The sequence below is a fragment of the Scyliorhinus torazame genome, chromosome 2 (genome assembly GCF_047496885.1).
Source record: "Scyliorhinus torazame isolate Kashiwa2021f chromosome 2, sScyTor2.1, whole genome shotgun sequence".
Classification (NCBI taxonomy): Eukaryota; Metazoa; Chordata; class Chondrichthyes; order Carcharhiniformes; family Scyliorhinidae; genus Scyliorhinus; species Scyliorhinus torazame.
The window spans coordinates 378695397-378765646 of NC_092708.1; the positions used below are offsets into that span (position 1 = coordinate 378695397).

The following is a 70250-nucleotide window of genomic DNA, read 5'->3' on the forward strand; positions in this document are numbered from 1 at the left end:
CAAGCCCATACCAGCTCCCCCTTCTCCCCAGCAGCAGCAACCCAGTTAGGCCCCCCCCCCCGCTAGATCCTTTTCTAGCGTAATTGCACCCCCCATGTTGCTCCCAGAAGTCAGCAAACTCTGGCTGACCTCTGCTTCCCCCCGTGACCTCGGCCCCCACTGAGCGAGGCCCCCTTCTTCCTGCTTCCCTGTTCCCGCCATGATTACCATAGCGCGGGAACAAAGCCCGCCTTTCCCACTTGGCCCCACCCCTAATGGCCGGCGCCCACAATTCCTCATCCTCCCTCCCCCCTCTCCCCCACGACATGGGGAAGAGCGAAAAGTTACAGGGTCGCAAGATTAACAACTTGAGAGATCATCCCTTCCCCCTTTTTCCCCCCCTTCACCCCACGTAATCACCCCACCACTTTGTCCCAAACGTTCTTTTTCTGGCCCGCCTATTGCAGCTTCTCCTCCACAATAAATGTCCACGCCTCTTCTGCCGTCTCAAAGTAGTGGTGCTTCCCTTGGTGTGTGACCCACAGTCTTGCCGGCTGCAACATTCCAAATTTGACCTTCCTTTTGTGAAGCACCGCCTTGGCCCGATTAAAACTTGCCCTCCTTCTCGCCACCTCCGCACTCCAATCTTGATATACGCGGATCACCGCATTCTCCCACCTACTGCTCCGAGTTTTCTTCGCCCATCTGAGGACCATGTCTCTGTCATTATATCGGAGAAATCTCACCACTATGGCTCAAGGTATTTCTCCAGCCCTCGGTCTTCACGTCATAACTCGATAAGCTCCCTCCACCTCCAACGGGCCCGTCGGGGCCTCCGATCCCATTAACGAGTGAAGCATCGTGCTCACATATGTCCCGACGTCTGCACCTTCGGGAAGACCAAGAATCCTTAAATTCTTCCTCCTCGCATTATTCTCCAGCACCTCCAGCCTTTCCACACTCCTTTTGTGCTGTTCCTCGTGCGTCTCTGTCTTCACCACCAGGCCCTGTATTTCGTCTTCATTTTCAGCGACCTTTGCCTTCACGACCCGAAGCTCCTGCTCCTGGGTCTTTTGCTCCTCCTTTAGCCCTTCAATCGCCTGTAATATCGGGGCCAGCAGCTCCTTCTTCATCTCCTTTTTAAGTTCTTCCACACAGCGCCGCAGGAACTCTTGTTGGTCAGGGCCCCATACTAGACGGCCACCTTCCGACGCCATCTTGCTTTGTGCTTGCCTTCCTTGCCGCTGCTCTAGAGGATCCTCCGCAATCCGGCCACTTTCCTCTCCTTTTTCCATCCGTGTCCAGGGGGAATTCCCTTCTGGTTACCGCACAGTGTTTTTAGCCGTTAAACTTGCGGTTGGGGCTCCTATCAAGAGCCCAAAAGTCCGTTCCACCGGGAGCTGCCGAAACGTGCGACTTAGCTGGTCATCGCCGCACCCGGAAGTCTTTGCCTCTTTATTTGAGGCCGATTCTTGTCTTGTTTTCCCTCATCGGAGGAGGTGTCGGCATTAAGTCCGCTGGCTGAAAGGTGTCGCTTTTTGCCACTACCCCTCGGGGGGTTCTTCAGTTTGTTTTTTTGTTTCCTCTTTCGTTTGTCCCTGTTCACTGTTTGCCAGGGCTCTCTATTCTTTGTCCCATCCTCTTCCTCTTCCATTGAGTGTTCCTCATCAGATGAGGCTGGGGTTGGGTTGTCAGGGCGTGCTGGGGCCTCCTCTTTTTGTTGGGGGCCCTTCTGTTGCTTTTCCGCATTCTGTGCCGTGGTGTCTTTTTCGGTGGGGGGTGCATGAACCTCCTCTCTGGTCGCCTTTTTAACTCCGCTGCTGATGATCTGTGCATATGTCGCCCCCCGTTTCGGGCAGGCCCTGTAAAGATGGCCGGCCTCCCCACACAGGTTGCAGCACTTGTCTTCTTTGCAGTCCTTAGTCATGTGTCCCTCCTGCCTGCAGTTTTTGCAGAAGGTCACACTGCAGTTTGCGGCAACATGCCCCGTTTTGCCACAGGTGTGGCATACTCGTGGCTGTCCCACGTAGTAGAGGTAGCCACGATTTCCTCCAATAATGAAACTGGAGGGGGGATGCAGGATGGTTCCGCTGCCGTCTGTTCTTAGAGTCACCTTGATGTGGTGCTCACTTGTCCAGATGCCGAAGGTGTCTTTCACTTGCACGCTGTCACTTTTCAGCTCAGCGTACCTGGCGAGGAACGTGAGCACATCAGACACGGGGACGTGGGGGTTGTACGTGTGCAGTGTTACAACCCGGTTTTGCTGCGACGGTAGCGTAAACAGAGGCTCCGCAGTCAGGATCGACAGGGGACTCTGATTACCTTTTTCCTTGAAGACGTTCAAGAATCTGATGCACGCTGCGACGCTCTTGAAGGTGACATCAAAATATCCATTGTTGGGGAAGTTTTGCAAGCAGAAGATCTCTGTTGCTTTAAACCCACAACACTCGAGCAGCACCCGTTTCACGAAGAGTTTCCGGTCCACAGGTGACTCTCCTTCCGTTTTCTTCACTGTGACTCGGACAGTGTTTCGCACTCCCCAGCCTGGTGGTCGGGATGCAGCTGCATCCATAGCTCGTTCGTTGGGTGTGAAACTGTATCGGTGTTAGGCCTAAACCCGAGGTTTAGGCCAGCATGTAGATCCACCAATAGCAGCCAAGCTCCAAACGTTTCCTCTTTGACGACTTCAATCCCTCCGAGTTCTCCAATCCACGATCGACATGGAAATCCTCAGCTTCTCTCGATCAAATGAGACTACACTTGATCTTAGGCAAAAGGCCGAGAAGCCGAGTAATGCACATTCAAGAGTGAAATGGGTGGTCAATTTAGAATTAGTTCCCTTTCGCCGTTGTGCTTGTAAGATGCGTTTGGTCATTCTTCATGACACCGGGGCCAGGTAGAAGCTGAGTAGCAGCAGCCACTTGCCGAAGCATTTTGTTGTGTGCTGAAAGAACTGTGAATAAAGTGTATATTTGTATGTGTTTGATCTGTTTTTTAAGTTTGAAATTCCCCATGAAGGGGTGGTGTGCACCGTTCCTGGAGATACTGCAATACCAGGTCGATGCGTGGAGTGGACGGAGCAAGCCCCTATTCCATCTCCCTGCTCCAAAAATCAATTTAATATATGGTCCCCAGATAAGGGACGTATCAGATATTAAACTGATAAGAACAGATTTTTTTTTTTTTTCCAAAAAAATTTACTTTATTCATAAAAATTTATCATAAGCATTACAGAAACATTTCAAATTGTCTTGACTGTACATTTCCGGCAGGGTTACATGTTGCCTTGACTTTCTTTCATTCAATTTTGATATTATTATTCACATATCACTCTTTACGTTACAATTCCTTCTTAAATATTTACATTGTCATGTTTGTTTTATACATTGGAGTGTTGGTTGCCCAGACCGAGGGGCTTTACACTGTTACCCGCCCCTCGGTGTACATTTGCTGGAAAGACTTTACACAGTGGTCTTTCCCCATTGCGCCTTGGCGGCAGCTGCCCCAAGCTTGAGTGCGTCCCTCAGCACGTAGTCCTGGACCTTGGAATGTGCCAGTCTGCAACACTCGGTCGAGGACAATTCTTTGCACTGGAAGATCAGCAAGTTTCGGGCAGACCAAAGAGCGTCTTTCACCGAGTTGATGACCTTCCAGCAGCAGTTGATATTTGTCTCGGTGTGTGTCCCTGGAAACAGTCCGTAGAGCACAGAGTCCTGTGTCACAGATCTGTTTGGGATAAACCTTGACAAATACCACTGCATCTCTCTCCAGACCTTCTTTGCAAAGGCACATTCCACAAGGAGGTGTGTGACCGTCTCATTTCCCCCACAGCCACTCCGAGGGCAGCGTGCATTGGTGCAGAGCCTTCGGGTGTGCATGAAGAATCTGACAGGGAGGACCCTTCTCACCACCAGCCAAGCTAGGTCTTGGTGCTTGTTTGAAAGTTCTGGTGATGAGGCGTTCTGCCAGATGACTCTGGCAGTCTGCTCAGGGAACCATCCAACGTCCTCCACAGTCTCCTTTTCCCTGAGGGCCTCGAGGACATTACGTGCTGACCACTGCTTCATTGCCTTGTGGTCAATGGTGTTTTTCTTCAAAAACTTTTCCACGAAGGACAGGTGGTACGGTACGGTCCAACTACTTGGAGCGTTCCGCGGCAATGAGGCCAGGCCCATCCTTCGTAACACCGGGGACAGGTAGAACCTCAGTATGTAGTGACACTTGGTGTTTGCATACTGGGGGTCCACGCACAGCTTGATGCAGCTGGACACAAAGGTGGCCAACAGGATGAGGGAGGCGTTGGGTACGTTCCGCCCTCCTTTCTCCAGAGGTTTGTACATGGTGTCCCTTCGGACACGGTCCATCTTGGATCGCCAGATAAATTTGAAGATGGCCCGGGTGACTGCTGTGGCGCAGGGTCGGGTTATGGGCCAGACCTGCGCCACGTACAGTAGCACCGAGAGTACCTCACACCTGATGACCAGGGTTTTGCCCGCAATGGAGAGGGAGCGTTGCTCCCACCAGCCCAGTTTCTGTCTTACCTTTCCTATGCGCTCCTCCCAGTTTTTGGTGCACGCCCCAGCAGCTCCGAACCATATCCCCAGCACCTTCAGGTAATCTGACCTGACAGTGAAGGGGACAAAGGACCGGTCGGCCCAGTTCCCAAAGAACATGGCCTCGCTCTTGCCCCGGTTTACCTTGGCTCCAGAGGCCAGTTCAAACTGGTCGCAGGTGGTTAAGAGCCTGCGTACAGACGCAGGATCCGAGCAGAAGACGGCAACGTCGTCCATGTACAGGGAGGCCTTGATTTGCATGCCTCCACTGCCTGGGATCGTCACTCCTCTTATACCCGGATCCCTCCTGATGGACTCGGCAAAAGGTTCTATGCAGCACACAAAAAGGGCAGAGGAGAGAGGGCAGCCCTGCCTGACTCCAGATCTGATCTGGAACTTTTCTGATTCCCACCCATTGATTGAGACTGCGCTATAGATGTTTGTGTAGAGCAGTTTGATCCAATTGCGAATTCCCTCCCCAAACCCCATTTTGGAGAGCACATCCATCATGTAGGTGTGCGATATTCTGTCAAAAGCCTTCTCCTGGTCAAGGCTGATGAGGCAAGTGTCCACCCCCCTGTCCTGCACGTAGGCGATCGTATCCCTGAGTAGCGCGAGGCTATCAGAGATCTTCCTGCCGGGTACAGCACAGGTCTGGTCAGGGTGGATCACCGACTCCAGAGCAGACCTGACCCGATTGGCGATGACCTTTGCTAGAATTTTGTAGTCCACATTCAACAGTGAAATGGGTCGCCAATTTCGAATTTCTTCCCTTTCCCCCTTCTGCTTGTAGATGAGGGTGATGATGCCTTTCCTCATGGACTCTGACATGCTGCCTTCCAGAAGCATGCTCTCGTACACTTCCAGCAGGTCTGGGCCCATCCAGTCCCACAGAGCCGAATACAACTCAACCGGTAAGCCGTCGCTTCCGGGAGTTTTACTCGTCTCGAAGGACTTGGCGGCCTTTGTCAGCTCGTCCAGAGTTAGTGGTTTGTCCAGGTTTTCCAGCTCGCTGTCGCCTATGACCTCCGTGATAGTCGACAGGAAGGTCTGGGAAACAGTGCTATCTGTTGGCTTCAGGTCATACAGTCCGGCATAAAAGGATTGGCTGATCCTCAGGATGTCAGACCGCGATGACTTTTCAGAGCCATCTTCTTCCTTCAGGCTGCTGATCACAGAGGTCTCTCTGTGCACCTTTTGGAAGAAGAAGCGTGAGCACTTTTCGTCCTGCTCCACGGAGCGGACTCTGGAACGGAAGATAACCTTGGAGGCCTCCGAGGTGTAGAGCGAGGCTTGCTGGCTCTTCACCTCTTGGAGATCCTCCTTGACATCCACCCCCATCGACTGCAGCTGGAGCAAATTTTGCATACTTTTCTGGAGCCTGGACATGACCCCTCGTCTCTCTCTCACCTTCTGAACGCCCTTGAGGATGAAAAACCTCTTGATATTCCCCTTGATTGCTTCCCACCAGAGATGTGGGGCCTCAAAGAGGGGTTTCACAGTTCTCCAACCTTTGTAATCCCTCCTGAGTTCCTCGATGTTCTCAGGGGTCAGCAGTTTTACATTTAGCTTCCACGTCCCCCTGCCTACCCCCTGGTCTTCCTGCAGGTGGCAGTCGGCCAGTAGGAGGCAGTGGTCAGAGAAGAACACCGGCGTTACGTCGGTGGACCTGACCGTGAAAGCTCGGGACACAAAAAAGAAGTCTATCCTGGAGCGGACGGACCCGTCTGGCCGTGACCATGTGTATCTACGCTGCGCGCCGTCTGCAGGGTTGCTGCAGACGTCGAGCAGCTTGGCGTCTTTTACCGTTTCCATCAGGAGTCTGGACGTAGCGTCTAGTTTGCTGTCGGCTTTGCTGGATCGTCCAGCCGCATCGATGATGCAGTTGAAGTCACCACCCAGGATGACCGGCTTGGAGGTGGCCAACAGCAGTGGGAGTTGCTGAAGAACTGCCAGCCGCTCACTTTTTACGGCCGGGGCGTACACATTAATAAGTCTGAGAGGGGTGTTTTTGTATTTCACGTCTGCTACGAGGAGGCGCCCGCCCACCACCTCCTTAACGTCGGAGATGGTGAAGTTGCCTCCCCGCAGCAGAATACCCAGGCCGGAGGAGCGGCAGTCGTTTCCTCCTGACCAGATGGATGGCCCGTGGGACCACCAACTCGACCAGCGCCTGTAGTTGCTGAGGTGCGGAATTCCGCACTCCTGCAGGAACAGTAGGTCAGCTTTTACATTTGCCAAATAGTTGAGTGTGGCTACACACCGCGAAGTATCTTTGATGCTTCGCACATTTATGGATGCAATTTTTAAACCCATTAAGAAAAGATAGATTTACCAATCTCAAGAGTCCAGAGTCTATACAGTTGGCTGTTCCAGCTGTTGAATGTTCCCCAGCATGCCGGTGGTGCTCGCAAACTTTAGCACAGTTGCAGGGCTGAGAAAACTGTTCTGGTCCGTACTGGCCCCGTGATTTTGATGCAGATGCATTGGGGGGGTGGTGTAGCCCTGGGGTTCGTCGTGGCAGTCAGTAGGTGTTGGGGTTGCAGGCCGGTCTTCACCTGGGTTATTGCTGCTCGTTGCTATCGGGGGTTGGTCTGTGACCTTGTTTTCTTCCCGGTCGGTGGTCTGGGGGGTCTGTGCCTTCCGTTCCACGTCGGTGCTTTGCCTCTTTATTTGAGGCCGATTCTTGTCCTGTTTTCCCTCATCGGATGAGGTGTCGGCGCTAAGTGCGCCGGCTGAGAGGTGTCGCTTTTTGCCACTACCCCTCGGGGTTCTTCAGTTTGTTTTTTTGTTTCCTCTTACGTTTGTCCCTGTTCACGGTTTCCCAGGGCTCTTTATTCTTTGTCCCATCCTCTTCCTCTTCCATTGAGTGTTCCTCATCAGATGGGGCTGGGGTTGGGTTGTCAGGAGGTGCTGGGGCCTCCTCTTTTTGTTGGGGGCCCTTCTGTTGCTTTTCCTCATTCTGAACCATGGTGTCTTTTTCGGTGGAGGGTGTATGCACCTCCTCTCTGGTCGCCTTTTTGACTCCGCTGCTGATGATCTGTGCGTATGTCGCCCCGCGTTTCGGGCAGGCCCTGTAAAGATGGCCGGCCTCCCCACACAGGTTGCAGCACTTGTCTTCCTTGCAGTCCTTAGTCATGTGTCCCTCCTGCCTGCAGTTCTTGCAGAAGGTCACACTGCAGTTTGCGGCAACATGCCCCGTTTTGCCACATGCGTGGCATACTCGTGGCTGTCCCACGTAGTAGAGGTAGCCACGATTTACTCCAATAGCGAAATTGGAGGGGGGATGCAGGATGGCTCCGTTGCTGTCCGTTCTTAGGGTCACCTTGACCTGGTGCTCACTTGTCCAGATGCCGAAGGTGTCTTTCACTTGCACGCTGTCACTTTTCAGCTCAGCGTACCTGGCGAGGAACGTGAGCACATCAGGCACAGGGACGTGGGGGTTGTACGTGTGCAGTGTAACAACCCGATTTCGCTGTGCCGGTAGCGTAAACAGAGGTTCCGCAGTCAGGATCGACAAGGGACTCTGGTTACCTTTTTCCTTGAAGACGTTCAAGAATTTGATGCACGCTGCGACGCTCTTGAAGGTGACATCAAAGAAACCATTCTTGGGGAAGTTTTGCAAGCAGAAGATCTCTGTTGCTTTAAACCCACAGCACTCGAGCAGCACCTTCTTCACGAAGTGTTTCCGGTCCAAAGGTGACTCTCCATCCGTTTTCTTCACTGTGACTCGGACAGTGTTTCGCACGCCCCAGCCTGGTGGTCGGGATGCAGCTGCATCCATAGCTCGTACGTTGGGTGTGAAACTGTATCGGCGTTAGGCCTAAACCCGAGGTTTAGGCCAGCATGTAGATCCACCAATAGCAGCCAAGCTCCAAACGTTTCCTCTTTGACGACTTCAATCCCTCCGAGTTGTCCAATCCACGATCGACATCGAAATCCTCAGCTTCACTCGATCAAATGAGACGACACTTGATCTTAGGAAAAAGGCCGAGAAGCCGAGTAATGCACATTCAAGAGTGAAATGGGTGGTCAATTTCGAATGAGTTCCCTTTCGCCGTTGTGCTTGTAAGATGCGTTTGGTCATTCTTCATGACACCGGGGCCAGGTAGAAGGTAAGTAGCAGCAGCCACTTGCTGAAGCATTTTGTTGTGTGCTGGAAGAAGTGATTAAAGTGTATATTTGTATGTGTTTGAGCTGTTTTTTGAGTTTGAAATTCCCCATGAAGGGGTGGTGTGCACCGTTGCTGGAGATACTGCAATACCAGGTCGATGCGTGGAGTGGACGGAGCAAGCCCCTATTCCATCTCCCTGCTCCAAAAATCAATTTAATATATGGTCCCCAGATAAGGGACATATCAGATATTAAACTGATAAGAACAGATTTTTTATTTTTTTTTTCAAAAAAATATACTTTATTCATAAAAATTTATCATGAGCATTACAGAAACATTTCAAATTGTCTTGACTGTACATTTCCGGCAGGGTTACATGTTGCCTTGACTTTCTTTCATTCAATCTTGATATTGTCATACACATATCACTCTTTACATTACAATTCCTTCTTTAAGTTCTTTAAACTGATAAGAACAGATTTTTTTTTTTTTTCAAAAAAATATACTTTATTCATAAAAATTTATCATGAGCGTTACAGAAACATTTCAAATTGTCTTGACTGTACATTTCCGGCAGGGTTACATGTTGCCTTGACTTTCTTCCATTCAATTTTGATATTGTCGTACACATATCACTCTTTACATTACCATTCCTTCTTAAATATTTACAGTGGCATGTTTGTTTTATACATTGGAGTGTTGGTTGCCCAGACCGAGGAGCTTTACACTGTTACGCGCCCCTCGGTGTACATTTGCTGGAAAGACTTTACACAGTGGTCTTTCCCCATTGCGCCTTGGCGGCAGCTGCCCCAAGCTTGAGTGCGTCCCTCAGCACGTAGTCCTGGACCTTGGAATGTGCCAGTCTGCAACACTCGGTCGAGGACAATTCTTTGCACTGGAAGATCAGCAAGTTTCGGGCAGACCAAAGAGCGTCTTTTACCGAGTTGATGACCTTCCAGCTGCAGTTGATATTTGTCTCGGTGTGTGTCCCTGGCAACAGTCCGTAGAGCACAGAGTCCTGTGTCACAGATCTGTTTGGGATAAACCTTGACAAATACCACTGCATCTCTCTCCAGACCTTCTTTGCAAAGGCACATTCCACAAGGAGGTGTGTGACCGTCTCATTTCCCCCACAGCCACTCCGAGGGCAGCGTGCAGAGCCTTCGGGTGTGCATGAAGAATCTGACAGGGAGGGCCCTTCTCACCACCAGCCAAGCTAGGTCTTGGTGCTTGTTTGAAAGTTCTGGTGATGAGGCGTTCTGCCAGATGACTCTGGCAGTCTGCTCAGGGAACCATCCAACGTCCTCCACGGTCTCCTTTTCCCTGAGGGCCTCGAGGACATTACGTGCTGACCACTGCTTCATTGCCTTGTGGTCAAAGGTGTTTTCCTTCAAAAACTTTTCCACAAAGGACAGGTGGTACGGTACGGTCCAACTACTTGGAGCGTTCCGCGGCAATGAGGCCAGGCCCATCCTTCGCAACACCGGGGACAGGTAGAACCTCAGTATGTAGTGACACTTGGTGTTTGCATACTGGGGGTCCACGCACAGCTTGATGCAGCTGGACACAAAGGTGGCCAACAGGATGAGGGAGGCGTTGGGTACGTTCCGCCCTCCCTTCTCCAGAGGTTTGTACATGGTGTCCCTTCGGACACGGTCCATCTTGGATCGCCAGATAAATTTGAAGATGGCCCGGGTGACTGCTGTGGCGTAGGGTCGGGTTATGGGCCAGACCTGCGCCACGTACAGTAGCACCGAGAGTACCTCACACCTGATGACCAGGGTTTTGCCCGCAATGGAGAGGGAGCGTTGCTCCCACCAGCCCAGTTTCTGTCTTACCTTTCCTATGCGCTCCTCCCAGTTTTTGGTGCACGCCCCAGCAGCTCCGAACCATATCCCCAGCACCTTCAGGTAATCGGACCTGACAGTGAAGGGGACAAAGGACCGGTCGGCCCAGTTCCCAAAGAACATGGCCTCGCTCTTGCCCCGGTTTACCTTGGCTCCAGAGGCCAGTTCAAACTGGTCGCAGGTGGTCAAGAGCCTGCGTACAGACGCAGGATCCGAGCAGAAGACGGCAACGTCGTCCATGTACAGGGAGGCCTTGACTTGCATGCCTCCACTGCCTGGGATCGTCACTCCTCTTATGCCCGGATCCCTCCTGATGGACTCGGCAAAAGGTTCTATGCAGCACACAAAAAGGGCAGAGGAGAGAGGGCAGCCCTGCCTGACTCCAGATTTGATTTGGAACTTTTCTGATTCCCACCCATTGATTGAGACTGCGCTATAGATGTTTGTGTAGAGCAGTTTGACCCAATTGCGAATTCCCTCCCCAAACCCCATTTTGGAGAGCACATCCATCATGTAGGTGTGTGATATTACAGTTATAATGGAGGCTGCTCTGAAACCCGACAAGCTCTCGCTCGACCCCCACGCTCCACGCGCAGATCACCTTTTCAACTGCTGGCTCCGGTGTTTCGAGGCCTACCTGGAAGCATCCTCCGCCTTCGCCAAAACGGACGCCGACCGACTCAATCTCCTGTGCTCACGGCTCGACTACGGGCTTTTCGACCTCATCACGGGAACAACGACCTATGCCGATGCCATCGTGAAGCTCAAAAGCCGGTATGCACGAACTGTTAATTCTATTTACGCCCGCCACCGCCTCGCCTCCCGGCACCAGCAGCCGGGTGAACCCCTATCCGTGTTTGTTCGGGACCTCCGTGCCCTCGCGCTCACCTGCAACGCGCCAGCAGTCTCCGCTGAGCAGAACACTGAGGCCCTGGCGCTTGATGCCTTTGTAGCTGGCATTGCTTCCGTCCCGATTCGCCAACTCCTTCTGACACAAACTACCCTGACTCTGGACACGGCAGTCACTATGGCAGAGGCCCAACAGGCAGCCTACGACAATAATGCGTCCTACACGCCTGCACAAACTTCCTTTGCTCCTGTCCACGCTCCCTACGTGGCCGCTACCTCCCAGCAACAACCCCTGCAAGTCACGGCCCACCCAGCCACTCCAGCAGTAAAAATGCCTGGGCCCCAGTGTTATTTTTGTGGCCAGGCAAAACACCCCAGGAAACGCTGCCCTGCTAGAGATGCTACCTGTTCAGCCTGAGTTAAAGTCTCACATGTCTTTGTGGTTCTTGACGCTTAGCGCATCAATTTAATATACTTTTTGTATGTGTGCTGGAAGAAGTGAATAAAGTGTATATTTGTATGTGTTTGATCTGTTTTTTGAGTTTGAAATTCCCCATCAAGGGGTGGTGTGCACCGTTGCTGGAGATACTGCAATACCAGGTCGATGCGTGGAGTGGACGGAGCAAGCCCCTATTCCATCTCCCTGCTCCAAAAATCAATTTAATATATGGTCCCCAGATAAGGGACGTATCAGATATTAAACTGATAAGAACAGATTTTTTTTTTTTTTTTTTTTTTCTCAAAAAAATATACTTTATTCATAAAAATTTATCATGAGCATTACAGAAACATTTCAAATTGTCTTGACTGTACATTTCCGGCAGGGTTACATGTTGCCTTGACTTTCTTCCATTCAATTTTGTTATTGTCATACACATATCACTCTTTACATTACAATTCCTTCTGAAATATTTACAGTGGCATGTTTGTTTTATACATTGGAGTGTTGGTTGCCCCGACCGAGGGGCTTTACACTGTTACCGGCCCCTCGGTGTACATTTGCTGGAAAGACTTTACACTGTGGTCTTTCCCCATTGCGCCTTGGCGGCAGCTGCCCCAAGCTTGAGTGCGTCCCTCAGCACGTAGTCCTGGACCTTGGAATGTGCCAGTCTGCAACACTCGGTCGAGGACAATTCTTTGCACTGGAAGATCAGCAAGTTTCGGGCAGACCAAAGAGCGTCTTTTACCGAGTTGATGACCTTCCAGCAGCAGTTGATATTTGTCTCGGTGTGTGTCCCTGGAAACAGTCCGTAGAGCACAGAGTCCTGTGTCACAGATCTGTTTGGGATAAACCTTGACAAATACCACTGCATCTCTCTCCAGACCTTCTTTGCAAAGGCACATTCCACAAGGAGGTGTGTGACCGTCTCATTTCCCCCACAGCCACTCCGAGGGCAGCGTGCATTGGTGCAGAGCCTTCGGGTGTGCATGAAGAATCTGACAGGGAGGGCCCTTCTCACCACCAGCCAAGCTAGGTCTTGGTGCTTGTTTGAAAGTTCTGGTGATGAGGCGTTCTGCCAGATGACTCTGGCAGTCTGCTCAGGGAACCATCCAACGTCCTGCACGGTCTCCTTTTCCCTGAGGGCCTCGAGGACATTACGTGCTGACCACTGCTTCATTGCCTTGTGGTCAAAGGTGTTTTTCTTCAAAAACTTTTCCACGAAGGACAGGTGGTACGGTACGGTCCAACTACTTGGAGCGTTCCGCGGCAATGAGGCCAGGCCCATCCTTCGTAACACCGGGGACAGGTAGAACCTCAGTATGTAGTGACACTTGGTGTTTGCATACTGGGGGTCCACGCACAGCTTGATGCAGCTGGACACAAAGGTGGCCAACAGGATGAGGGAGGCGTTGGGTACGTTCCGCCCTCCTTTCTCCAGAGGTTTGTACATGGTGTCCCTTCGGACACGGTCCATCTTGGATCGCCAGATGAATTTGAAGATGGCCCGGGTGACTGCTGTGGCGTAGGGTCGGGTTATGGGCCAGACCTGCGCCACGTACAGCAACACCGAGAGTACCTCACACCTGATGACCAGGGTTTTGCCCGCAATGGAGAGGGAGCGTTGCTCCCACCAGCCCAGTTTCTGTCTTACCTTTGCGATGCGCTCCTCCCAGTTTTTGGTGCATGCCCCAGCAGCTCCGAACCATATCCCCAGCACCTTCAGGTAATCTGACCTGACAGTGAAGGGGACAAAGGACCGGTCGGCCCAGTTCCCAAAGAACATGGCCTCGCTCTTGCCCCGGTTTACCTTGGCTCCCGAGGCCAGTTCAAACTGGTCGCAGGTGGTCAAGAGCCTGCGCACAGACGCAGGATCCGAGCAGAAGACGGCAACGTCGTCCATGTACAGGGAGGCCTTGACTTGCATGCCTCCACTGCCTGGGATCGTCACTCCTCTTATACCCGGATCCCTCCTGATGGACTCGGCAAAAGGTTCTATGCAGCACACAAAAAGGGCAGAGGAGAGAGGGCAGCCCTGCCTGACTCCAGATTTGATCTGGAACTTTTCTGATTCCCACCCATTGATTGAGACTGCGCTATAGATGTTTGTGTAGAGCAGTTTGATCCAATTGCGAATTCCCTCCCCAAACCCCATTTTGGAGAGCACATCCATCATGTAGGTGTGCGATATTCTGTCAAAAGCCTTCTCCTGGTCAAGGCTGATGAGGCAGGTGTCCACCCTCCTGTCCTGCACGTAGGCGATCGTATCCCTGAGTAGCGCAAGGCTATCAGAGATCTTCCTGCCGGGTACAGCACAGGTCTGGTCAGGGTGGATCACCGACTCCAGAGCAGACCTGACCCGATTGGCGATGACCTTTGCTAGAATTTTGTAGTCCACATTCAACAGTGAAATGGGTCGCCAATTTCGAATTTCTTCCCTTTCCCCCTTCTGCTTGTAGATGAGGGTGATGATGCCTTTCCTCATGGACTCTGACATGCTGCCTTCCAGAAGCATACTCTCGTACACTTCCAGCAGGTCTGGGCCCATCCAGTCCCACAGAGCCGAATACAACTCAACCGGTAAGCCGTCGCTTCCGGGAGTTTTACTCGTCTCGAAGGACTTGGCGGCCTTTGTCAGCTCGTCCAGAGTTAGTGGTTTGTCCAGGTTTTCCAGCTCGCTGTCGCCTATGACCTCCGTGATAGTCGACAGGAAGGTCTGGGAAACAGTGCTATCTGTTGGCTTCAGGTCATACAGTCCGGCATAAAAGGATTGGCTGATCCTCAGGATGTCAGACTGCGATGACTTTTCAGAGCCATCTTCTTCCTTCAGGCTGCTGATCACAGAGGTCTCTCTGTGCACCTTTTGGAAGAAGAAGCGTGAGCACTTTTCGTCCTGCTCCACGGAGCGGACTCTGGAACGGAAGATAACCTTGGAGGCCTCCGAGGTGTAGAGCGAGGCTTGCTGGCTCTTCACCTCTTGGAGATCCTCCTTGACATCCACCCCCATCGACTGCAGCTGGAGCAAATTTTGCATACTTTTCTGGAGCCTGGACATGACCCCTCGTCTCTCTCTCACCTTTTGAACGCCCTTGAGGATGAAAAACCTCTTGATATTCCCCTTGATTGCTTCCCACCAGAGATGTGGGGCCTCAAAGAGGGGTTTCACGGTTCTCCAACCTTTGTAATCCCTCCTGAGTTCCTCGATGTTCTCAGGGGTCAGCAGTTTTACATTTAGCTTCCACGTCCCCCTGCCTACCCCCTGGTCTTCCTGCAGGTGGCAGTCGGCCAGTAGGAGGCAGTGGTCAGAGAAGAACACCGGCGTTACGTCGGTGGACCTGACCGTGAAAGCTCGGGACACAAAAAAGAAGTCTATCCTGGAGCGGACGGACCCGTCTGGCCGTGACCATGTGTATCTACGCTGCGCGCCGTCTGCAGGGTTGCTGCAGACGTCGAGCAGCTTGGCGTCTTTTACCGTTTCCATCAGGAGTCTGGACGTAGCGTCTAGTTTGCTGTCGGCTTTGCTGGATCGTCCAGCCGCATCGATGATGCAGTTGAAGTCACCACCCAGGATGACCGGCTTGGAGGTGGCCAACAGCAGTGGGAGTTGCTGAAGAACTGCCAGCCGCTCACTTTTTACGGCCGGGGCGTACACATTAATAAGTCTGAGAGGGGTGTTTTTGTATTTCACGTCTGCTACGAGGAGGCGCCCGCCCACCACCTCCTTAACGTCGGAGATGGTGAAGTTGCCTCCCCGCAGCAGAATACCCAGGCCGGAGGAGCGGCAGTCGTTTCCTCCTGACCAGATGGATGGCCCGTGGGACCACCAGCTCGACCAGCGCCTGTAGTTGCTGAGGTGCGGAATTCCGCACTCCTGCAGGAACAGTAGGTCAGCTTTTACATTTGCCAAATAGTTGAGTGTGGCTACACACCGCGAAGTATCTTTGATGCTTCGCACATTTATGGATGCAATTTTTAAACCCATTATAAAAAAGATAGATTTACCAGTCTCAAGAGTCCAGAGTCTATACAGTTGGCTGTTCCAGCTGTTCGATGTTCCCCAGCATGCCGGTGGTGCTCGCAAACTTTAGCACAGTTGCAGGGCTGAGAAAGCTGTTCTGGTCCGTACTGGCCCCGTGATTTTGATGCAGATGCATTGGGGGGGTGATGTAGCCCTGGCGTTCGTCATGGCAGTCAGTAGGTGTTGGGGTTGCAGGCCGGTCTTCACCTGGGTTGTTGCTGCTCGTTACTATCGGGGGTTGGTCTGTGACCTTGTTTCCTTCCCGGTCGGTGGTCTGGGGGGTCTGTGCCTTCCGTTCCACGTTGGTGCTTTGCCTCTTTATTTGAGGCCGATTCTTGTCCTGTTTTCCCTCATCGGATGAGGTGTCGGCGCTAAGTGCGCCGGCTGAGAGGTGTCGCTTTTTGCCACTACCCCTCGGGGGGTTCTTCAGTTTGTTTTTTTGTTTCCGCTTTCGTTTGTCCCTGTTCACTGTTTCCCAGGGCTCTTTATTCTTTGTCCCATCCTCTTCCTCTTCCATTGAGTGTTCCTCATCAGATGGGGCTGGGGTTGGGTTGTCAGGAGGTGCTGGGGCCTCTTCTTTTTGTTGGGGGCCCTTTTGTTGCTTTTCCTCATTCTGAGCCGTGGTGTCTTTTTCGGTGGAGGGTGTATGCACCTCCTCTCTGGTCGCCTTTTTAACTCCGCTGCTGATGATTTGAGCGTATGTCGCCCCGCGTTTCGGGCAGGCCCTGTAAAGATGGCCGGCCTCCCCACACAGGTTGCAGCACTTGTCTTCTTTGCAGTCCTTAGTCATGTGTCCCTCCTGCCTGCAGTTCTTGCAGAAGGTCACACTGCAGTTTGCGGCAACATGCCCCGTTTTGCCACAGGTGTGGCATACTCGTGGCTGTCCCACGTAGTAGAGGTAGCCACGATTTACTCCAATAGCGAAATTGGAGGGGGGATGCAGGATGGCTCCGTTGCTGTCCGTTCTTAGGGTCACCTTGACCTGGTGCTCACTTGTCCAGATGCCGAAGGTGTCTTTCACTTGCACGCTGTCACTTTTCAGCTCAGCGTACCTGGCGAGGAACGTGAGCACATCAGATACAGGGACGTGGGGGTTGTACGTGTGCAGTGTAACAACCCGATTTCGCTGTGCCGGTAGCGTAAACAGAGGCTCCGCAGTCAGGATCGACAAGGGACTCTGGTTACCTTTTTCCTTGAAGACGTTCAAGAATTTGATGCACGCTGCGACGCTCTTGAAGGTGACATCAAAGAAACCATTCTTGGGGAAGTTTTGCAAGCAGAAGATCTCTGTTGCTTTAAACCCACAACACTCAAGCAGCACCCACTTCACGAAGTGTTTCCGGTCCGAAGGTGACTCTCCCTCCGTTTTCTTCACTGTGACTCGGACAGTGTTTCGCACTCCCCAGCCTGGTGGTCGGGATGCAGCTGCATCCATAGCTCGGACGTTGGGTGTGAAACTGTATCGGCGTTAGGCCTAAACCCGAGGTTTAGGCCAGCATGTAGATCCACCAATAGCAGCCAAGCTCCAAACGTTTCCTCTTTGACGACTTCAATCCCTCCGAGTTCTCCAATCCACGATCGACATGGAAATCCTCAGCTTCTCTCGATCAAATGAGACTACACTTGATCTTAGGCAAAAGGCCGAGAAGCCGAGTAATGCACATTGAAGAGTGAAATGGGTGGTCAATTTCGAATGAGTTCCCTTTCGCCGTTGTGCTTGTAAGATGCGTTTGGTCATTCTTCATGACACCGGGGCCAGGTAGAAGGTGAGTAGCAGCAGCCAGTTGCCGAAGCATTTTGTTGTGTGCTGAAAGAAGTGAATAAAGTGTATATTTGTATGTGTTTGAGCTGTTTTTTGAGTTTGAAATTCCCCATGAAGGGGTGGTGTGCACCGTTGCTGGAGATACTGCAATACCAGGTCGATGCGTGGAGTGGACGGAGCAAGCCCCTATTCCATCTCCCTGCTCCAAAAATCAATTTAATATATGGTCCCCAGATAAGGGACGTATCAGATATTAAACTGATAAGAACAGATTTTTTTTTTTTTTTTTTTTTTTTTCAAAAAAATATACTTTATTCATAAAAATTTATCATGAGCATTACAGAAACATTTCAAATTGTCTTGACTGTACATTTCCGGCAGGGTTACATGTTGCCTTGACTTTCTTTCATTCAATTTTGATATTGTCATACACATATCACTCTTTACATTACAATTCCTTCTTAAATATTTACATTGTCATGTTTGTTTTATACATTGGAGTGTTGGTTGCCCAGACCGAGGGGCTTTACACTGTTACGCGCCCCTCGGTGTACATTTGCTGGAAAGACTTTACACTGTGGTCTTTCCCCATTGCGCCTTGGCGGCAGCTGCCCCAAGCTTGAGTGCGTCCCTCAGCACGTAGTCCTGGACCTTGGAATGTGCCAGTCTGCAACACTCAGTCGAGGACAATTCTTTGCACTGGAAGATCAGCAAGTTTCGGGCAGACCAAAGAGCGTCTTTTACCGAGTTGATGACCTTCCAGCAGCAGTTGATATTTGTCTCGGTGTGTGTCCCTGGAAACAGTCCGTAGAGCACAGAGTCCTGTGTCACAGATCTGTTTGGGATAAACCTTGACAAATACCACTGCATCTCTCTCCAGACCTTCTTTGCAAAGGCACATTCCACAAGGAGGTGTGTGACCGTCTCATTTCCCCCACAGCCACTCCGAGGGCAGCGTGCATTGGTGCAGAGCCTTCGGGTGTGCATGAAGAATCTGACAGGGAGGGCCTTTCTCACCACCAGCCAAGCTAGGTCTTGGTGCTTGTTTGAAAGTTCTGGTGATGAGGCGTTCTGCCAGATGACTCTGGCAGTCTGCTCAGGGAACCATCCAACGTCCTCCACGGTCTCCTTTTCCCTGAGGGCCTCGAGGACATTACGTGCTGACCACTGCTTCATTGCCTTGTGGTCAAAGGTGTTTTCCTTCAAAAACTTTTCCACAAAGGACAGGTGGTACGGTACGGTCCAACTACTTGGAGCGTTCCGCGGCAATGAGGCCAGGCCCATCCTTCGCAACACCGGGAACAGGTAGAACCTCAGTATGTAGTGACACTTGGTGTTTGCATACTGGGGGTCCACGCACAGCTTGATGCAGCTGGACACAAAGGTGGCCAACAGGATGAGGGAGGCGTTGGGTACGTTCCGCCCTCCCTTCTCCAGAGGTTTGTACATGGTGTCCCTTCGGACACGGTCCATCTTGGATCGCCAGATAAATTTGAAGATGGCCCGGGTGACTGCTGTAGCGTAGGGTCGGGTTATGGGCCAGACCTGCGCCACGTACAGTAGCACCGAGAGTACCTCACACCTGATGACCAGGGTTTTGCCCGCAATGGAGAGGGAGCGTTGCTCCCACCAGCCCAGTTTCTGTCTTACCTTTCCTATGCGCTCCTCCCAGTTTTTGGTGCACGCCCCAGCAGCTCCGAACCATATCCCCAGCACCTTCAGGTAATCTGACCTGACAGTGAAGGGGACAAAGGACCGGTCGGCCCAGTTCCCAAAGAACATGGCCTCGCTCTTGCCCCGGTTTACCTTGGCTCCAGAGGCCAGTTCAAACTGGTCGCAGGTGGTTAAGAGCCTGCGTACAGACGCAGGATCCGAGCAGAAGACGGCAACGTCGTCCATGTACAGGGAGGCCTTGACTTGCATGCCTCCACTGCCTGGGATCGTCACTCCTCTTATACCCGGATCCCTCCTGATGGACTCGGCAAAAGGTTCTATGCAGCACACAAAAAGGGCAGAGGAGAGAGGGCAGCCCTGCCTGACTCCAGATCTGATCTGGAACTTTTCTGATTCCCACCCATTGATTGAGACTGCGCTATAGATGTTTGTGTAGAGCAGTTTGATCCAATTGCGAATTCCCTCCCCAAACCCCATTTTGGAGAGCACATCCATCATGTAGGTGTGCGATATTCTGTCAAAAGCCTTCTCCTGGTCAAGGCTGATGAGGCAAGTGTCCACCCCCCTGTCCTGCACGTAGGCGATCGTATCCCTGAGTAGCGCGAGGCTATCAGAGATCTTCCTGCCGGGTACAGCACAGGTCTGGTCAGGGTGGATCACCGACTCCAGAGCAGACCTGACCCGATTGGCGATGACCTTTGCTAGAATTTTGTAGTCCACATTCAACAGTGAAATGGGTCGCCAATTTCGAATTTCTTCCCTTTCCCCCTTCTGTTTGTAGATGAGGGTGATGATGCCTTTCCTCATGGACTCTGACATGCTGCCCTCCAGAAGCATACTCTCGTACACTTCCAGCAGGTCTGGGCCCATCCAGTCCCACAGAGCCGAATACAACTCAACCGGTAAGCCGTCGCTTCCGGGAGTTTTACTCGTCTCGAAGGACTTGGCGGCCTTTGTCAGCTCGTCCAGAGTTAGTGGTTTGTCCAGGTTTTCCAGCTCGCTGTCGCCTATGACCTCCGCGATAGTCGACAGGAAGGTCTGGGAAACAGTGCTATCTGTTGGCTTCAGGTCATACAGTCCGGCATAAAAGGATTGGCTGATCCTCAGGATGTCAGACTGCGATGACTTTTCAGAGCCATCTTCTTCCTTCAGGCTGCTGATCACAGAGGTGTCTCTGTGCACCTTTTGGAAGAAGAAGCGTGAGCACTTTTCGTCCTGCTCCACGGAGCGGACTCTGGAACGGAAGATAACCTTGGAGGCCTCCGAGGTGTAGAGCGAGGCTTGCTGGCTCTTCACCTCTTGGAGATCCTCCTTGACATCCACCCCCATCGACTGCAGCTGGAGCAAATTTTGCATACTTTTCTGGAGCCTGGACATGACCCCTCGTCTCTCTCTCACCTTTTGAACGCCCTTGAGGATGAAAAACCTCTTGATATTCCCCTTGATTGCTTCCCACCAGAGATGTGGGGCCTCAAAGAGGGGTTTCACGGTTCTCCAACCTTTGTAATCCCTCCTGAGTTCCTCGATGTTCTCAGGGGTCAGCAGTTTTACATTTAGCTTCCACGTCCCCCTGCCTACCCCCTGGTCTTCCTGCAGGTGGCAGTCGGCCAGTAGGAGGCAGTGGTCAGAGAAGAACACCGGCGTTACGTCGGTGGACCTGACCGTGAAAGCTCGGGACACAAAAAAGAAGTCTATCCTGGAGCGGACGGACCCGTCTGGCCGTGACCATGTGTATCTACGCTGCGCGCCGTCTGCAGGGTTGCTGCAGACGTCGAGCAGCTTGGCGTCTTTTACCGTTTCCATCAGGAGTCTGGACGTAGCGTCTAGTTTGCTGTCGGCATTGCTGGATCGTCCAGCCGCATCGATGATGCAGTTGAAGTCACCACCCAGGATGACCGGCTTGGAGGTGGCCAACAGCAGTGGGAGTTGCTGAAGAACTGCCAGCCGCTCACTTTTTACGGCCGGGGCGTACACATTAATAAGTCTGAGAGGGGTGTTTTTGTATTTCACGTCTGCTACGAGGAGGCGCCCGCCCACCACCTCCTTAACGTCGGAGATGGTGAAGTTGCCTCCCCGCAGCAGAATACCCAGGCCGGAGGAGCGGCAGTCATTTCCTCCTGACCAGATGGATGGCCCGTGGGACCACCAGCTCGACCAGCGCCTGTAGTTGCTGAGGTGCGGAATTCCGCACTCCTGCAGGAACAGTAGGTCAGCTTTTACATTTGCCAAATAGTTGAGTGTGGCTACACACCGCGAAGTATCTTTGATGCTTCGCACATTTATGGATGCAATTTTTAAACCCATTATAAAAAAGATAGATTTACCAGTCTCAAGAGTCCAGAGTCTATACAGTTGGCTGTTCCAGCTGTTCGATGTTCCCCAGCATGCCGGTGGTGCTCGCAAACTTTAGCACAGTTGCAGGGCTGAGAAAGCTGTTCTGGTCCGTACTGGCCCCGTGATTTTGATGCAGATGCATTGGGGGGGTGATGTAGCCCTGGCGTTCGTCATGGCAGTCAGTAGGTGTTGGGGTTGCAGGCCGGTCTTCACCTGGCTTGTTGCTGCTCGTTACTATCGGGGGTTGGTCTGTGACCTTGTTTCCTTCCCGGTCGGTGGTCTGGGGGGTCTGTGCCTTCCGTTCCACGTTGGTGCTTTGCCTCTTTATTTGAGGCCGATTCTTGTCCTGTTTTCCCTCATCGGATGAGGTGTCGGCGCTAAGTGCGCCGGCTGAGAGGTGTCGCTTTTTGCCACTACCCCTCGGGGGGTTCTTCAGTTTGTTTTTTTGTTTCCGCTTTCGTTTGTCCCTGTTCACTGTTTCCCAGGGCTCTTTATTCTTTGTCCCATCCTCTTCCTCTTCCATTGAGTGTTCCTCATCAGATGGGGCTGGGGTTGGGTTGTCAGGAGGTGCTGGGGCCTCTTCTTTTTGTTGGGGGCCCTTTTGTTGCTTTTCCTCATTCTGAGCCGTGGTGTCTTTTTCGGTGGAGGGTGTATGCACCTCCTCTCTGGTCGCCTTTTTAACTCCGCTGCTGATGATTTGAGCGTATGTCGCCCCGCGTTTCGGGCAGGCCCTGTAAAGATGGCCGGCCTCCCCACACAGGTTGCAGCACTTGTCTTCTTTGCAGTCCTTAGTCATGTGTCCCTCCTGCCTGCAGTTCTTGCAGAAGGTCACACTGCAGTTTGCGGCAACATGCCCCGTTTTGCCACAGGTGTGGCATACTCGTGGCTGTCCCACGTAGTAGAGGTAGCCACGATTTACTCCAATAGCGAAATTGGAGGGGGGATGCAGGATGGCTCCGTTGCTGTCCGTTCTTAGGGTCACCTTGACCTGGTGCTCACTTGTCCAGATGCCGAAGGTGTCTTTCACTTGCACGCTGTCACTTTTCAGCTCAGCGTACCTGGCGAGGAACGTGAGCACATCAGATACAGGGACGTGGGGGTTGTACGTGTGCAGTGTAACAACCCGATTTCGCTGTGCCGGTAGCGTAAACAGAGGCTCCGCAGTCAGGATCGACAAGGGACTCTGGTTACCTTTTTCCTTGAAGACGTTCAAGAATTTGATGCACGCTGCGACGCTCTTGAAGGTGACATCAAAGAAACCATTCTTGGGGAAGTTTTGCAAGCAGAAGATCTCTGTTGCTTTAAACCCACAACACTCAAGCAGCACCCACTTCACGAAGTGTTTCCGGTCCGAAGGTGACTCTCCCTCCGTTTTCTTCACTGTGACTCGGACAGTGTTTCGCACTCCCCAGCCTGGTGGTCGGGATGCAGCTGCATCCATAGCTCGGACGTTGGGTGTGAAACTGTATCGGCGTTAGGCCTAAACCCGAGGTTTAGGCCAGCATGTAGATCCACCAATAGCAGCCAAGCTCCAAACGTTTCCTCTTTGACGACTTCAATCCCTCCGAGTTCTCCAATCCACGATCGACATGGAAATCCTCAGCTTCTCTCGATCAAATGAGACTACACTTGATCTTAGGCAAAAGGCCGAGAAGCCGAGTAATGCACATTGAAGAGTGAAATGGGTGGTCAATTTCGAATGAGTTCCCTTTCGCCGTTGTGCTTGTAAGATGCGTTTGGTCATTCTTCATGACACCGGGGCCAGGTAGAAGGTAAGTAGCAGCAGCCAGTTGCCGAAGCATTTTGTTGTGTGCTGAAAGAAGTGAATAAAGTGTATATTTGTATGTGTTTGAGCTGTTTTTTGAGTTTGAAATTCCCCATGAAGGGGTGGTGTGCACCGTTGCTGGAGATACTGCAATACCAGGTCGATGCGTGGAGTGGACGGAGCAAGCCCCTATTCCATCTCCCTGCTCCAAAAATCAATTTAATATATGGTCCCCAGATAAGGGACGTATCAGATATTAAACTGATAAGAACAGATTTTTTTTTTTTTTTTTTTTTTTTCAAAAAAATATACTTTATTCATAAAAATTTATCATGAGCATTACAGAAACATTTCAAATTGTCTTGACTGTACATTTCCGGCAGGGTTACATGTTGCCTTGACTTTCTTTCATTCAATTTTGATATTGTCATACACATATCACTCTTTACATTACAATTCCTTCTTAAATATTTACATTGTCATGTTTGTTTTATACATTGGAGTGTTGGTTGCCCAGACCGAGGGGCTTTACACTGTTACGCGCCCCTCGGTGTACATTTGCTGGAAAGACTTTACACTGTGGTCTTTCCCCATTGCGCCTTGGCGGCAGCTGCCCCAAGCTTGAGTGCGTCCCTCAGCACGTAGTCCTGGACCTTGGAATGTGCCAGTCTGCAACACTCAGTCGAGGACAATTCTTTGCACTGGAAGATCAGCAAGTTTCGGGCAGACCAAAGAGCGTCTTTTACCGAGTTGATGACCTTCCAGCAGCAGTTGATATTTGTCTCGGTGTGTGTCCCTGGAAACAGTCCGTAGAGCACAGAGTCCTGTGTCACAGATCTGTTTGGGATAAACCTTGACAAATACCACTGCATCTCTCTCCAGACCTTCTTTGCAAAGGCACATTCCACAAGGAGGTGTGTGACCGTCTCATTTCCCCCACAGCCACTCCGAGGGCAGCGTGCATTGGTGCAGAGCCTTCGGGTGTGCATGAAGAATCTGACAGGGAGGGCCTTTCTCACCACCAGCCAAGCTAGGTCTTGGTGCTTGTTTGAAAGTTCTGGTGATGAGGCGTTCTGCCAGATGACTCTGGCAGTCTGCTCAGGGAACCATCCAACGTCCTCCACGGTCTCCTTTTCCCTGAGGGCCTCGAGGACATTACGTGCTGACCACTGCTTCATTGCCTTGTGGTCAAAGGTGTTTTCCTTCAAAAACTTTTCCACAAAGGACAGGTGGTACGGTACGGTCCAACTACTTGGAGCGTTCCGCGGCAATGAGGCCAGGCCCATCCTTCGCAACACCGGGAACAGGTAGAACCTCAGTATGTAGTGACACTTGGTGTTTGCATACTGGGGGTCCACGCACAGCTTGATGCAGCTGGACACAAAGGTGGCCAACAGGATGAGGGAGGCGTTGGGTACGTTCCGCCCTCCCTTCTCCAGAGGTTTGTACATGGTGTCCCTTCGGACACGGTCCATCTTGGATCGCCAGATAAATTTGAAGATGGCCCGGGTGACTGCTGTAGCGTAGGGTCGGGTTATGGGCCAGACCTGCGCCACGTACAGTAGCACCGAGAGTACCTCACACCTGATGACCAGGGTTTTGCCCGCAATGGAGAGGGAGCGTTGCTCCCACCAGCCCAGTTTCTGTCTTACCTTTCCTATGCGCTCCTCCCAGTTTTTGGTGCACGCCCCAGCAGCTCCGAACCATATCCCCAGCACCTTCAGGTAATCTGACCTGACAGTGAAGGGGACAAAGGACCGGTCGGCCCAGTTCCCAAAGAACATGGCCTCGCTCTTGCCCCGGTTTACCTTGGCTCCAGAGGCCAGTTCAAACTGGTCGCAGGTGGTTAAGAGCCTGCGTACAGACGCAGGATCCGAGCAGAAGACGGCAACGTCGTCCATGTACAGGGAGGCCTTGACTTGCATGCCTCCACTGCCTGGGATCGTCACTCCTCTTATACCCGGATCCCTCCTGATGGACTCGGCAAAAGGTTCTATGCAGCACACAAAAAGGGCAGAGGAGAGAGGGCAGCCCTGCCTGACTCCAGATCTGATCTGGAACTTTTCTGATTCCCACCCATTGATTGAGACTGCGCTATAGATGTTTGTGTAGAGCAGTTTGATCCAATTGCGAATTCCCTCCCCAAACCCCATTTTGGAGAGCACATCCATCATGTAGGTGTGCGATATTCTGTCAAAAGCCTTCTCCTGGTCAAGGCTGATGAGACAAGTGTCCACCCCCCTGTCCTGCACGTAGGCGATCGTATCCCTGAGTAGCGCGAGGCTATCAGAGATCTTCCTGCCGGGTACAGCACAGGTCTGGTCAGGGTGGATCACCGACTCCAGAGCAGACCTGACCCGATTGGCGATGACCTTTGCTAGAATTTTGTAGTCCACATTCAACAGTGAAATGGGTCGCCAATTTCGAATTTCTTCCCTTTCCCCCTTCTGTTTGTAGATGAGGGTGATGATGCCTTTCCTCATGGACTCTGACATGCTGCCCTCCAGAAGCATACTCTCGTACACTTCCAGCAGGTCTGGGCCCATCCAGTCCCACAGAGCCGAATACAACTCAACCGGTAAGCCGTCGCTTCCGGGAGTTTTACTCGTCTCGAAGGACTTGGCGGCCTTTGTCAGCTCGTCCAGAGTTAGTGGTTTGTCCAGGTTTTCCAGCTCGCTGTCGCCTATGACCTCCGCGATAGTCGACAGGAAGGTCTGGGAAACAGTGCTATCTGTTGGCTTCAGGTCATACAGTCCGGCATAAAAGGATTGGCTGATCCTCAGGATGTCAGACTGCGATGACTTTTCAGAGCCATCTTCTTCCTTCAGGCTGCTGATCACAGAGGTGTCTCTGTGCACCTTTTGGAAGAAGAAGCGTGAGCACTTTTCGTCCTGCTCCACGGAGCGGACTCTGGAACGGAAGATAACCTTGGAGGCCTCCGAGGTGTAGAGCGAGGCTTGCTGGCTCTTCACCTCTTGGAGATCCTCCTTGACATCCACCCCCATCGACTGCAGCTGGAGCAAATTTTGCATACTTTTCTGGAGCCTGGACATGACCCCTCGTCTCTCTCTCACCTTTTGAACGCCCTTGAGGATGAAAAACCTCTTGATATTCCCCTTGATTGCTTCCCACCAGAGATGTGGGGCCTCAAAGAGGGGTTTCACGGTTCTCCAACCTTTGTAATCCCTCCTGAGTTCCTCGATGTTCTCAGGGGTCAGCAGTTTTACATTTAGCTTCCACGTCCCCCTGCCTACCCCCTGGTCTTCCTGCAGGTGGCAGTCGGCCAGTAGGAGGCAGTGGTCAGAGAAGAACACCGGCGTTACGTCGGTGGACCTGACCGTGAAAGCTCGGGACACAAAAAAGAAGTCTATCCTGGAGCGGACGGACCCGTCTGGCCGTGACCATGTGTATCTACGCTGCGCGCCGTCTGCAGGGTTGCTGCAGACGTCGAGCAGCTTGGCGTCTTTTACCGTTTCCATCAGGAGTCTGGACGTAGCGTCTAGTTTGCTGTCGGCATTGCTGGATCGTCCAGCCGCATCGATGATGCAGTTGAAGTCACCACCCAGGATGACCGGCTTGGAGGTGGCCAACAGCAGTGGGAGTTGCTGAAGAACTGCCAGCCGCTCACTTTTTACGGCCGGGGCGTACACATTAATAAGTCTGAGAGGGGTGTTTTTGTATTTCACGTCTGCTACGAGGAGGCGCCCGCCCACCACCTCCTTAACGTCGGAGATGGTGAAGTTGCCTCCCCGCAGCAGAATACCCAGGCCGGAGGAGCGGCAGTCATTTCCTCCTGACCAGATGGATGGCCCGTGGGACCACCAGCTCGACCAGCGCCTGTAGTTGCTGAGGTGCGGAATTCCGCACTCCTGCAGGAACAGTAGGTCAGCTTTTACATTTGCCAAATAGTTGAGTGTGGCTACACACCGCGAAGTATCTTTGATGCTTCGCACATTTATGGATGCAATTTTTAAACCCATTATAAAAAAGATAGATTTACCAGTCTCAAGAGTCCAGAGTCTATACAGTTGGCTGTTCCAGCTGTTCGATGTTCCCCAGCATGCCGGTGGTGCTCGCAAACTTTAGCACAGTTGCAGGGCTGAGAAAGCTGTTCTGGTCCGTACTGGCCCCGTGATTTTGATTCAGATGCATTGGGGGGGTGATGTAGCCCTGGCGTTCGTCATGGCAGTCAGTAGGTGTTGGGGTTGCAGGCCGGTCTTCACCTGGGTTGTTGCTGCTCGTTGCTATCGGGGGTTGGTCTGTGACCTTGTTTTCTTCCCGGTCGGTGGTCTGGGGTGTCTGTGCCTTCCGTTCCACGTTGGTGCTTTGCCTCTTTATCTGAGGCCGATTCTTGTCCTGTTTTCCCTCATCGGATGAGGTGTCGGCACTAAGTGCGCCGGCTGAGAGGTGTCGCTTTTTGCCACTACCCCTCAGGGGGTTCTTTAGTTTGTTTTTTTGTTTCCTCTTACGTTTGTCCCTGTTCCCGTTTTCCAAGTGCTCTTTATTCTTTGTCCCATCCTCTTCCATTGAGTGTTCCTCATCAGATGGGGCTGGGGTTGGGTTGTCAGGAGGTGCTGGGGCCTCTTTTTGTTGGGGGCCCTTTTGTTGCTTTTCCTCATTCTGAGCCGTGGTGTCTTTTTCGGTGGAGGGTGTATGCACCTCCTCTCTGGTCGCCTTTTTAACTCCGCTGCTGATGATTTCAGCGTATGTCGCCCCGCGTTTCGGGCAGGCCCTGTAAAGATGGCCGGCCTCCCCACACAGGTTGCAGCACTTGTCTTCTTTGCAGTCCTTAGTCATGTGTCCCTCCTGCCTGCAGTTCTTGCAGAAGGTCACACTGCAGTTTGCGGCAACATGCCCCGTTTTGCCACAGGTGTGGCATACACGTGGCTGTCCCACGTAGTAGAGGTAGCCACGATTTACTCCAATAGCGAAATTGGAGGGGGGATGCAGGATGGCTCCGTTGCTGTCCGTTCTTAGGGTCACCTTGACCTGGTGCTCACTTGTCCAGATGCCGAAGGTGTCTTTCACTTGCACGCTGTCACTTTTCAGCTCAGCGTACCTGGCGAGGAACGTGAGCACATCAGATACAGGGACGTGGGGGTTGTACGTGTGCAGTGTAACAACCCGATTTCGCTGTGCCGGTAGCGTAAACAGAGGCTCCGCAGTCAGGATCGACAAGGGACTCTGGTTACCTTTTTCCTTGAAGACGTTCAAGAATTTGATGCACGCTGCGACGCTCTTGAAGGTGACATCAAAGAAACCATTCTTGGGGAAGTTTTGCAAGCAGAAGATCTCTGTTGCTTTAAACCCACAGCACTCGAGCAGCACCTTCTTCACGAAGTGTTTCCGGTCCAAAGGTGACTCTCCATCCGTTTTCTTCACTGTGACTCGGACAGTGTTTCGCACGCCCCAGCCTGGTGGTCGGGATGCAGCTGCATCCATAGCTCGTACGTTGGGTGTGAAACTGTATCGGCGTTAGGCCTAAACCCGAGGTTTAGGCCAGCATGTAGATCCACCAATAGCAGCCAAGCTCCAAACGTTTCTTCTTTGACGACTTCAATCCCTCCGAGTTCTCCAATCCACGATCGTCATCGAAATCCTCAGCTTCCCTCGATCAAATGAGACTACACTTGATCTTAGCCAAAAGGCCGAGAAGCCGAGTAATGCACATTGAAGAGTGAAATGGGTGGTGAATTTCGAATGAGTTCCCTTTCGCCGTTGTGCTTGTAAGATGCGTTTGGTCATTCTTGATGACACCCCCGGGGCCAGGTAGAAGGTGAGTAGCAGCAGCCAGTTGCCGAAGCATTTTGTTGTGTGCTGGAAGAAGTGTGAATAAAGTGTATATTTGTATGTGTTTGAGCTGTTTTTTGAGTTTGAAATTCCCCATGAAGGGGTGGTGTGCACCGTTGCTGGAGATACTGCAATACCAGGTCGATGCGTGGAGTGGACAGAGCAAGCCCCTATTCCATCTCCCTGCTCCAAAAATCAATTTAATATATGGTCCCCAGATAAGGGACGTATCAGATATTAAACTGATAAGAACAGATTTTTTTTTTTTTTTTTTTTTTTTTTTTTTTCCCAAAAAAATATACTTTATTCATAAAAATTTATCATGAGCATTACAGAAACATTTCAAATTGTCTTGACTGTACATTTCCGGCAGGGTTACATGTTGCCTTGACTTTCTTTCATTCAATTTTGATATTGTCATACACATATCACTCTTTACATTACAATTCCTTCTTAAATATTTACATTGTCATGTTTGTTTTATACATTGGAGTGTTGGTTGCCCAGACCGACGGGCTTTACACTGTTACGCGCCCCTCGGTGTACATTTGCTGGAAAGACTTTACACAGTGGTCTTTCCCCATTGCGCCTTGGCGGCAGCTGCCCCAAGCTTGAGTGCGTCCCTCAGCACGTAGTCCTGGACCTTGGAATGTGCCAGTCTGCAACACTCGGTCGAGGACAATTCTTTGCACTGGAAGATCAGCAAGTTTCGGGCAGACCAAAGAGCGTCTTTTACCGAGTTGATGACCTTCCAGCAGCAGTTGATATTTGTCTCGGTGTGTGTCCCTGGAAACAGTCCGTAGAGCACAGAGTCCTGTGTCACAGATCTGTTTGGGATAAACCTTGACAAATACCACTGCATCTCTCTCCAGACCTTCTTTGCAAAGGCACATTCCACAAGGAGGTGTGTGACCGTCTCATTTCCGCCACAGCCACTCCGAGGGCAGCGTGCATTGGTGCAGAGCCTTCGGGTGTGCATGAAGAATCTGACAGGGAGGGCCTTTCTCACCACCAGCCAAGCTAGGTCTTGGTGCTTGTTTGAAAGTTCTGGTGATGAGGCGTTCTGCCAGATGACTCTGGCAGTCTGCTCAGGGAACCATCCAACGTCCTCCACGGTCTCCTTTTCCCTGAGGGCCTCGAGGACATTACGTGCTGACCACTGCTTCATTGCCTTGTGGTCAAAGGTGTTTTCCTTCAAAAACTTTTCCACAAAGGACAGGTGGTACGGTACGGTCCAACTACTTGGAGCGTTCCGCGGCAATGAGGCCAGGCCCATCCTTCGCAACACCGGGGACAGGTAGAACCTCAGTATGTAGTGACACTTGGTGTTTGCATACTGGGGGTCCACGCACAGCTTGATGCAGCTGGACACAAAGGTGGCCAACAGGATGAGGGAGGCGTTGGGTACGTTCCGCCCTCCCTTCTCCAGAGGTTTGTACATGGTGTCCCTTCGGACACGGTCCATCTTGGATCGCCAGATAAATTTGAAGATGGCCCGGGTGACTGCTGTGGCGTAGGGTCGGGTTATGGGCCAGACCTGCGCCACGTACAGTAGCACCGAGAGTACCTCACACCTGATGACCAGGGTTTTGCCCGCAATGGAGAGGGAGCGTTGCTCCCACCAGCCCAGTTTCTGTCTTACCTTTCCTAGGCGCTCCTCCCAGTTTTTGGTGCACGCCCCAGCAGCTCCGAACCATATCCCCAGCACCTTCAGGTAATCGGACCTGACAGTGAAGGGGACAAAGGACCGGTCGGCCTAGTTCCCAAAGAACATGGCCTCGCTCTTGCCCCGGTTTACCTTGGCTCCAGAGGCCAGTTCAAACTGGTCGCAGGTGGTTAAGAGCCTGCGTACAGACGCAGGATCCGAGCAGAAGACGGCAACGTCGTCCATGTACAGGGAGGCCTTGACTTGCATGCCTCCACTGCCTGGGATCGTCACTCCTCTTATACCCGGATCCCTCCTGATGGACTCGGCAAAGGGTTCTATGCAGCACACAAAAAGGGCAGAGGAGAGAGGGCAGCCCTGCCTGACTCCAGATCTGATCTGGAACTTTTCTGATTCCCACCCATTGATTGAGACTGCGCTATATTTGTTTGTGTAGAGCAGTTTGATCCAATTGCGAATTCCCTCCCCAAACCCCATTTTGGAGAGCACATCCATCATGTAGGTGTGCGATATTCTGTCAAATGCCTTCTCCTGGTCAAGGCTGATGAGGCAAGTGTCCACCCCCCTGTCCTGCACGTAGGCGATCGTATCCCTGAGTAGCGCGAGGCTATCAGAGATCTTCCTGCCGGGTACAGCACAGGTCTGGTCAGGGTGGATCACCGACTCCAGAGCAGACCTGACCCGATTGGCGATGACCTTTGCTAGAATTTTGTAGTCCACATTCAACAGTGAAATGGGTCGCCAATTTCGAATTTCTTCCCTTTCCCCCTTCTGTTTGTAGATGAGGGTGATGATGCCTTTCCTCATGGACTCTGACATGCTGCCTTCCAGAAGCATACTCTCGTACACTTCCAGCAGGTCTGGGCCCATCCAGTCCCACAGAGCCGAATACAACTCAACCGGTAAGCCGTCGCTTCCGGGAGTTTTACTCGTCTCGAAGGACTTGGCGGCCTTTGTCAGCTCGTCCAGAGTTAGTGGTTTGTCCAGGTTTTCCAGCTCGCTGTCGCCTATGACCTCCGTGATAGTCGACAGGAAGGTCTGGGAAACAGTGCTATCTGTTGGCTTCAGGTCATACAGTCCGGCATAAAAGGATTGGCTGATCCTCAGGATGTCAGACTGCGATGACTTTTCAGAGCCATCTTCTTCCTTCAGGCTGCTGATCACAGAGGTCTCTCTGTGCACCTTTTGGAAGAAGAAGCGTGAGCACTTTTCGTCCTGCTCCACGGAGCGGACTCTGGAACGGAAGATAACCTTGGAGGCCTCCGAGGTGTAGAGCGAGGCTTGCTGGCTCTTCACCTCTTGGAGATCCTCCTTGACATCCACCCCCATCGACTGCAGCTGGAGCAAATTTTGCATACTTTTCTGGAGCCTGGACATGACCCCTCGTCTCTCTCTCACCTTTTGAACGCCCTTGAGGATGAAAAACCTCTTGATATTCCCCTTGATTGCTTCCCACCAGAGATGTGGGGCCTCAAAGAGGGGTTTCTCGGTTCTCCAACCTTTGTAATCCCTCCTGAGTTCCTCGATGTTCTCAGGGGTCAGCAGTTTTACATTTAGCTTCCACGTCCCCCTGCCTACCCCCTGGTCTTCCTGCAGGTGGCAGTCGGCCAGTAGGAGGCAGTGGTCAGAGAAGAACACCGGCGTTACGTCGGTGGACCTGACCGTGAAAGCTCGGGACACAAAAAAGAAGTCTATCCTGGAGCGGACGGACCCGTCTGGCCGTGACCATGTGTATCTACGCTGCGCGCCGTCTGCAGGGTTGCTGCAGACGTCGAGCAGCTTGGCGTCTTTTACCGTTTCCATCAGGAGTCTGGACGTAGCGTCTAGTTTGCTGTCGGCTTTGCTGGATCGTCCAGCCGCATCGATGATGCAGTTGAAGTCACCACCCAGGATGACCGGCTTGGAGGTGGCCAACAGCAGTGGGAGTTGCTGAAGAACTGCCAGCCGCTCACTTTTTACGGCCGGGGCGTACACATTAATAAGTCTGAGAGGGGTGTTTTTGTATTTCACGTCTGCTACGAGGAGGCGCCCGCCCACCACCTCCTTAACGTCGGAGATGGTGAAGTTGCCTCCCCGCAGCAGAATACCCAGGCCGGAGGAGCGGCAGTCGTTTCCTCCTGACCAGATGGATGGCCCGTGGGACCACCAGCTCGACCAGCGCCTGTAGTTGCTGAGGTGCGGAATTCCGCACTCCTGCAGGAACAGTAGGTCAGCTTTTACATTTGCCAAATAGTTGAGTGTGGCTACACACCGCGAAGTATCTTTGATGCTTCGCACATTTATGGATGCAATTTTTAAACCCATTATAAAAAGATAGATTTACCAGTCTCAAGAGTCCAGAGTCTATACAGTTGGCTGTTCCAGCTGTTGAATGTTCCCCAGCATGCCGGTGGTGCTCGCAAACTTTAGCACAGTTGCAGGGCTGAGAAAACTGTTCTGGTCCGTACTGGCCCCGTGATTTTGATGCAGATGCATTGGGGGGGTGATGTAGCCCTGGGGTTCGTCGTGGCAGTCAGTAGGTGTTGGGGTTGCAGGCCGGTCTTCACCTGGGTTGTTGCTGCTCGTTGCTATCGGGGGTTGGTCTGTGACCTTGTTTTCTTCCCGGTCGGTGGTCTGGGGGGTCTGTGCCTTCCGTTCCACGTTGGTGCTTTGCCTCTTTATCTGAGGCCGATTCTTGTCCTGTTTTCCCTCATCGGATGAGGTGTCGGCACTAAGTGCGCCGGCTGAGAGGTGTCGCTTTTTGCCACTACCCCTCGGGGGGTTCTTCAGTTTGTTTTTTTGTTTCCGCTTTCGTTTGTCCCTGTTCACTGTTTCCCAGGGCTCTTTATTCTTTGTCCCATCCTCTTCCTCTTCCATTGAGTGTTCCTCATCAGATGGGGCTGGGGTTGGGTTGTCAGGAGGTGCTGGGGCCTCTTCTTTTTGTTGGGGGCCCTTTTGTTGCTTTTCCTCATTCTGAGCCGTGGTGTCTTTTTCGGTGGAGGGTGTATGCACCTCCTCTCTGGTCGCCTTTTTAACTCCGCTGCTGATGATTTGAGCGTATGTCGCCCCGCGTTTCGGGCAGGCCCTGTAAAGATGGCCGGCCTCCCCACACAGGTTGCAGCACTTGTCTTCTTTGCAGTCCTTAGTCATGTGTCCCTCCTGCCTGCAGTTCTTGCAGAAGGTCACACTGCAGTTTGCGGCAACATGCCCCGTTTTGCCACAGGTGTGGCATACTCGTGGCTGTCCCACGTAGTAGAGGTAGCCACGATTTACTCCAATAGCGAAATTGGAGGGGGGATGCAGGATGGCTCCGTTGCTGTCCGTTCTTAGGGTCACCTTGACCTGGTGCTCACTTGTCCAGATGCCGAAGGTGTCTTTCACTTGCACGCTGTCACTTTTCAGCTCAGCGTACCTGGCGAGGAACGTGAGCACATCAGATACAGGGACGTGGGGGTTGTACGTGTGCAGTGTAACAACCCGATTTCGCTGTGCCGGTAGCGTAAACAGAGGTTCCGCAGTCAGGATCGACAAGGGACTCTGGTTACCTTTTTCCTTGAAGACGTTCAAGAATTTGATGCACGCTGCGACGCTCTTGAAGGTGACATCAAAGAAACCATTCTTGGGGAAGTTTTGCAAGCAGAAGATCTCTGTTGCTTTAAACCCACAGCACTCGAGCAGCACCTTCTTCACGAAGTGTTTCCAGTCCAAAGGTGACTCTCCATCCGTTTTCTTCACTGTGACTCGGACAGTGTTTCGCACGCCCCAGCCTGGTGGTCGGGATGCAGCTGCATCCATAGCTCGTACGTTGGGTGTGAAACTGTATCGGCGTTAGGCCTAAACCCGAGGTTTAGGCCAGCATGTAGATCCACCAATAGCAGCCAAGCTCCAAACGTTTCTTCTTTGACGACTTCAATCCCTCCGAGTTCTCCAATCCACGATCGTCATCAAAATCCTCAGCTTCCCTCGATCAAATGAGACTACACTTGATCTTAGCCAAAAGGCCGAGAAGCGGAGTAATGCACGTTGAAGAGTGAAATGGGTGGTGAATTTCGAATGAGTTCCCTTTCGCCGTTGTGCTTGTAAGATGCGTTTGGTCATTCTTCATGACACCCCGGGGCCAGGTAGATGGTGAGTAGCAGCAGCCAGTTGCCAAAGCATTTTGTTGTGTGCTGAAAGAACTGTGAATAAAGTGTATATTTGTATGTGTTTGAGCTGTTTTTTGAGTTTGAAATTCCCCATGAAGGGGTGGTGTGCACCGTTGCTGGAGATACTGCAATACCAGGTCGATGCGTGGAGTGGACGGAGCAAGCCCCTATTCCATCTCCCTGCTCCAAAAATCAATTTAATATATGGTCCCCAGATAAGGGACGTATCAGATATTAAACTGATAAGAACAGATTTTTTTTTTTTTTTTTTTTTTTTCTCAAAAAAATATACTTTATTCATAAAAATTTATCATGAGCATTACAGAAACATTTCAAATTGTCTTGACTGTACATTTCCGGCAGGGTTACATGTTGCCTTGACTTTCTTTCATTCAATTTTGATATTGTCGTACACATATCACTCTTTACATTACAATTCCTTCTGAAATATTTACAGTGGCATGTTTGTTTTATACATTGGAGTGTTGATTGCCCAGACCGAGGGGCTTTACACTGTTACGCGCCCCTCGGTGTACATTTGCTGGAAAGACTTTACACTGTGGTCTTTCCCCATTGCGCCTTGGCGGCAGCTGCCCCAAGCTTGAGTGCGTCCCTCAGCACGTAGTCCTGGACCTTGGAATGTGCCAGTCTGCAACACTCGGTCGAGGACAATTCTTTGCACTGGAAGATCAGCAAGTTTCGGGCAGACCAAAGAGCGTCTTTTACCGAGTTGATGACCTTCCAGCAGCAGTTGATATTTGTCTCGGTGTGTGTCCCTGGAAACAGTCCGTAGAGCACAGAGTCCTGTGTCACAGATCTGTTTGGGATAAACCTTGACAAATACCACTGCATCTCTCTCCAGACCTTCTTTGCAAAGGCACATTCCACAAGGAGGTGTGTGACCGTCTCATTTCCGCCACAGCCACTCCGAGGGCAGCGTGCATTGGTGCAGAGCCTTCGGGTGTGCATGAAGAATCTGACAGGGAGGGCCCTTCTCACCACCAGCCAAGCTAGGTCTTGGTGCTTGTTTGAAAGTTCTGGTGCTGAGGCGTTCTGCCAGATGACTCTGGCAGTCTGCTCAGGGAACCATCCAACGTCCTCCACGGTCTCCTTTTCCCTGAGGGCCTCGAGGACATTACGTGCTGACCACTGCTTCATTGCCTTGTGGTCAAAGGTGTTTTTCTTCAAAAACTTTTCCACGAAGGACAGGTGGTACGGTACGGTCCAACTACTTGGAGCGTTCCGCGGCAATGAGGCCAGGCCCATCCTTCGCAACACCGGGGACAGGTAGAACCTCAGTATGTAGTGACACTTGGTGTTTGCATACTGGGGGTCCACGCACAGCTTGATGCAGCTGGACACAAAGGTGGCCAGCAGGATGAGGGAGGCGTTGGGTACGTTCCGCCCTCCCTTCTCCAGAGGTTTGTACATGGTGTCCCTTCGGACACGGTCCATCTTGGATCGCCAGATAAATTTGAAGATGGCCCGGGTGACTGCTGTGGCGTAGGGTCGGGTTATGGGCCAGACCTGCGCCACGTACAGTAGCACCGAGAGTACCTCACACCTGATGACCAGGGTTTTGCCCGCAATGGAGAGGGAGCGTTGCTCCCACCAGCCCAGTTTCTGTCTTACCTTTCCTATGCGCTCCTCCCAGTTTTTGGTGCACGCCCCAGCAGCTCCGAACCATATCCCCAGCACCTTCAGGTAATCGGACCTGACAGTGAAGGGGACAAAGGACCGGTCGGCCCAGTTCCCAAAGAACATGGCCTCGCTCTTGCCCCGGTTTACCTTGGCTCCAGAGGCCAGTTCAAACTGGTCGCAGGTGGTTAAGAGCCTGCGTACAGACGCAGGATCCGAGCAGAAGACGGCAACGTCGTCCATGTACAGGGAGGCCTTGACTTGCATGCCTCCACTGCCTGGGATCGTCACTCCTCTTATACCCGGATCCCTCCTGATGGACTCGGCAAAAGGTTCTATGCAGCACACAAAAAGGGCAGAGGAGAGAGGGCAGCCCTGCCTGACTCCAGATCTGATCTGGAACTTTTCTGATTCCCACCCATTGATTGAGACTGCGCTATAGATGTTTGTGTAGAGCAGTTTGATCCAATTGCGAATTCCCTCCCCAAACCCCATTTTGGAGAGCACATCCATCATGTAGGTGTGCGATATTCTGTCAAAAGCCTTCTCCTGGTCAAGGCTGATGAGGCAAGTGTCCACCCCCCTGTCCTGCACGTAGGCGATCGTATCCCTGAGTAGCGCGAGGCTATCAGAGATCTTCCTGCCGGGTACAGCACAGGTCTGGTCAGGGTGGATCACCGACTCCAGAGCAGACCTGACCCGATTGGCGATGACCTTTGCTAGAATTTTGTAGTCCACATTCAACAGTGAAATGGGTCGCCAATTTCGAATTTCTTCCCTTTCCCCCTTCTGTTTGTAGATGAGGGTGATGATGCCTTTCCTCATGGACTCTGACATGCTGCCTTCCAGAAGCATACTCTCGTACACTTCCAGCAGGTCTGGGCCCATCCAGTCCCACAGAGCCGAATACAACTCAACCGGTAAGCCGTCGCTTCCGGGAGTTTTACTCGTCTCGAAGGACTTGGCGGCCTTTGTCAGCTCGTCCAGAGTTAGTGGTTTGTCCAGGTTTTCCAGCTCGCTGTCGCCTATGACCTCCGTGATAGTCGACAGGAAGGTCTGGGAAACAGTGCTATCTGTTGGCTTCAGGTCATACAGTCCGGCATAAAAGGATTGGCTGATCCTCAGGATGTCAGACTGCGATGACTTTTCAGAGCCATCTTCTTCCTTCAGGCTGCTGATCACAGAGGTGTCTCTGTGCACCTTTTGGAAGAAGAAGCGTGAGCACTTTTCGTCCTGCTCCACGGAGCGGACTCTGGAACGGAAGATAACCTTGGAGGCCTCCGAGGTGTAGAGCGAGGCTTGCTGGCTCTTCACCTCTTGGAGATCCTCCTTGACATCCACCCCCATCGACTGCAGCTGGAGCAAATTTTGCATACTTTTCTGGAGCCTGGACATGACCCCTCGTCTCTCTCTCACCTTTTGAACGCCCTTGAGGATGAAAAACCTCTTGATATTCCCCTTGATTGCTTCCCACCAGAGATGTGGGGCCTCAAAGAGGGGTTTCACGGTTCTCCAACCTTTGTAATCCCTCCTGAGTTCCTCGATGTTCTCAGGGGTCAGCAGTTTTACATTTAGCTTCCACGTCCCCCTGCCTACCCCCTGGTCTTCCTGCAGGTGGCAGTCGGCCAGTAGGAGGCAGTGGTCAGAGAAGAACACCGGCGTTACGTCGGTGGACCTGACCGTGAAAGCTCGGGACACAAAAAAGAAGTCTATCCTGGAGCGGACGGACCCATCCGGCCGTGACCATGTATATCTACGCTGCGCGCCGTCTGCAGGGTTGCTGCAGACGTCGAGCAGCTTGGCGTCTTTTACCGTTTCCATCAGGAGTCTGGACGTAGCGTCTAGTTTGCTGTCGGCTTTGCTGGATCGTCCAGCCGCATCGATGATGCAGTTGAAGTCACCACCCAGGATGACCGGCTTGGAGGTGGCCAACAGCAGTGGGAGTTGCTGAAGAACTGCCAGCCGCTCACTTTTTACGGCCGGGGCGTACACATTAATAAGTCTGAGAGGGGTGTTTTTGTATTTCACGTCTGCTACGAGGAGGCGCCCGCCCACCACCTCCTTAACGTCGGAGATGGTGAAGTTGCCTCCCCGCAGCAGAATACCCAGGCCGGAGGAGCGGCAGTCGTTTCCTCCTGACCAGATGGATGGCCCGTGGGACCACCAGCTCGACCAGCGCCTGTACTTGCTGAGGTGCGGAATTCCGCACTCCTGCAGGAACAGTAGGTCAGCTTTTACATTTGCCAAATAGTTGAGTGTGGCTACACACCGCGAAGTATCTTTGATGCTTCGCACATTTATGGATGCAATTTTTAAACCCATTATAAAAAGGATAGATTTACCAGTCTCAAGAGTCCAGAGTCTATACAGTTGGCTGTTCCAGCTGTTCGATGTTCCCCAGCATGCCGGTGGTGCTCGCAAACTTTAGCACAGTTGCAGGGCTGAGAAAGCTGTTCTGGTCCGTACTGGCCCCGTGATTTTGATGCAGATGCATTGGGGGGGTGATGTAGCCCTGGCGTTCGTCATGGCAGTCAGTAGGTGTTGGGGTTGCAGGCCGGTCTTCACCTGGGTTGTTGCTGCTCGTTACTATCGGGGGTTGGTCTGTGACCTTGTTTCCTTCCCGGTCGGTGGTCTGGGGGGTCTGTGCCTTCCGTTCCACGTTGGTGCTTTGCCTCTTTATTTGAGGCCGATTCTTGTCCTGTTTTCCCTCATCGGATGAGGTGTCGGCGCTAAGTGCGCCGGCTGAGAGGTGTCGCTTTTTGCCACTACCCCTCGGGGGGTTCTTCAGTTTGTTTTTTTGTTTCCGCTTTCGTTTGTCCCTGTTCACTGTTTCCCAGGGCTCTTTATTCTTTGTCCCATCCTCTTCCTCTTCCATTGAGTGTTCCTCATCAGATGGGGCTGGGGTTGGGTTGTCAGGAGGTGCTGGGGCCTCTTCTTTTTGTTGGGGGCCCTTTTGTTGCTTTTCCTCATTCTGAGCCGTGGTGTCTTTTTCGGTGGAGGGTGTATGCACCTCCTCTCTGGTCGCCTTTTTAACTCCGCTGCTGATGATTTGAGCGTATGTCGCCCCGCGTTTCGGGCAGGCCCTGTAAAGATGGCCGGCCTCCCCACACAGGTTGCAGCACTTGTCTTCTTTGCAGTCCTTAGTCATGTGTCCCTCCTGCCTGCAGTTCTTGCAGAAGGTCACACTGCAGTTTGCGGCAACATGCCCCGTTTTGCCACAGGTGTGGCATACTCGTGGCTGTCCCACGTAGTAGAGGTAGCCACGATTTACTCCAATAGCGAAATTGGAGGGGGGATGCAGGATGGCTCCGTTGCTGTCCGTTCTTAGGGTCACCTTGACCTGGTGCTCACTTGTCCAGATGCCGAAGGTGTCTTTCACTTGCACGCTGTCACTTTTCAGCTCAGCGTACCTGGCGAGGAACGTGAGCACATCAGATACAGGGACGTGGGGGTTGTACGTGTGCAGTGTAACAACCCGATTTCGCTGTGCCGGTAGCGTAAACAGAGGTTCCGCAGTCAGGATCGACAAGGGACTCTGGTTACCTTTTTCCTTGAAGACGTTCAAGAATTTGATGCACGCTGCGACGCTCTTGAAGGTGACATCAAAGAAACCATTCTTGGGGAAGTTTTGCAAGCAGAAGATCTCTGTTGCTTTAAACCCACAGCACTCGAGCAGCACCTTCTTCACGAAGTGTTTCCGGTCCAAAGGTGACTCTCCATCCGTTTTCTTCACTGTGACTCGGACAGTGTTTCGCACGCCCCAGCCTGGTGGTCGGGATGCAGCTGCATCCATAGCTCGTACGTTGGGTGTGAAACTGTATCGGCGTTAGGCCTAAACCCGAGGTTTAGGCCAGCATGTAGATCCACCAATAGCAGCCAAGCTCCAAACGTTTCTTCTTTGACGACTTCAATCCCTCCGAGTTCTCCAATCCACGATCGTCATCAAAATCCTCAGCTTCCCTCGATCAAATGAGACTACACTTGATCTTAGCCAAAAGGCCGAGAAGCGGAGTAATGCACATTGAAGAGTGAAATGGGTGGTGAATTTCGAATGAGTTCCCTTTCGCCGTTGTGCTTGTAAGATGCGTTTGGTCATTCTTCATGACACCCCGGGGCCAGGTAGATGGTGAGTAGCAGCAGCCAGTTGCCAAAGCATTTTGTTGTGTGCTGAAAGAACTGTGAATAAAGTGTATATTTGTATGTGTTTGAGCTGTTTTTTGAGTTTGAAATTCCCCATGAAGGGTTGGTGTGCACCGTTGCTGGAGATACTGCAATACCAGGTCGATGCGTGGAGTGGACGGAGCAAGCCCCTATTCCATCTCCCTGCTCCAAAAATCAATTTAATATATGGTCCCCAGATAAGGGACGTATCAGATATTAAACTGATAAGAACAGATTTTTTTTTTTTTTTTTTTTTTTTATTCAAATAAATATACTTTATTCATAAAAATTTATCATGAGCGTTACAGAAACATTTCAAATTGTCTTGACTGTACATTTCCGGCAGGGTTACATGTTGCCTTGACTTTCTTTCATTCAATTTTGATATTGTCGTACACATATCACTCTTTACATTACAATTCCTTCTTAAATATTTACATTGTCATGTTTGTTTTATACATTGGAGTGTTGGTTGCCCAGACCGAGGGGCTTTACACTGTTACGCGCCCCTCGGTGTACATTTGCTGGAAAGACTTTACACTGTGGTCTTTCCCCATTGCGCCTTGGCGGCAGCTGCCCCAAGCTTGAGTGCGTCCCTCAGCACGTAGTCCTGGACCTTGGAATGTGCCAGTCTGCAACACTCGGTCGAGGACAATTCTTTGCACTGGAAGATCAGCAAGTTTCGGGCAGACCAAAGAGCGTCTTTTACCGAGTTGATGACCTTCCAGCAGCAGTTGATATTTGTCTCGGTGTGTGTCCCTGGAAACAGTCCGTAGAGCACAGAGTCCTGTGTCACAGATCTGTTTGGGATAAACCTTGACAAATACCACTGCATCTCTCTCCAGACCTTCTTTGCAAAGGCACATTCCACAAGGAGGTGTGTGACCGTCTCATTTCCCCCACAGCCACTCCGAGGGCAGCGTGCATTGGTGCAGAGCCTTCGGGTGTGCATGAAGAATCTGACAGGGAGGACCCTTCTCACCACCAGCCAAGCTAGGTCTTGGTGCTTGTTTGAAAGTTCTGGTGATGAGGCGTTCTGCCAGATGACTCTGGCAGTCTGCTCAGGGAACCATCCAACGTCCTCCACGGTCTCCTTTTCCCTGAGGGCCTCGAGGACATTACGTGCTGACCACTGCTTCATTGCCTTGTGGTCAAAGGTGTTTTCCTTCAAAAACTTTTCCACAAAGGACAGGTGGTACGGTACGGTCCAACTACTTGGAGCGTTCCGCGGCAATGAGGCCAGGCCCATCCTTCGCAACACCGGGGACAGGTAGAACCTCAGTATGTAGTGACACTTGGTGTTTGCATACTGGGGGTCCACGCACAGCTTGATGCAGCTGGACACAAAGGTGGCCAGCAGGATGAGGGAGGCGTTGGGTACGTTCCGCCCTCCCTTCTCCAGAGGTTTGTACATGGTGTCCCTTCGGACACGGTCCATCTTGGATCGCCAGATAAATTTGAAGATGGCCCGGGTGACTGCTGTGGCGTAGGGTCGGGTTATGGGCCAGACCTGCGCCACGTACAGTAGCACCGAGAGTACCTCACACCTGATGACCAGGGTTTTGCCCGCAATGGAGAGGGAGCGTTGCTCCCACCAGCCCAGTTTCTGTCTTACCTTTCCTATGCGCTCCTCCCAGTTTTTGGTGCACGCCCCAGCAGCTCCGAACCATATCCCCAGCACCTTCAGGTAATCGGACCTGACAGTGAAGGGGACAAAGGACCGGTCGGCCCAGTTCCCAAAGAACATGGCCTCGCTCTTGCCCCGGTTTACCTTGGCTCCAGAGGCCAGTTCAAACTGGTCGCAGGTGGTTAAGAGCCTGCGTACAGACGCAGGATCCGAGCAGAAGACGGCAACGTCGTCCATGTACAGGGAGGCCTTGACTTGCATGCCTCCACTGCCTGGGATCGTCACTCCTCTTATACCCGGATCCCTCCTGATGGACTCGGCAAAAGGTTCTATGCAGCACACAAAAAGGGCAGAGGAGAGAGGGCAGCCCTGCCTGACTCCAGATCTGATCTGGAACTTTTCTGATTCCCACCCATTGATTGAGACTGCGCTATAGATGTTTGTGTAGAGCAGTTTGATCCAATTGCGAATTCCCTCCCCAAACCCCATTTTGGAGAGCACATCCATCATGTAGGTGTGCGATATTCTGTCAAAAGCCTTCTCCTGGTCAAGGCTGATGAGGCAAGTGTCCACCCCCCTGTCCTGCACGTAGGCGATCGTATCCCTGAGTAGCGCGAGGCTATCAGAGATCTTCCTGCCGGGTACAGCACAGGTCTGGTCAGGGTGGATCACCGACTCCAGAGCAGACCTGACCCGATTGGCGATGACCTTTGCTAGAATTTTGTAGTCCACATTCAACAGTGAAATGGGTCGCCAATTTCGAATTTCTTCCCTTTCCCCCTTCTGTTTGTAGATGAGGGTGATGATGCCTTTCCTCATGGACTCTGACATGCTGCCTTCCAGAAGCATACTCTCGTACACTTCCAGCAGGTCTGGGCCCATCCAGTCCCACAGAGCCGAATACAACTCAACCGGTAAGCCGTCGCTTCCGGGAGTTTTACTCGTCTCGAAGGACTTGGCGGCCTTTGTCAGCTCGTCCAGAGTTAGTGGTTTGTCCAGGTTTTCCAGCTCGCTGTCGCCTATGACCTCCGTGATAGTCGACAGGAAGGTCTGGGAAACAGTGCTATCTGTTGGCTTCAGGTCATACAGTCCGGCATAAAAGGATTGGCTGATCCTCAGGATGTCAGACTGCGATGACTTTTCAGAGCCATCTTCTTCCTTCAGGCTGCTGATCACAGAGGTGTCTCTGTGCACCTTTTGGAAGAAGAAGCGTGAGCACTTTTCGTCCTGCTCCACGGAGCGGACTCTGGAACGGAAGATAACCTTGGAGGCCTCCGAGGTGTAGAGCGAGGCTTGCTGGCTCTTCACCTCTTGGAGATCCTCCTTGACATCCACCCCCATCGACTGCAGCTGGAGCAAATTTTGCATACTTTTCTGGAGCCTGGACATGACCCCTCGTCTCTCTCTCACCTTTTGAACGCCCTTGAGGATGAAAAACCTCTTGATATTCCCCTTGATTGCTTCCCACCAGAGATGTGGGGCCTCAAAGAGGGGTTTCACGGTTCTCCAACCTTTGTAATCCCTCCTGAGTTCCTCGATGTTCTCAGGGGTCAGCAGTTTTACATTTAGCTTCCACGTCCCCCTGCCTACCCCCTGGTCTTCCTGCAGGTGGCAGTCGGCCAGTAGGAGGCAGTGGTCAGAGAAGAACACCGGCGTTACGTCGGTGGACCTGACCGTGAAAGCTCGGGACACAAAAAAGAAGTCTATCCTGGAGCGGACGGACCCATCCGGCCGTGACCATGTATATCTACGCTGCGCGCCGTCTGCAGGGTTGCTGCAGACGTCGAGCAGCTTGGCGTCTTTTACCGTTTCCATCAGGAGTCTGGACGTAGCGTCTAGTTTGCTGTCGGCTTTGCTGGATCGTCCAGCCGCATCGATGATGCAGTTGAAGTCACCACCCAGGATGACCGGCTTGGAGGTGGCCAACAGCAGTGGGAGTTGCTGAAGAACTGCCAGCCGCTCACTTTTTACGGCCGGGGCGTACACATTAATAAGTCTGAGAGGGGTGTTTTTGTATTTCACGTCTGCTACGAGGAGGCGCCCGCCCACCACCTCCTTAACGTCGGAGATGGTGAAGTTGCCTCCCCGCAGCAGAATACCCAGGCCGGAGGAGCGGCAGTCGTTTCCTCCTGACCAGATGGATGGCCCGTGGGACCACCAGCTCGACCAGCGCCTGTAGTTGCTGAGGTGCGGAATTCCGCACTCCTGCAGGAACAGTAGGTCAGCTTTTACATTTGCCAAATAGTTGAGTGTGGCTACACACCGCGAAGTATCTTTGATGCTTCGCACATTTATGGATGCAATTTTTAAACCCATTATAAAAAGGATAGATTTACCAGTCTCAAGAGTCCAGAGTCTATACAGTTGGCTGTTCCAGCTGTTCGATGTTCCCCAGCATGCCGGTGGTGCTCGCAAACTTTAGCACAGTTGCAGGGCTGAGAAAGCTGTTCTGGTCCGTACTGGCCCCGTGATTTTGATGCAGATGCATTGGGGGGGTGATGTAGCCCTGGCGTTCGTCATGGCAGTCAGTAGGTGTTGGGGTTGCAGGCCGGTCTTCACCTGGGTTGTTGCTGCTCGTTACTATCGGGGGTTGGTCTGTGACCTTGTTTCCTTCCCGGTCGGTGGTCTGGGGGGTCTGTGCCTTCCGTTCCACGTTGGTGCTTTGCCTCTTTATTTGAGGCCGATTCTTGTCCTGTTTTCCCTCATCGGATGAGGTGTCGGCGCTAAGTGCGCCGGCTGAGAGGTGTCGCTTTTTGCCACTACCCCTCGGGGGGTTCTTCAGTTTGTTTTTTTGTTTCCGCTTTCGTTTGTCCCTGTTCACTGTTTCCCAGGGCTCTTTATTCTTTGTCCCATCCTCTTCCTCTTCCATTGAGTGTTCCTCATCAGATGGGGCTGGGGTTGGGTTGTCAGGAGGTGCTGGGGCCTCTTCTTTTTGTTGGGGGCCCTTTTGTTGCTTTTCCTCATTCTGAGCCGTGGTGTCTTTTTCGGTGGAGGGTGTATGCACCTCCTCTCTGGTCGCCTTTTTAACTCCGCTGCTGATGATTTGAGCGTATGTCGCCCCGCGTTTCGGGCAGGCCCTGTAAAGATGGCCGGCCTCCCCACACAGGTTGCAGCACTTGTCTTCTTTGCAGTCCTTAGTCATGTGTCCCTCCTGCCTGCAGTTCTTGCAGAAGGTCACACTGCAGTTTGCGGCAACATGCCCCGTTTTGCCACAGGTGTGGCATACTCGTGGCTGTCCCACGTAGTAGAGGTAGCCACGATTTACTCCAATAGCGAAATTGGAGGGGGGATGCAGGATGGCTCCGTTGCTGTCCGTTCTTAGGGTCACCTTGACCTGGTGCTCACTTGTCCAGATGCCGAAGGTGTCTTTCACTTGCACGCTGTCACTTTTCAGCTCAGCGTACCTGGCGAGGAACGTGAGCACATCAGATACAGGGACGTGGGGGTTGTACGTGTGCAGTGTAACAACCCGATTTCGCTGTGCCGGTAGCGTAAACAGAGGTTCCGCAGTCAGGATCGACAAGGGACTCTGGTTACCTTTTTCCTTGAAGACGTTCAAGAATTTGATGCACGCTGCGACGCTCTTGAAGGTGACATCAAAGAAACCATTCTTGGGGAAGTTTTGCAAGCAGAAGATCTCTGTTGCTTTAAACCCACAGCACTCGAGCAGCACCTTCTTCACGAAGTGTTTCCGGTCCAAAGGTGACTCTCCATCCGTTTTCTTCACTGTGACTCGGACAGTGTTTCGCACGCCCCAGCCTGGTGGTCGGGATGCAGCTGCATCCATAGCTCGTACGTTGGGTGTGAAACTGTATCGGCGTTAGGCCTAAACCCGAGGTTTAGGCCAGCATGTAGATCCACCAATAGCAGCCAAGCTCCAAACGTTTCTTCTTTGACGACTTCAATCCCTCCGAGTTCTCCAATCCACGATCGTCATCAAAATCCTCAGCTTCCCTCGATCAAATGAGACTACACTTGATCTTAGCCAAAAGGCCGAGAAGCGGAGTAATGCACATTGAAGAGTGAAATGGGTGGTGAATTTCGAATGAGTTCCCTTTCGCCGTTGTGCTTGTAAGATGCGTTTGGTCATTCTTCATGACACCCCGGGGCCAGGTAGATGGTGAGTAGCAGCAGCCAGTTGCCAAAGCATTTTGTTGTGTGCTGAAAGAACTGTGAATAAAGTGTATATTTGTATGTGTTTGAGCTGTTTTTTGAGTTTGAAATTCCCCATGAAGGGTTGGTGTGCACCGTTGCTGGAGATACTGCAATACCAGGTCGATGCGTGGAGTGGACGGAGCAAGCCCCTATTCCATCTCCCTGCTCCAAAAATCAATTTAATATATGGTCCCCAGATAAGGGACGTATCAGATATTAAACTGATAAGAACAGATTTTTTTTTTTTTTTCAAAAAAATATACTTTATTCATAAAAATTTATCATGAGCATTACAGAAACATTTCAAATTGTCTTGACTGTACATTTTCGGCAGGGTTACATGTTGCCTTGACTTTCTTTCATTCAATTTCATTCAATTTTGATATTGTCGTACACATATCACTCTTTACATTACAATTCCTTCTGAAATATTTACAGTGGCATGTTTGTTTTATACATTGGAGTGTTGATTGCCCAGACCGAGGGGCTTTACACTGTTACGCGCCCCTCGGTGTACATTTGCTGGAAAGACTTTACACTGTGGTCTTTCCCCATTGCGCCTTGGCGGCAGCTGCCCCAAGCTTGAGTGCGTCCCTCAGCACGTAGTCCTGGACCTTGGAATGTGCCAGTCTGCAACACTCGGTCGAGGACAATTCTTTGCACTGGAAGATCAGCAAGTTTCGGGCAGACCAAAGAGCGTCTTTTACCGAGTTGATGACCTTCCAGCAGCAGTTGATATTTGTCTCGGTGTGTGTCCCTGGAAACAGTCCGTAGAGCACATAGTCCTGTGTCACAGATCTGTTTGGGATAAACCTTGACAAATACCACTGCATCTCTCTCCAGACCTTCTTTGCAAAGGCACATTCCACAAGGAGGTGTGTGACCGTCTCATTTCCCCCACAGCCACTCCGAGGGCAGCGTGCATTGGTGCAGAGCCTTCGGGTGTGCATGAAGAATCTGACAGGGAGGGCCCTTCTCACCACCAGCCAAGCTAGGTCTTGGTGCTTGTTTGAAAGTTCTGGTGATGAGGCGTTCTGCCAGATGACTCTGGCAGTCTGCTCAGGGAACCATCCAACGTCCTCCACGGTCTCTTTTTCCCTGAGGGCCTCGAGGACATTACGTGCTGACCACTGCTTCATTGCCTTGTGGTCAAAGGTGTTTTCCTTCAAAAACTTTTCCACAAAGGACAGGTGGTACGGTACGGTCCAACTACTTGGAGCGTTCCGCGGCAATGAGGCCAGGCCCATCCTTCGCAACACCGGGGACAGGTAGAACCTCAGTATGTAGTGACACTTGGTGTTTGCATACTGGGGGTCCACGCACAGCTTGATGCAGCTGGACACAAAGGTGGCCAGCAGGATGAGGGAGGCGTTGGGTACGTTCCGCCCTCCCTTCTCCAGAGGTTTGTACATGGTGTCCCTTCGGACACGGTCCATCTTGGATCGCCAGATAAATTTGAAGATGGCCCGGGTGACTGCTGTGGCGTAGGGTCGGGTTATGGGCCAGACCTGCGCCACGTACAGTAGCACCGAGAGTACCTCACACCTGATGACCAGGGTTTTGCCCGCAATGGAGAGGGAGCGTTGCTCCCACCAGCCCAGTTTCTGTCTTACCTTTCCTATGCGCTCCTCCCAGTTTTTGGTGCACGCCCCAGCAGCTCCGAACCATATCCCCAGCACCTTCAGGTAATCGGACCTGACAGTGAAGGGGACAAAGGACCGGTCGGCCCAGTTCCCAAAGAACATGGCCTCGCTCTTGCCCCGGTTTACCTTGGCTCCAGAGGCCAGTTCAAACTGGTCGCAGGTGGTCAAGAGCCTACGTACAGACGCAGGATCCGAGCAGAAGACGGCAACGTCGTCCATGTACAGGGAGGCCTTGACTTGCATGCCTCCACTGCCTGGGATCGTCACTCCTCTTATCCCCGGATCCCTCCTGATGGACTCGGCAAAAGGTTCTATGCAGCACACAAAAAGGGCAGAGGAGAGAGGGCAGCCCTGCCTGACTCCAGATCTGATCTGGAACTTTTCTGATTCCCACCCATTGATTGAGACTGCGCTATAGATGTTTGTGTAGAGCAGTTTGATCCAATTGCGAATTCCCTCCCCAAACCCCATTTTGGAGAGCACATCCATCATGTAGGTGTGCGATATTCTGTCAAAAGCCTTCTCCTGGTCAAGGCTGATGAGGCAAGTGTCCACCCCCCTGTCCTGCACGTAGGCGATCGTATCCCTGAGTAGCGCGAGGCTATCAGAGATCTTCCTGCCGGGTACAGCACAGGTCTGGTCAGGGTGGATCACCGACTCCAGAGCAGACCTGACCCGATTGGCGATGACCTTTGCTAGAATTTTGTAGTCCACATTCAACAGTGAAATGGGTCGCCAATTTCGAATTTCTTCCCTTTCCCCCTTCTGCTTGTAGATGAGGGTGATGATGCCTTTCCTCATGGACTCTGACATGCTGCCTTCCAGAAGCATACTCTCGTACACTTCCAGCAGGTCTGGGCCCATCCAGTCCCACAGAGCCGAATACAACTCAACCGGTAAGCCGTCGCTTCCGGGAGTTTTACTCGTCTCGAAGGACTTGGCGGCCTTTGTCAGCTCGTCCAGAGTTAGTGGTTTGTCCAGGTTTTCCAGCTCGCTGTCGCCTATGACCTCCGTGATAGTCGACAGGAAGGTCTGGGAAACAGTGCTATCTGTTGGCTTCAGGTCATACAGTCCGGCATAAAAGGATTGGCTGATCCTCAGGATGTCAGACTGCGATGACTTTTCAGAGCCATCTTCTTCCTTCAGGCTGCTGATCACAGAGGTGTCTCTGTGCACCTTTTGGAAGAAGAAGCGTGAGCACTTTTCGTCCTGCTCCACGGAGCGGACTCTGGAACGGAAGATAACCTTGGAGGCCTCCGAGGTGTAGAGCGAGGCTTGCTGGCTCTTCACCTCTTGGAGATCCTCCTTGACATCCACCCCCATCGACTGCAGCTGGAGCAAATTTTGCATACTTTTCTGGAGCCTGGACATGACCCCTCGTCTCTCTCTCACCTTTTGAACGCCCTTGAGGATGAAAAACCTCTTGATATTCCCCTTGATTGCTTCCCACCAGAGATGTGGGGCCTCAAAGAGGGGTTTCACGGTTCTCCAACCTTTGTAATCCCTCCTGAGTTCCTCGATGTTCTCAGGGGTCAGCAGTTTTACATTTAGCTTCCACGTCCCCCTGCCTACCCCCTGGTCTTCCTGCAGGTGGCAGTCGGCCAGTAGGAGGCAGTGGTCAGAGAAGAACACCGGCGTTACGTCGGTGGACCTGACCGTGAAAGCTCGGGACACAAAAAAGAAGTCTATCCTGGAGCGGACGGACCCGTCTGGCCGTGACCATGTGTATCTACGCTGCGCGCCGTCTGCAGGGTTGCTGCAGACGTCGAGCAGCTTGGCGTCTTTTACCGTTTCCATCAGGAGTCTGGACGTAGCGTCTAGTTTGCTGTCGGCTTTGCTGGATCGTCCAGCCGCATCGATGATGCAGTTGAAGTCACCACCCAGGATGACCGGCTTGGAGGTGGCCAACAGCAGTGGGAGTTGCTGAAGAACTGCCAGCCGCTCACTTTTTACGGCCGGGGCGTACACATTAATAAGTCTGAGAGGGGTGTTTTTGTATTTCACGTCTGCTACGAGGAGGCGCCCGCCCACCACCTCCTTAACGTCGGAGATGGTGAAGTTGCCTCCCCGCAGCAGAATACCCAGGCCGGAGGAGCGGCAGTCGTTTCCTCCTGACCAGATGGATGGCCCGTGGGACCACCAGCTCGACCAGCGTCTGTAGTTGCTGAGGTGCGGAATTCCGCACTCCTGCAGGAACAGTAGGTCAGCTTTTACATTTGCCAAATGGTTGAGTGTGGCTACACACCGCGAAGTATCTTTGATGCTTCGCACATTTATGGATGCAATTTTTAAACCCATTTTAAAAAAGATAGATTTACCAGTCTCAAGAGTCCAGAGTCTATACAGTTGGCTGTTCCAGCTGTTCGATGTTCCCCAGCATGCCGGTGGTGCTCGCAAACTTTAGCACAGTTGCAGGGCTGAGAAAACTGTTCTGGTCCGTACTGGCCCCGTGATTTGGATGCAGATGCATTGGGGGGGTGGTGTAGCCCTGGGGTTCGTCGTGGTGGTCAGTAGGTGTTGGGGTTGCAGGCCGGTCTTCACCTGGGTTGTTGCTGCTCGTTGCTAGCGGGGGTTGGTCTGTGACCTTGTTTTCTTCCCGGTCGGTGGTCTGGGGGGTCTGTGCCTTCCGTTCCCCGTTGGTGCTTTGCCTCTTTATCTGAGGCCGATTCTTGTCCTGTTTTCCCTCATCGGATGAGGTGTCGGCACTAAGTGCGCCGGCTGAGAGGTGTCGCTTTTTGCCACTACCCCTCAGGGGGTTCTTCAGTTTGTTTTTTTGTTTCCTCTTACGTTTGTCCCTGTTCACGGTTTCCCAGGGCTCTTTATTCTTTGTCCCATCCTCTTCCTCTTCCATTGAGTGTTCCTCATCAGATGGGGCTGGGGTTGGGTTGTCAGGAGGTGCTGGGGCCTCCTCTTTTTGTTGGGGGCCCTTCTGTTGCTTTTCCTCATTCTGAACCGTGGTGTCTTTTTCGGTGGAGGGTGTATGCACCTCCTCTCTGGTCGCCTTTTTAACTCCGCTGCTGATGATTTGAGCGTATGTCGCCCCGCGTTTCGGGCAGGCCCTGTAAAGATGGCCGGCCTCCCCACACAGGTTGCAGCACTTGTCTTCTTTGCAGTCCTTAGTCATGTGTCCCTCCTGCCTGCAGTTCTTGCAGAAGGTCACACTGCAGTTTGCGGCAACATGCCCCGTTTTGCCACAGGTGTGGCATACACGTGGCTGTCCCACGTAGTAGAGGTAGCCACGATTTACTCCAATAGCGAAATTGGAGGGGGGATGCAGGATGGCTCCGTTGCTGTCCGTTCTTAGGGTCACCTTGACCTGGTGCTCACTTGTCCAGATGCCGAAGGTGTCTTTCACTTGCACGCTGTCACTTTTCAGCTCAGCGTACCTGGCGAGGAACGTGAGCACATCAGATACAGGGACGTGGGGGTTGTACGTGTGCAGTGTAACAACCCGATTTCGCTGTGCCGGTAGCGTAAACAGAGGTTCCGCAGTCAGGATCGACAAGGGACTCTGGTTACCTTTTTCCTTGAAGACGTTCAAGAATTTGATGCACGCTGCGACGCTCTTGAAGGTGACATCAAAGAAACCATTCTTGGGGAAGTTTTGCAAGCAGAAGATCTCTGTTGCTTTAAACCCACAGCACTCGAGCAGCACCTTCTTCACGAAGTGTTTCCGGTCCAAAGGTGACTCTCCATCCGTTTTCTTCACTGTGACTCGGACAGTGTTTCGCACGCCCCAGCCTGGTGGTCGGGATGCAGCTGCATCCATAGCTCGTACGTTGGGTGTGAAACTGTATCGGCGTTAGGCCTAAACCCGAGGTTTAGGCCAGCATGTAGATCCACCAATAGCAGCCAAGCTCCAAACGTTTCTTCTTTGACGACTTCAATCCCTCCGAGTTCTCCAATCCACGATCGTCATCGAAATCCTCAGCTTCCCTCGATCAAATGAGACTACACTTGATCTTAGGCAAAAGGCCGAGAAGCCGAGTAATGCACATTGAAGAGTGAAATGGGTGGTCAATTTTGAATGAGTTCCCTTTCGCCGTTGTGCTTGTAAGATGCGTTTGGTCATTCTTGATGACACCCCCGGGGCCAGGTAGAAGGTGAGTAGCAGCAGCCAGTTGCCGAAGCATTTTGTTGTGTGCTGGAAGAAGTGTGAATAAAGTGTATATTTGTATGTGTTTGAGCTGTTTTTTGAGTTTGAAATTCCCCATGAAGGGGTGGTGTGCACCGTTGCTGGAGATACTGCAATACCAGGTCGATGCGTGGAGTGGACGGAGCAAGCCCCTATTCCATCTCCCTGCTCCAAAAATCAATTTAATATATGGTCCCCAGATAAGGGACGTATCAGATATTAAACTGATAAGAACAGATACTACACTTGATCTTAGCCAAAAGGCCGAGAAGCGATGGCCAATGTTCTTGAGTTGCCCGAGTGCCATATGCCCTCCCTCTTTTACAGCACGCTGACAGCATTCCAAAGACTCTTCGATGAAAGCACTGACACTTTCACTCTTGCCACATTGCTCCTGGCCTTTGCCATTGAAACAGGAGATTCATATTGACAGAACCTGCCTCTTTTCCCCTTTGTCAATCAGACTGCATGACAGTTATGTAAATGAGCAGTACTCCACCTATCCACACGTACGTCACTGTCACCGCTGCGGAGCAAGCTTTTGAAAACACTTGCATGTCTTGCCAGTGAGAATGCAGCAGCAGCAACCTGCCTTTTCCCCGTGGCCCTGCAAATATTTTCCCTTCAGATAATTATCCCATTGTCTTTTGAAAGGCAGGCTTGAAACTGCCCACAGCACCCTCTCTCAGGCAGTGCATTGCAGATTCTTGTTTTAAAAATATATTTATTAAAGTTTTTTAACAACACAATTTTTTCCCCTTACAAACAATAACCCCCCCCTCCGTAACAAAATCGCACTGAGCAAGATATATACATGGCAAAATGGTATATTTACATAGCTTTATACACTGGCTCTCGCCCGCACGTGCCAGTTTCCCCCACCCTCCATGTTATCTCCTGCTCATCCATCCCCTCAAACAATCTCTCGTTCCCCCCTCCCCTCCGCCCCCCCCCAGTGTTGCTGCTGACCGACCTTCCTCTAACGCTCCGCGAGGTAGTCTAGGAACGGTTGCCACCGCCTGCAGAACCCTCTCAGGGCAAACTTAATCCTCTCCAGCTTTCTGAACCCAGTGCATTGCAGATTCTAACCACTCGAGCCAGGCAGGAAGATTTCCCCTCACGCCCAAAGACTGTATCATGAAAGGAATTCTGCTAGCCCAAGTCTCGCTCGCTCCTGTGATACTGGTTTTGGCTTGTTAAACGAGGCCCTCTTGTTGAAACCATTGTGTGAGAACAGTCAATGTTTAGGCCATTCGCACCATTATTGGACATCAGCTCCTGCGAACGGCAGCCTTTGTTCAAAGCTGGCTGCAGCAGACAAACTGTCTGTTGGCTCAATTGTGTTAGTGTAGCTGGACTGCTTTTGTCATACAAGGTGACTTACACGCCAGGATCTTTGAGATGTTAGCCATTGTTCACTTTTTTTTTTTTAAATGTCATTCGGATTTTAACATAAATCGTGCAGATAGGTAAACGGGTACGATATAATTGGGATTACGGTGACCAAGGATGGGAACTGAATGTCCCTGGGTATTCAGTATTTCGGAAGGACAGGCATAGAAGAAAAGGTGGTGGCGTGGCCCTGCTGGTTAAAGCGGAAATGAACACAATGGTGAGAAAGGATATTAGCTTTGACAATGTGGAGTCTGTATGGGTGGAGTTGAGAAATACCAAGGGGCAAAAAACATTAGAAGAGAAAATGCTGGAAAATCTCAGCAGGTCTGGCAGGGAGAGAAAAGAGCTAACGTCCCGAGTCCAGGTGATCCCCCGCCAAAGCCCAAAGAGCTTTGACAAAGGGTCACCCAGACCCAAAACATCATCTCTCCCCGCACCCCCCCCCCCGCCCCACAGATGCCGCCAGTTCCTTGATTGTCAAGGTATCACGGTTCAAGAGTTCAGATTCTCACTGGGGCTTCACATTTGAAATGAAAATGAAAATCGCTTATTGTCACAAGTAGGCTTCAAATGAAGTTACTGTGAAAAGCTCCTAGTCGCCACATTCCAGCGCCTGTTCGGGGAGACTGGTACGGGAATTGAACCGTGATGCGGGGACCTGGAAACCTTAGAAAAAGTTGCATTCCTGGGATGGAGTGACCCCCCTCCCCCGCTAAAGGTTCATCCCAGAGAACATCGATCAAGCTGAAAGTGAAAACAAATGTGCAAAAGAAAAATCAGTTGGAGCAACTTTTGTTTTATTTACAGTAGAAATGGTTCTTACTTCACAGCTATTCAGGGAGAGGTTTGAAATCAATGTCCAGAAGAAAGTTTTGTAATGGATGAATAATTTTGGCCACTATTGAAGGAGATGTGTGCCAAAAATGAGACTGAAGGGTCAGTGTGACAATCATTGCCTCACCCTTCACATTCCCATTGGTGGGAATTGTTATTCAAACTCTTTATAAATGGGCAGTACAGTGGGTTAGCCCTGCTACCTCACGGCGCCGAGGTCCCAGGTTCAATCCCGGCTCTGGTCATTATCCGTGTGGAGTTTGCACATTCTCCCTGTGTTTGCGTGAGTTTCGCCCACACAACCCAAAAGATGTGCAGGTTCGGTGGATTGGCCATGCAAAATTGCCCATAGGTTAGATGGGGTTACTGGTTTATGGGAATAGGGTGGGGGTGTGGGCTTAAGAGGGGTGTGCTTTCCAAGAGCTGGTGCAGACTCGATGGGCCGAATGGCCACCTTTGGCACTGTAAATTCTATGATGTCAGTTTCCTCTTGCGTGCAGCTTTTTTGTCCGTGTTTGGATCGCGGCTGTAATTGGGTGAGGAGCTGAGTGACCTGGTGGAACCAAACTGAGTGTCAGCGAGCAGGTTATTGCTGAGCAAGTGCTGCTTGATAGAGCCGTCATCAACACCTTCAGAATAATTACTCATCATCAATATCAGAACAGCAAATATATTTGACAGGCCCAGATGCGGGTTAATTTTATAACCCACCTATACTATGTCCACTGACACTTTCAATCACTTCAGTTTAATCTGTTTCAGTATTTAACACACATTCAGGAGAAATCAAGCGACACCGTCAGAGGGTTCCTTACATTTTGGATCATCGTGTTGCTCTATGTGTGGGTCTATGTATTCATGCTGTGCTCAAGTGGCAGCGCCTCGGAGAACAACTGCCTCTGCTCAGAAGTCTGTGGTTTACCTTGTGTAGAGTAAAGGGTTAACTCAAACACCAGCGGAAGGAACTATGTCAATGTCACTCGTTGAGGGGAAGCTGAATGAGTGGTATCTTAGAGAGTAACTCCAGCGATGTCCTGCCCTGACTTTTTTTTTATTAAGGTATTTTTGGCATTGTAAACAGTTACAGTAATGTGCAAATATCAACCCAAAAGAGAAACATAGTGCAAAAGACCAAACCTCTCTCGTAAACAGTACCCGCCTATTTATCCCTTCCATTCTACTCTAATCTACCCCCTCCCGCCCCTGCTGACGTTTAATTCCCCGCGAAGAAGTCGATGAATGGTTGCCACCTTCGGGCGAACCCTAATACAGATCCTCTCATGGCGAACTTAATTTTTTCCAGCCCCAAAAAGCTCGCCGTGTCCGAGAGCCATGCTTCGGCCTTCGGGGGCTTTGAGTCCCTCCATGCCAGCAATATACGTCGCCGGGCTACCAGGGAAGCAAAGGCCAAGATGTCGGCCTCCCTCTCCTCCCGGACCCCCGGGTCTTCCAAGACCCCCAAAATTGCCACCACTGGACTCATCACCACCCTAGCTTTCAGTACCTGGGACATGACGCCCACAAACCCCTCCCAGTATCTACTAAGTTTTGGGCATGCCCAGAACATGTGGACGTGATTCGCTGACCCTCCCGCACTTGTCCTCCACCCCAGTAAATGTACTCATCCGGGCCACCGTCATGTGGGCCCGGTGGACGACCTTGAACTGGATCAGGCTGAGCCTAGCACATATTGCAGTTGAATTTACCCTACTCAGGGTTTCCGCCCATACCCCCTCCTCCATCTCCTCGCCGAGCTCCTCCTCCCACTTGAGCTTCAGTTCCTCTGTCTGGGACTCATCCCCTTTCATAAGTTCTCGGTAAATATCCGAGAGTTTCCCCTCTCCTACCTCTCCCCTAGAGCCTACTCTGTCCTGGATCCCATTTGGTGGGAGGCGCGGACAGGATGGGACCTGTCTGCGTATGAAGTCACGCACTTGCAAGTACCAAAAGTCATTCCCTCTTTCTAGTCCGAATTTCTCCTCCAAAGCCTTCATGCTCGAGAAGTTCCCCCCGCAAGAACATATCGCCCATCCTTCCCACCGCTGCCACGCTCGGAATCCACCGTCCATACTCCCAGGGGCGAATCGGTGGTTGTCACATCGCATATTGGAGACCAGGCCGATGCTCCCACCTCCCCTACATGCCTCCTCCACTGGCCCCAAATCCGCAGGGCTGCCACCGCTACGACCAGGGCTGCCAAACTGGTACCCCTGCACGAAGCCGCGTCCACTCGCCCCCAAATAGACCCCGTACCCACCATCCAATTCCTTACCATGGCTATGTTGGCCGCCCATAGTAGTTGCTGAGGTTCGGCAGCGCCAGCCCCCCCCTCGCTACGGTTCCTCTCAAGCATCGCTTTCTTCACCCGCGGGGGTTTCCCGCCCAGACAAAGCCCATAATAATCTTGTTGACCCTTTTGAAGAAGGACCGCGGGATGAAAATCGGGAGGCACTGAAAAATAAACAGGAATCTTGGGAGGATTGTCATCTTTACCGTCTGCACTCTCCCCGCAAGTGATAGCGGGAGTGCGTCCCGTCTCCTAAACCCGCTCTTCATTTGCTCCACCACTCTAGTCAAATTTAGCTTATGCAGCCTGCCCCAGTCTCGCGCCACCTGTATCCCTAAGTCTGGGAAACTTTCTCCGACCATCCTAAATGGCAGCCCCTTCAACCTGTTCTCCTGGCCCCTCGCCTGCACTACAAACATCTCACCCGTAGTCATGTTCAGTTTGTACCCTGAAAACCTGCCAAATTCTCTCAATACTCCTAGTATACTGTCCATCCCAGCCAGCGGGTCCAATACGTACAGGAGCAGGTCGTCAGCGATACCCTGTGCTCCACCCCTCCCCTAATCATTACCTCTCTGCCCCCGGGGGCATGATGATCACATTGAGTCGTCTTCTCAAGTTGGCTACCAGCTGTCTGCCTTTAACAAACCCTGTTTGGTCGTCCCCGATCACCTCCGGGACACAGTCCTCAGTTTTAAGCGCCAAGACTTTAGCCAGGAGCTTGGTGTCGACGTTAATCAGGGAGATTGGTCTGTATGACCCACACGCTGTCCTGCCCTTACTTTACCATTGGAAATAGTTAGTTTGCTGCTGGGGGAGGGGCGATGGGGAGATATTGCTGAACTTGTGAGAGCAGCAGGGGGCCGGCTGACAAATACCTTTGTCGCTGGAGAATGGGGGTGGGGGAGGGGTGGGGAGGCTCATGGATGAAGGAAGCCTCCATACTTTCCTCTTCTCTGGAAAGCTTCAATGAAGATTCAGATTATTTGGAGGGAACAGGATTCAGAGCAGAACGAGGAAAAAATAAACCAAGTTTCAGATGCGAGTAAGGACATTTTTCAGTGACGATGGGGATTGGGGAAGAAAGTGGAGGGACATCATGCAACCTGTTAAGATGTTTAAATGTAGGAATTGATTCTGTGTCAAATTGGAGAGTGTGGTCAGAGAGTGAAGAGTTCTTCCTCTGAGGAAGGGGCGTAAGGGAGAATGCGTTTATGTTTCAAGCATTACCTCTTTTTCCAGAACAAAGAAACAAAGGCCTGAATTTTATTTAATTTTTAACCCCAGGGAGGGTTTTTAGGCGGGGCGGAACGAGGTGGGAAATTGAAGGGACAGGATTCCCGTCCTGCCCAGCCTGACCTCACAATGAGTTTACACTGGGGCAGGCAAGGCCTCAGATGGGGAGCTGCCACCCTTGTCCCAATTGAGGATCATAAGTGGCCAATTATTGGCCACTGCAGGGCTGTTTCCCAGCCTCAATCTTTAGGGTGGTGGGCCACCCAGATTCGGACACGCCTGCCCTCCTCTGACCCTACTACGCTCCAGAAACCCCCTCTTTACCCTCGAGGTCTTGTTTGCCCACACAAAGCCCATGATGCTCCTACCTACCCGCTTAAAACAGGCCTTGGTAATCATAATAGGAAGGCACTGGAACACAAAAAGAAACCTCGGGAGGATCATCATTTTAATCGACTGTACCCTGCCCGCTAGCGAGAGTGGCAACACATCCCATCGTTTGAAGTCCTCCTCCATCTGCTCCACCAGCCGCGTCAAATTAAGTTTGTGCAGGGCTCCCAACTCCTAGCTACCTGGATCCCCAAGTACCAAAAGCTCCTTTCCGCCCTCCTCAACGTCGTCTATCCCTCTTCCCTGGTCCCCTGGATGCACCACAAAGAGTTCACTTTTCCCTACATTGAGCTTATAGCCCGAGAAGTCCCCAAACTCCCTTAGGATCTGCATGACCTCCACCATCCCCTCCACTGGATCTGCCACATACAGCAACAGGTCGTCTGCACACAGCGACACCCGATGCTCCTCTCCCACTCGGACCACCCCCTTCCATTTCCTGGACTCCCTTAATGCCATGGCCAAAGGCTCAATTGCTAATGCAAACAACAGGGGAGACAGGGGGCACCCCTGCCTCGTCCCTCGATACAGCCGAAAATACTCCGACCTCCGCCGATTCGTAACCACACTCGCCACCGGGGCTCTATATAGGAGCTTAACCCAACTGATAAACCCCTCCCCAAACCCAAACCTCCGCAGCACTTCCCAGAGATACTCCCACTCCACTCGGTCACAGGCCTTCTCCGCGTCCCTAGCTGCCACTATCTCCGCCTCTCCCTCCACCGATGGCATCATAATCACGTTTAGGAGCCTCCACACATTGGTGTTTAGCTGCCTGCCCTTTACAAATCCCGTCTGGTCCTTGTGAATCACCCCCGGGACACAGTCCTCAATCCTCGTAGCCAGCACTTTTGCCAGCAACTTAGCGTCCACATTAAGAAGCGAAATCAGCCTATACGACCCGCATTGCAGTGGGTCCTTGTCCCGCTTCAGGATCAGAGACATTGTCGCGGGCAGGGTCCCCCCCTCCCTTGCCTCATTGAAAGTCGTCACCAGCAACGGGGCTAGCAGGTCCGCATACTTCCTGTAAAACTCGACCGGGAACCCATCTGGTCCCGGGGCCTTCCCCGCCTGCATGCTCCCAAGTCCTGCAATCAGCTCCTCCAACCCAATTGGCGCCCCCAAACCAGCCACCTCCTGCTCCTCCACCCTCGGGAACCTCAGCTGATCCAGAAATCGTCGCATCCCCTCTTCCCCCGCTGGGGGCTGAGATCTGTACAGCTCCTCATAAAAGGCCTTAAATGCCTCATTTACTTTCACCGCAATCCGCACCGTAGTTCCCCTGCCATCCTTGACTCCACCTATCTCCCTCGCTGCCATCCTCTTACGGAGCTGATGTGCCAGCATCCGGCTCGCCTTCTCCCCATACTCGTACGTCGCCCCCTGTGCTTTCCTCCACTGTGCCTCTGCCTTCCCTGTGGTCAACAGGTCGAATTCCGTCTGGAGACTTCGCCGCTCCCTAAGTAGTCCCTCTTCAGGGGCCTCTGCATATCTCCTGTCCACCCTCAGGATCTCCCCCACTGACCTCTCCCTTTCCCTGCCCTCTCTCTTCTCTCTGTGAGCCTTGATGGAGATGAACTCTCCCCTGACCACGGCCTTCAGCGCCTCCCATACTACCCCCACCTGCACCTCCCCGTTGTCGTTGGTCTCCAAATACCTTTCAATGCACCCCCGTACCATCCTGCACACCTCCTCATCTGCCAGCAAACCCACATCTAGACGCCACAGCGGGCGTTGGTCCCTCCCCTCTCCCAACTCCAGCTCCACCCGGTGCGGGGCGTGGTCTGAGATGGCTATGACCGAGTACTCCGTTCCCTCCACTTTCGGGATCAGAGCCCTGCTCAAAACAAACAAATCTATCCGGGAGTAGGCTTTGTGTACGTGGGAAAATAAAGAAAATTCCCTGGCCAGGGGCCTAGCAAATCTCCACGGATCTACTCCCCCCATCTGGTCCATAAACCCCCGAAGCACCTTGGCCGCAGCCGGCCTCTTTCCCGTCCTAGATCTGGAACGATCTAATGCTGGGTGATAAACAATTTTAATGAGGTATTTTTTGGCATTGTAAACAGTAGAATTACAGAACGAGAAAACAAAAGGACTGTACAGTAAACAAAATACAGTAACCCTCCCTCTCTCTCTCTTCCCCCCCGCCCCCCCCCCCCCCCCCCCCCCCCCCCCCCCGCCCTGCTGACGATCATTGTCCACAAAGAAGTCAATGAATGGTTGCCACCTCCGGGCGAACCCTAACAACGACCCTCTCAAGGTGAACTTGATTTTCTCCAAGCCCAGGAAACTCGCCATGTCTGACAGCCAGGCTTCTGACTTCGGGGGGTTTGAGTCCCTCCAAGCTAGAAGTATCCGTCTCCGGGCAACAGGGAAGCAAAGGCCAAAACGTCGGCCTCTTTCTCTCCCTGGACTTCCGGGGCCTCTGAAACACCAAAAATCGCCATCTCCGGGCCCATTGCCACCCTTATGTTCAATACTCTGGACATGACGTCCTCAAACCCCTGCCAGAATTCCTAAATTTTGGACACGCCCAAAACATGTGGACATGGTCTGCCGGTCCTCTCAGACACTTTACACACCTGTCCTCTACGCCGAAGAATCTGTTAATCCGGGACACTGTCATGTGGGCCCGGTGGACGACTTTGAGCCTGGCACATGTTGCAGTCCCATTAACCCTGCACAGCGCGTCCAACCACAGGCCTTCCCCAATCTCCCCTCCGAACTCCTCCTCCCATTTATGCCTCAGCTCCTCGGTCTGCGTCTCCTCCGCCCCCATGAGCTCCTTGTAAATTTCCGAGACACTTCCCTCCCCCACCAATCCTCTAGACACTACCCTATCTTGGATCCCCCTTAGTGGCAAGAGTGGAAAAGGTGGCACCTGCCTGCGCAAAAAGTCCCGCACCTGAATATACCGGAATTCATTCCCCCTTCGTCAACCCAAACTTGGCCTCCAGCGCCCTCAAGCTAGGGAAGCTCCCTTCCAAGAACAAATCTCCCATCCGCTCAATCCACGCCCTCCACCATACCCGAAACCCCCCGTCCAACCTCCCCGGGGCAAATCAATGGTTGTCACATATCGGGGACCAGACCGATGCTCCCTTTGCTCCCACGTGCCTCCTCCACTGTCCCCAGATCCGAAGGGCCGCGACCACTACAGGACTGGTGGAGAAGCACGCCGGCGGGAACGGCAGAGGCGCCGTCACCAACACCACCAGACTGGTACCCTTACATGAGGCTGCCTCCACCCACTCCCAAGTCAACCCAGGTCGGAGAATCGGTGGGGGGGGGCGTGAATCCCGCCCCCGCCGGCTGCCGAATATTCCGGCGCCGGAGATCTGGCGGGGGCGGGAATTGCGCTGCGCCGGTCGGCGGCCTCCCTCCGCCGATTCTCCGGACCGCGATGGGCCAAGTTACGGCCTGTTTTTGCCGGGCCCCGCCGGCGTAAATCAAGGTAGGTCCCTACCGGTGGGACCCAGCTCCTTTGCCGGCCTCCGGGGTCCTCTGGGCGATCTGGCCCCCGGGGTGCCCCACGGTCGCCTGGCCCGCGGTCAGGGCGCACCGTTCCGCATGTGGGCCTGTGCCATGGGGGCACTCTATTCCTACGTGCCGGCCGTCTAAGCCTCCGCAATGGCCGGCGCGAAGGTGAACCCCGCTGCGGTGCCAGAGGCCTTCCACACCGGCCGGCCGGGCGCAAACCACTCCGCACCTTTGGGGCGGTCCGACTCCAGAGTGGTTCCCGCCACTCCACTGCGCCGTTTCTGCCCGTCCCGCCAATTCCCGGAGAATCCCGCCCCAGGTGCTTGTGAGGAGAGTGCAAGCAACCAAAACACATCCGTTTTTCAAAACCAGAACGTTTTGGGGAAAGTTCATAGATTGTCATAGAATCATAGAATTTACAGTGCAAAAGGAGGCCATTCCGCCCATCGAGTCTGCACCGGCCCTTGGAAAGAGCACCCCACTTAAATCCACGCTTCCACCCTCTCTCCATAACCTTTTGGACACTAAGGGACAATTTAGCCTGGCCAGCCCACCTAACCTGCACATCTTTGGACTGTGGGAGGAAACCAGAGCACCCGGAGGAAACCCACGCACACACGGGGAGAAAGTGCAAATTCCACACAGTCACCCGAGACCGGAATTGAACCTGGGTCCCGAGGACTGTGAGGCAGCAGTGGTAACCACTAAAGAACTGTTCTCATTGCGGGGAGGGAGGATCAATCCAAACCAAAAAAACTGATTGGGATAGTTTTAACATCCGGTCAACCGTCAACAGAACCTGTGATGATCCATAATGATCTGTAATTGCAATGTGGCCTCATTTTGTCTTTCTCTCTCTCCAGTATGTGTTCGATTACCATGATGGCGATGTGTTTGGCTGTGTTGCGGACATTGGTTGGATCACTGGTCACAGCTATGTTGTGTATGGGCCTCTGTGCCATGGAGGAACCACAGTGCTGTTTGAGAGTACACCTGTCTACCCGAACCCAGGTAATGATTCTAGAGCTCAGTCATGTCTAAACATCTCAAAGTGCTCAGCTCCTTCCATCTCTTCTTTCAAGGATATGTTATTGGACTATTTAGCCAAATATTTGTGGATTAGGTGGATTGGCCATGCTAAATTGCCCTTTAGGGTCCAACAATGTGTAGGTTAGGTGGGGTTACGGGGATAGGGAGGGTGAGTGGGGCGAGATAGGGTGCTCTTTCAGAGGGTAGTGCAGACTCAATGGGCCGAATAGCCTAACTGGTTCCGTAATGTCCTTTGAGGAAAGGAAATCTGCTGTTTCTTACCCAGTTTAGCCTGTACGTATCTCCCGTCCTGCGACAGCGTGGTTTACGCTTAATGACTTGCTGTAGTGGCTAATGTCCCTCAGCTAAATCAAAATGCAGCAGTTGTTGCCGAGGATGATATCCCACCATCACCTTCTCTGGGGCATGAGGGGTGGGCAACAAGTGTCAGCCTTACTGGCGATGCCCGCACAACGCCCAAGAATGATTTTTCATATAAAGCATCTGTGTGAAAGGTGACTGGACAACTTGTGAGCCAAACATGTGCACATGCCCTCCCTCAGCTTGCTGCACTGCTCCAGCTGGTTTAGCTCAGTGGGCTAGAACAAAGAACAAAGAAAAGTACTGCACAGGAACAGGCCCTTCGGCCCTCCAAGCCCGTGCCGAACATGCTGCCCAATTAAATATTCTACACTTCCTGGGTCCATATCCCTCTATTCCCATCCTATTCATGTATTTGTCAAATGTCACTATCGTCCCTGCTTCCACCACCACCTCTGGCAGAGGGTTACAGGCACCCACTACCCTCTGTGTAAAAAACGGGCCTCGTACATCGACTCTAGACCTTGCCCCTCGCACCTTAAACCTATGCCCCCTAGTAATTGACCCCTCTACCCCGGGGAAAAGCCTCTGACTATCCACTCTGTCTATGCCCCTCATAATTTTGTAGACCTCTATCAAGTCGCCCCTCAACCTCCGTCGTTCCAGTGAGAACAAACCAAGTTTATTCAACCGCTCCTCATAGCTAATGCCCTCCATACCAGGCAACATCCTGGTAAATCTCTTCTGCACCCTCTCTAAAGTTTCCACATCCTCCTGGTAGTGTGGTGACCAGAATTGAACATTATACTCCAAGAGTGGCCTAACTAACGTTTGATACAGCTGCAACACGACTTGCCAATTCTTATACTCAATGCCCCGGCCAATGAAGGCAAGCATGCCGTATGCCTTCTTGACTACCTTCTCCACCTGTGTTGCCCCTTTCAGTGACCTGTGGACCTGTACACCTAGATCTCTCTGACTTTCAATACTCTTGAGGGTTCTACCAATCACTGTATATTCCCTACCTGCATTCAACCTTCCAAAATGCATTAGCTCACATTTGTCCGGATTAACCTCCATCTGCCATCTCTCTGCCCAAGTCTCCAAACGATCTAAATCCTGCTGTATCCTCTGACAGTCCTCATCGCTATCCGCAATTCCGCCAACCTTTGTGTGATCTGCAAACTTACTAATCAGACAGCTGGTTTGTGAGGCAGAACAAGGCCCGGGTTCAATTCCCGAACCAGCTGAGAATTCTGAATTCTCCCTCTGTGTACCCGAACAGGAGCTGGAGTGTGGCGACTAGGGGCTTTTCACAGTAACTTCATTGCAGTGTTGATGTAAGCCTACTTGTGACAAAAAAGATTATTTATTATTATTATGATCATGCACACGCAAGCTCTCTCCCAGCTCCCGAGTCAGTCTGAGGTCACCTGACGGACTGGTTTCACACAGTGGGCTAAATAGCTGACTTGTAAAGCAGACCAAGGCCAGCAGCGCGGGTTCAATTCCCGTACCAGCCTCCCCGAACAGGCGCCGGAATGTGGCGACTCGGGGCTTTTCACGGTAACTTCATTTGAAGCCTACCTGTGACAATAAGCGATTTTCATTTCTTACATTCACTTATATACTCAAGAGACTCCTCGTGGTCAGTCATGACATCACTACACCCCTGCACATCCCATCAGTACAGAGACCATTCGGCCCATCAAGTCTGCACCAATTTTTTGAATGAGCACTCTACCCCTGCCCACTCCCCCTCTATCCCTGTAACCCCATAACCGAACCTGCACATCCCGGACACTAAGGACAATTTAGCATAGCTGATCCACCTAACCTGCACATCTTTGGACTGTGGGAGGAAACAGGAGCACCTGGAGGAAACCCACGCTGACACGGGGAGAACGTACAAACTCCACACAGTCACCAAAGGCCGGAATTGAACGCGGGTTTCTGGTGCTCTGAGGCAGCAATGCTAATTATTGTGCCAACATGACGCCTGTGCTGTCTTCGTCCGGAACCTTCTGTGGTTGGGACCAAGACGGTTGCTCCTTTGCACCACTCTCCCAATGCTATGCTGATTTATAGCGTTACGAGGAGCAAGCTGACAATGTTGCAAACATAGGTCTCTTTAAGAGTAGACCTGGGCTTCGGAGTGAGCACTGCAGTCAATAGATAGCTGCCTCAGATCGATGGCCGCTCTCTCACATCAGCCTGGGTGCTGTGTGTGCCCTCAGCAACTGATAAAGGCGGGCATCAGGTGGCAGTCCTGGCTATAAGTATTTTATGGTTTGGGTTTGATAAGGTCATGAATTATCTTTTGAAAAAGGAGCTTGTGTAAAACTGAGGGAGGTGCAGCTGCTACTGAAAGGAGAGAGGAATGTTCATGAAGTATTGTGAATGTGTCAGCTGTGGGACAATCAGAATCTTGCTTCACAGTTGGCTAGAAGAGAAGAGCGAGAGACTATAGATCGGAAGGGAGGGAAATGAAAATGAAAATGGATGGAGTGGAATCTGCAGTTACAGGATAAATAGTTTGTGCTCAGAAAGTGCGAGGTTTTCGTAATAATATGCCAGCAGCCAAGTGAGGAAATGGAGGCCGCAAGGGGAGATTTGATGGGCCGAATGGCCTTTCTCACCCAATGGGCGGGATTCTCCGACCCCCCGCCGGGTCGGAGAATCGGCAGGGGCTGGCGTGAATCCTGCCCCTGCCGGTTGCCGAATTCTCCGGCTCCGGATATTCAGCGGGGGTGGGAATCGCGCCGCGCCGCTTGGTGGGCCCCCCCCCCCACCCACCGGCGATTCTCCCGCCCGCGATGGGCCGAAGTCCCGCTGCTGGAATGCCTGTCCCGCCGGCGAGAATCAAACCACCTCTCTTACCGGCGGGACAAGCGGCGCGGGTGGGCTCCGGTGTCCTGGGGGGGGCGCGGGGCGATCTGGCCCCGGGGGTGCCCCCACGCCAGCCTGGTCCGCGATCGGGGCGCACCGATCGGCGGGCGGGCCTGTGCCGTGGGGGCACTCTTTTCCTTCCGCCTTCGCCATGGTCTCCACTATGGCGGAGGCGGAAGAGACCCCCTCCACTGCGCATGCGCGGGGATGCCGTGAGCGACCGCTGACGCTCCCACGCATGTGCCGCACGGCAAAGTCATTTCCGCGCCATCTGGCAGGGCATCAAAGGCCTTTCCCGCCAGCTGGCGGGGCGGAAATCAGTCCGGCGCGGGCCGTGCCCTTCAAGGTGAGGGCTCGGCCTCTCAAGATGTGGAGAATTCCGCACCTTTGGGGCGGCGCGATGCCGGACTGATTCGTGCCGTTTTTGGCGCTGGTCGGCGGACATCGCGCCGATTGCAGAGAATCCCGCCCCTATCTTTTCTCACCGACTGATATCAATATTCACACCAGCCGATGTTTCGGGGCGAGCCCAGTCTGGGCCTTGGCGTATATCTTCGGGGATTGAGAAATTGGTTAAGAATAGAACTGGTAGGGCAGCACGGTGGCTCAGTGGTTAGCACTGGGACTGCGGTGCTGAGGATCTGGGTTCGAATCCCGGCCCTGGATCACTGTCCGTGTGAAGTTTGCACATTCTCCCCGTGTCTGCGTGGGTTTCACCTCCACAACCCAAAGGTGTGCAGGTTAAATGGATTGGCTATGCTAAATTGCCCCTTAATTTATTTTTAAAAAAGAATATAACTGGTGGCTTCAGGCAACTGATTACAGCTGTAGAGATGATACGTGACTGTGTGAGGTCTCCATTGAAATACTTCCATAGCGAAAGATCAAAAAGGATTTGCTTTTGCCTTAAAGGAATACTGGAGTGCTGCTGGGGGAGGGGCGATGGGGAGATATTGCTGAACTTGTGAGGGCAGCAGGGGGCCGGCTGACAAATTCCTTTGTCGCTGGAGAATGGGGGTGGGCAGGCCCATGGATGAAGGAAGCCTCCATACTTTCCTCTTCTCTGGAAAGCTTCAATGAAGATTCAGATTATTTGGAGGGAACAGGATTCAGAGCAGAACGAGGAAAAATAACCCAAGTTTCAGATGCGAGTAAGGACGGTGCATCTATTTTTCAGTGACGATGGGGAGTGGGGAAGAAAGTGGAGGGACATCATGCAACCTGTTAAGATGTTTAAATGTAGGAATTGATTCTGTGTCAAATTGGAGAGTGTGGTCAGAGAGTGAAGAGTCCTTCCTCTGAGGAAGGGGCGTAAGGAAGAATACGTTTATGTTTCAAGCATTACCTCTTTTTACAGAACAAAGAAACAAAGGCCTGAATTTTATTTAATTTTTAACCCCAGGGAGGGTTTTTAGGCGGGGCGGAACGAGGTGGGAAATTGAAGGGACAGGATTCCCGTCCTGCCCAGCCTGACCTCACAATGAGTTTACACTGGGGCAGGCAAGGCCTCAGATGGGGAGCTGCCACCCTTGTCCCAATTGAGGATCATAAGTGGCCAATTATTGGCCACTGCAGGGCTGTTTCCCAGCCTCAATCTTTAGGGTGGTGGGCAGATTGAAGCCCTGTGGGGAAGGCTGGAAATAATTCAGATTATTTTCCTGCTATGCCAGGATGTGGTGGGGGGTGAGCATGGGGATACCTCCATCAGAAGCCCTCTTATAACCAGGAATTCCCTCCTCCCCCACACACCATATAATACCCAGTGGCCTCTGGACCTCCCTCCCATCCCGCTCCCTCCTCTGGGATTCCGATCGCTCCCACCTCATCCAATCAGATTGATTGGCATCTCCCTGAGGCAGGACTTCCTCACAAATTGAAAAGTAGTCTCAGCAATGGTGGAAATACAGATCGCTGGTTGTAAAAGCCTGTCTAGTTCACTAATGTCCTTTAGGAAAGGAAATCTGCCGTCCTTACCCGGTCTGGCCTACATGTGACTCCAGACCCACAGCAATGTGGTTGACAGGGCATCATGGTGGCGCAGTGGTAGCACTGCAGTCTCACGGCGCCGAGGTCCCAGGTTCGATCCCAGCTCTGGGTCACTGTCCGTGTGGAGTTTGCACATTCTCCCCGTGTTTGCGTGGGTTTCGACCCCACAACCCAAAGATGTACAAAGTAGATGGATTGAACAGGCTGAATTGCCCCTTAATTGGAAAAAATGAATCGGGTACTCTAAAATTTTTTTTAAAGCAATGTGGTTGACTCTTTTTTTTTGATAAACAATTTTAATGAGGTATTTTTTGGCTTTGTAAACAGCAGAATTACAGAACGAGAAAACAAAAGGACTGTACAGTAAACAAAATACAAGAGCAATTGCCGTAACCCGCCCCACCCAGATCTGCCTAATTGACCCCCGATACTACATTCCCCTAACCACCACCCCCGCCTGCTGACGATCATTGTCCACAAAGAAGTCAATGAATGGTTGCCACCTCCGGGCGAACCCTAACAACGACCCTCTCAAGGCGAACTTGATTTTCTCCAAGCCCAGGAAACTCGCCATGTCTGACAGCCAGGCTTCCGACTTCGGGGGGTTTGAGTCCCTCCAAGCTAGAAGTATCCGTCTCCGGGCTACCAGGAAACCAAAGGCCAAACCTTCGGCCTTTTTATCCCCTGGACTTCCGTGGCCTCTGAAACACCAAAAATCGCCACCTCTGGACCCATTGCCACCCTTATGTTCAATACCCTAGACATGACGTCCTCAAACCCCTGCCAGTATCTCCTAAGTTTTGGACACGCCCAAAACATGTGGAAATGGTCTGCCGGTCCTCTCAGACACTTTACACACCTGTCCTCTACGCCAAAGAATCTGCTCAGCCAGGACACTGTCATGTGGGCCCGGTGAGCGACCTTAAATTGAATCAGGCTGAGCCTGGCACATGTTGCAGTCCCATTAACCCTGCACAGCGCGTCCACCCACAGGCCTTGCCCAATCTCCCCTCCCAACTCCTCCTCCCATTTATGCCTAAGCTCCTCGGTCTGCGTCTCCTCTGCCCCCATGAGCTCCTTGTAAATATCCGAGACACTTCCCTCCCCCACCCATCCTCTAGACACTACCCTAGCTTGGATCCCCCTTCATGGCAAGAATGGAAAAGATGGCACCTGCCTACGCAAAAGGTCCCGCACCTGAATATACCGGAATTCATTCCCCCTCGTCAACCCAAACTTGGCCTCCAGCGCCCTCAAGCTAGGGAAGCTCCCTTCCAAAAACAAATCTCCCATCCGCTCAATCCCCGCCATCCACCATATCCGAAACCCCCCGTCCAACTACCCATGGGCAAACCAATGGTTGTCACATATCGGGGGACCAGACCGATGCTCCTGTTGCTCCCACGTGCCTCCTCCACTGTCCCCAGATCCGAAGGGCCGCCACCACTACAGGACTGGTGGAGAAGCGCGCCGGCGGGAATGGCAGAGGCGCCGTCACCAACACCACCAGACTGGTACCCTTACATGAGGTTGCCTCCACCCACTCCCATGTCGACCACCCCCTACCCCGCACCACCCACTTCCTTGTCATGGCTATGTTAGCTGCCCAATAATAGTTGCTGAAATTCGGCAGTACAAGCACCCCTTCCCCCTGGTCCCGCTCGAGCATCACCCTCTTCACTCGCGGGGACTTGCCCGCCCATACAAAGCCCAAAATGATCTTGCTTACCCTCTTAAAAAAGGAACGTGGAATGAAAATGGGGAGACACTGGAACACGAATAAGTACCTCAGGAGGACCATCATTTTAACTGTCTGTAATTTCCCAGCTAACGACAGCAGGAGCGCATCCCACCTCCGAAACTCCCCTCGCATTTGATCAACCGGCCGGGAGAGGTTCAGCTTGTGCAGTCGACCCCAATCCCGCGCCACTTGTATTCCCAGGTACCTGAACTGTCCCCACTAACCGGAACAGCAGCTCCCTCAGCCGGTCCCCGTGGCCCCTCTCCTGAACTACAAACATTTCACTTTTTGTCATATTCAATTTGTACCCCGAAAACCGGCCGAATTCCCCCAGGGTCGCCATGATTCCATCCATCCCCGCCATCGGGTCCGAAACGTACAAAAGC

General features: G+C 52.2%; 7 non-coding genes and 3 pseudogenes across 7 annotated transcripts; all 10 read right to left on the reverse strand.

Moving 5' to 3' along the window:
* Positions 1 to 2999: 2999 nt before the first annotated feature.
* Positions 3000 to 3178, reverse strand: LOC140408161 (U2 spliceosomal RNA; annotated as a pseudogene).
* Positions 3179 to 8762: 5584 nt separating this feature from the next.
* On the reverse strand, positions 8763 to 8943 carry LOC140408158 (U2 spliceosomal RNA; annotated as a pseudogene).
* Positions 8944 to 11905: 2962 nt separating this feature from the next.
* Positions 11906 to 12093, reverse strand: LOC140407977 (U2 spliceosomal RNA). The gene has a single exon (XR_011939932.1). It is a non-coding gene; the product is annotated as a U2 spliceosomal RNA (small nuclear RNA).
* Positions 12094 to 17680: 5587 nt separating this feature from the next.
* Positions 17681 to 17869, reverse strand: LOC140407980 (U2 spliceosomal RNA). Its single transcript, XR_011939934.1, has one exon. It is a non-coding gene; the product is annotated as a U2 spliceosomal RNA (small nuclear RNA).
* Positions 17870 to 23456: 5587 nt separating this feature from the next.
* Positions 23457 to 23644, reverse strand: LOC140407974 (U2 spliceosomal RNA). The gene has a single exon (XR_011939929.1). It is a non-coding gene; the product is annotated as a U2 spliceosomal RNA (small nuclear RNA).
* A 5583-nt stretch (positions 23645 to 29227) lies between these two features.
* On the reverse strand, positions 29228 to 29424 carry LOC140408026 (U2 spliceosomal RNA). The gene has a single exon (XR_011939973.1). It is a non-coding gene; the product is annotated as a U2 spliceosomal RNA (small nuclear RNA).
* Positions 29425 to 35014: 5590 nt separating this feature from the next.
* LOC140407989 (U2 spliceosomal RNA) lies at positions 35015 to 35204 on the reverse strand. The gene has a single exon (XR_011939943.1). It is a non-coding gene; the product is annotated as a U2 spliceosomal RNA (small nuclear RNA).
* Positions 35205 to 40795: 5591 nt separating this feature from the next.
* On the reverse strand, positions 40796 to 40986 carry LOC140408030 (U2 spliceosomal RNA). The gene has a single exon (XR_011939976.1). It is a non-coding gene; the product is annotated as a U2 spliceosomal RNA (small nuclear RNA).
* Positions 40987 to 46577: 5591 nt separating this feature from the next.
* Positions 46578 to 46756, reverse strand: LOC140407947 (U2 spliceosomal RNA; annotated as a pseudogene).
* Positions 46757 to 52358: 5602 nt separating this feature from the next.
* Positions 52359 to 52549, reverse strand: LOC140408122 (U2 spliceosomal RNA). The gene has a single exon (XR_011940040.1). It is a non-coding gene; the product is annotated as a U2 spliceosomal RNA (small nuclear RNA).
* Positions 52550 to 70250: the final 17701 nt, after the last annotated feature.